Source organism: Danio rerio, chromosome 17 (genome assembly GCF_049306965.1).
Source record: "Danio rerio strain Tuebingen ecotype United States chromosome 17, GRCz12tu, whole genome shotgun sequence".
NCBI lineage: Eukaryota > Metazoa > Chordata > Actinopteri > Cypriniformes > Danionidae > Danio > Danio rerio.
In genome coordinates this window covers 43,256,870-43,328,958 of record NC_133192.1, presented here as the reverse complement: position 1 = coordinate 43,328,958, position 72,089 = coordinate 43,256,870, and the positions used below count along the sequence as shown (strand labels likewise).

The 72,089-nt window shown below is 42.2% G+C and overlaps 2 long non-coding RNA genes across 4 annotated transcripts; both read left to right on the top strand.

Annotated features, from left to right (window-relative positions):
• The first annotated feature begins 807 nt into the window (after positions 1 to 807).
• On the top strand, positions 808 to 1,561 carry LOC141378564 (uncharacterized). Its single transcript, XR_012393366.1, has 2 exons — positions 808 to 861; positions 1,094 to 1,561. It is a non-coding gene; the product is annotated as an uncharacterized lncRNA (long non-coding RNA).
• Positions 1,562 to 15,332: 13,771 nt separating this feature from the next.
• LOC141378565 (uncharacterized) lies at positions 15,333 to 46,739 on the top strand. 3 transcript variants are annotated; one of them, XR_012393370.1, is made up of 6 exons: positions 15,486 to 15,618; positions 18,028 to 18,137; positions 24,758 to 24,904; positions 41,608 to 41,744; positions 43,537 to 43,652; positions 46,111 to 46,739. It is a non-coding gene; the product is annotated as an uncharacterized lncRNA (long non-coding RNA). The 3 variants fall into 3 exon arrangements; XR_012393369.1 differs by lacking the exon at positions 41,608 to 41,744 and having other exon boundaries at positions 18,028 to 18,152; positions 24,758 to 25,861; positions 46,111 to 46,368; XR_012393367.1 differs by lacking the exons at positions 24,758 to 24,904; positions 41,608 to 41,744; positions 43,537 to 43,652; positions 46,111 to 46,739 and adding an exon at positions 30,497 to 33,283 and having other exon boundaries at positions 15,333 to 15,618.
• Positions 46,740 to 72,089: the final 25,350 nt, after the last annotated feature.

Genomic DNA, 72,089 nt, shown 5'->3' with positions numbered 1-72,089 from the left:
TTCATCAACATCGAAACACTGAAACAAAGATATTGTTGAAAGGCAGTTGTGGCCATGTGATGCTGCATGTGAAATATTCAAGCCTATTTTAAATAAAACTCTGCAGCTTCTTTAACACAGCAGGGGTAGACAAAGAATAACTGTGAAAAGCTGACTGACAGCCAGCCAAGTAGAGGAAGATAGTTTCCATGAACCTTAAAGACTTCAAAGATGAACGCCCTAGTTGTTCTTGTATCCTCAAAAAAGAAAGAAAAAGTTATTTTCTATAAATCTTCTAAAGTCTCTGAAGTCTCACTTAAGTATTTTCTAAATTCACAGACAGTGATGTATTGTTAATTGTCTTATCACATCTTTGTTTATTTGCTAAACTAATATCCAAATGCTCACAAAGTGAGGGTAGCAATGGGGACCTCAGCAAATCCCTTTGGCAGTGCATTGCTAAGTGGTAGCTTCCAAGAACTGCGTTTCAATAAATAAAAAAAAAATAAATAAATAAATAGGTGGCTGACAGGCTGAATGTTCTATATTAGTAATTATTCTCAGCAGGAGCTTCTTAATGACACACAAATACACTTATCCGAACTGGCACACACTCTCTCTCTCACAAACACATAGAGTTATACAGCTGTCTTACAGTCATGCCAGCCTAATCTCACAAGGAAACGTAACTATTTTACGTTTTGTCAGTTTAGTGCTTAGTTTGTATGAACTTGTATGAGTTCTGTTGGAGCCATTTATGGTTTGCAATTTTCTTTTGCACCACTAGAGGGTGTGTATGGTATTTATACTCTCCTCACGACGAGCTGAGGGGTGTGGAAGAAGGTCAAACAAACTTTTTGGCCGGCATGGCTGTAAGAACAGGTTTATATTTGTTTTGATGTTTACTTTTTTTTTAATTTTGACAAAATGGACAATAAATTGGTTGGAATATCCAACTTTATTTGCAAAGAAATGGACATTTCACTTTTTTATTGACCCGTTTAAGCAACAAATGCGTCAGAATCAACTACCAAAATATTTGCATCTACACTTAAAGTCAAAAAGTTTGATCACTGTTTGGAGCTGGTTTTGATAAAGAATTTTATTTGCAAAGTTTAGAACCAAAGACTGAACCGGATCATGATGCAGACTACAGGAAAAGTTGAATGATCCGATCCACAGGAAGAAGAGGGCCGCGTTGAATGCTCGTGTGATAGTGGCGGCTGGATTGGAAAGGCTGTTTCTGGGATTCGACATGCAAAGGAGCTTTGCGTTTGGCTAAGGAGCAGCGCATGAGGACTCCATTGTTTCTTCTTGATCTACACAAGCATTGGATTATGAAGGTATGAGATGTGACATTTTTAAAGCTTGAGCTACCATCAAACTGACTTTACATTTACATGGCCATTTAAAAGAAGAAAAAGATGTGTGCAGAGTAAAAAAAAGGGTTTGTCTGTTTGTTATGGTTTATTTGTCAGTGTTTACAATGAGTTTGAGTCAAGTATGTGCTGTGTATATGATGTAAATAATGTGAATGTTTTACAGTTCAAATGGCTGATAAAAGTGAAACTGGTGTTTCTAACTTGACTGGTCCTGATGAGGATCAAACACAGGTTGTAGAGGGTAATGGTAAACATGACCAATCGGTTCAAAATCATGAGATTAAGCTTACTAAAAATGGGTTTTTGCATAAAGTTGGTTAACACTTTATTTTGATGGTCCCCCTTTATATAGTCTGTTGACCATAAGTTACTTTTCAAATTCTTATCTGTTTACTCTCAGCTGGGTGGTCTTTTAAATGTTCTGAGGCAATCATTACAATGTCTACAAAATGTAAACATTTTATTAAACTTTTGGTAAGTTAAGTGTTAAATATAGATTTTAGATGGTCAACAATGTTTCAGCAGACATGCGACAAATCTTCAATAATTGTTCATCAAAGTATTAGTAAATATGCAACAAATGCTCAACATTTAGGTTGTATATATTTAACAATGTTTCAGTAGATTTGCAGCAAACTTATGGTCAACAGACTATCTAAAGGGGGACCATCAAAATAAAATGTTACCTAAAGGGGATGTGTTGCAAAATCTTAAAAAATCCAAATTTGAAAAAGCAGCTAATCTTAAAAGAACACTAAATGATCTTATGACTAACACTGACAATGAAAGGCAGGTTAAAAGCACATTTGAAACATTTCAATTCAAAGAGCCAAGAAAAGCAAATGAATCTTTATTGGTTTTATTACCTACTGATGAAAGAGAGAAGCATGAAACATGGTTTAAAGCAAAATCGCTGTGGGATGAAGAATTTTGTGCTATTGTGAATAAATGGACCAGCGTCAATTTAAAATGCAGTGTGCTGATAGTGAAATCAATCCCAATAATAGTGTTTCCAATGTTGAAACCTGGGTGAGCGGCAGCAGGTCAAGTCGACATAGTAGGTCCAGATCTAAATCCAAATCATCTGTCCAACAAGCACGCCACATGCTTAAACTTCTATTCCAGAGCACAAAGGGGTTGCAACACACAGTAGCCTACACAACCAAGTTGACCCACCATAGGACATCCGGCTTCTTCATATTATGTGGATCAATCGCATGCAGTAGTAAGTGTGCTTAAAAAACAGCAACAAATGACAAAGTTGTTAATTCAGCAGCAAAAGGCTAGTTACCTTCCTACACATGAAATTCCAATATTTGAAGGAGATCCATTACAATTTAATTAATTTATGAAAGCTTTCCAGTATTGTGTTGAATACAAGACAAACAACGAAGAGGATTGCTTTTATTTTTTTAGAGCAATATACAAAGGGACGTCCAAAGGAAATTGTTCATAGCTGCATGAATATGAGGCCTGAAAGGGATTATCAAGCAGCTATAGCTATGCTTAAGGAGCATTTTGGAAATGATTATCTTGTATCTGCTGCCTACATGGAAAAGGTGCTTCAGTGGCCAGCGGTCAAAGGAGAAGACATTACAGCTCTTTAAGATTATGCTGTTTTTCTACTAGGTTGCTGTATTGCAATGTCAGAGGTACAGTACTTACAAGAACTTGATATGCCAGCAAATATGAGAACTGTGGTTTCAAAGCTTCCTTTTAAGCTAAAAGAGAAATGGAGAACTGCAGCATATGATCTTCTAGATTTTAATGATCTTAATGAACTTGTCTCATTTATTGAGCGACAGGTTAAAATCCTGTCTGATCCAATATTTGGATTAAGAATGTGGACAAAGGAATGATCAGTAGGCTGAAGGAGGTGGACAAACGTCGTCCACAATTTTTATCAAAGTTAAAATTTAAAGGTAACAGCTTTGCCACCAGTGTTACGGATGTTGATGGACACACAGCCAAGGAAACAAGGGTAAAGACTAAATATTCAACTTGCCAAGTCAAAAGCAGAGTGAGTAGTCCTGTCACTTGTCTGTTTTATTCTTAAGATCACTGTTTAGAAAAATGTAAACAATTTGAGAAAACAAAGCATAGGGAAAATGTTAGCTTTTTAAAGGAAAAAGCAGCTTGCTTTGGCTGCCTGTAAACTGCAAATTGAAGCAAGGAGTGTGTAGAACTTTAATTTGCAAAACATGCCATCAAAGACATCCTACGGTTATGCACATACACTTCAAACAGAAAGTTGATACTGCTGTTAACACTGACGGCAATCTCCCTATAGAAACAACTACACCAACAGTAAACAACACACTTGTGTATATACACAGGCTTGTAATCATACGGGGAAAAGCAGTGGCATTCTTCCTATACTTCCAGTACAGATGAAGTCTGCTTTGGGCATTAAGTCATCCAGACTTAACCGGCAGTACTTCTAAATTTTGCTCTGAGAGTTTAATGAGGAGGATAAATATAAATGGACGTAAGACAAATATTTCACTTCTCACAATGAGCCCCAAATCTACAGTCACAAGCTATGTTGTAAACAACTTGGAGATTTCAAGCCTCTCTGTTGAAAACAGTGAAAAAAATAAGATGCCTATAAGCCCAGCTAACATTGTCAAGAAAGAAGACTTAGCTGACTGGCCGTATCTTGATTTTGTAGACATTCCACACATTCAAGCGGACAGAGTTGTTGATTGGTACCAATGCCTCTAAGTTACTTGAGCCGTGGGAAGTTGTGAATAGTCATGGAGATGGTCCGTATGCCATTCGAACCCTACTGGGGAGGGTTACAAATGGTTCAATTGGTAGTTGTCAAGATGAATGTTGCACAGCTACAGTGAACAGAATTGATGTTAAAAAATTAGAATTGCTATTGGAGAAGCAATATCAACATGACTTCAATGAGAACTTGTTTGAAGACCAAGGATTTAGGTCTAGAGGAGATGCTTAGGTCATGGAGATTATGAGTCTGTAAGCCTCAAAGAAGTACACTATATAGTTTAATACTTCCTTTCAAAAGGAATAATGTTAATATGCCTAACAATCTCTCCGTTGCCAAGCAATGCCTCCTTAGAAAAAGGGAAAAAAATTTAAAGAAACAAGGAATTTCAGCAGAAATGTACAGATTTCATTAATAAAATGCTTGACCAGTGTTATGCTGAAGAAGTACCAAAACAGGAGCTTAAGCAAGATGATGGAAAGGTTTGGTACATTCCCCATCATGGAGTGTACCACCCACGTAAGGAAACGATGCGGGTTGTTTTTGATGCAGAATTCAAAGGAGCATCTTTAAACAGTCAGTTACTGCAGGGCCCTAACTTAACTAGCTCATTGATTGGAGTTCTTTTAAGGTTTAGGCAGGAACAAATTGCCTTTATGACTGATGTTCAGGCAATGTTTTATCAAGTAAGAGTTACTGATGAGGATAAAGACTTCCTTCGTTTTCTGTGGTGGCCCGATGGTGATGTAGCACAAGACATCATTGAACTTCAAATGAATGTCCATTTTTTTGATGCAGTTTCTTCACCTAGCTGTGCATGCTATGCACTAAAGCGAACACAGAAGATAATCAAGACAGTTTTGATTCAGAGGTGATTGATCTATAAGAATTTCTAGATGGATGACTGTCTAAAGAGTCTAGCGTCAGAGGAACGGCCAATCCGGATGGCCAAGGATCTTTCTGCGCTCTATAATAAAGGTGGGTTCCATTTGACACAATGGATCAGCAACAGTCGTAAGGTCAGGCCATTTCAGACCAAGGCCAATACATTCCAGAGCAAGATCGATCCAAAGGTCTTCTTGAGCTTAACTTGGACTGTGATAAAATACCAGTAGAAAGAGTTCTCGGACTCCAATGTTGTGTGCAGACAGATACCTTCAATTTCAAGACTGTCTGCAAAGAACGAATACAAAGCAGATGAGGAAATTTGTCTGTGATCAGCTCAATCTATGATACTTTGGGATACTTGTCACCAATGATATATCCAGTCAAGCCCATTCAAGAGTCCATTCAAGAGTTGTGCAGGACAAACTATAGCTGGGATGGTGAGATTCCACCAGTTCTTGACCAGCAATCGGTCAAATGAAATACCAGTCTGATTTATCTGAGTGCCTTTAAGGTTGTTCAACGTTTAAAGCCACATGGGTTTGGACAACCAATTCAAGGTCAGCTACACCACTTTTCAGACGCTAGTGAAAAGGGATATGGCTCTGTGACTTATCTCAGACTAAAGAATAGTGATAATGCCACTCATGTCTCCTCTCTTCTTGGCAAGTCTAAAGTGACACCTCTTAAACCAGTCACAATTCCTCGACTAGAGCTAACTGCTCTGTTTTAGCTGCTCGCATTGATAAAATGCTCAGAAGGGAGATACAGCTGGACTTAATGGAATCATGTTTCTAGACTGATAGCACATCTTTGCTGAAATACATAAAAAAATGAGAACAAAAGATTTTGTATCTTGGTGGCAAACAGAGTATTTGTTATCAGAGAAGCCTTAGAGGTTACCCAGTGGAAGTACTTCCACACATCTTTCAATCCAGCAGATGATGTATCAAGAGGAATGATCGTTCAAAAGCTCATGACCAGTAAGAGGTGGTTAAATGGCCCAGAGTTTCTGTGGAAACCAAAAGAAGAATGGTCAGATAACAGCATTGAGAATAACATTTCTGATGATAGTGATGATCCAGAAGTTAAAAGGGAGCTCCCAACCAATATTGCAGTTGTAGAATATTTCAACAATCCCACTCATAGACTAATCACATACTTTTCTGATTGGAGATGACTCAAAGGCTGCTGAGGCTAAAGGACATTTTGCAGGAACTGAGCTACCAAAGAAAGCAGGCAAGCATACCATCAGATGACCTGAGCAATGTGAAACGCAAAAGACGATAGGTTAAATCTTCAGGTCAATGTTTGTCTTCAGATGATCTGTTAAAGGCAGAGAAAGCAATCATCAAGTTCTATCAACGAGAGAAGTTCAGCAAGGAAATTGCTTCTTTGGAATCTGGAAGATCTCAGTCAGAAAGGACAGTGCTATTTACAAGCTGAACCCTGTTCTAGAAGATGGATTGTTGAGAGTTGGCAGTCGGCTTTGTAAGATTGCAATGCCAGAAGAAATAAAACATCCTGTAATTCTCTCTAAAGACCAGCATGTTTCAAAGCTTATCTTCAAGAACATCCATGAGCAAATTGGTCATGGCGAAAGGAACCATATTCTTTCTACATTAAGAAGAAAGTACTGGATCACCCATGCCAATTCAGCTGCAATAAAAATCCTTTCAAGTTGTATCTTTTGCAGGAGACAGAAAGCAAAATTAGGTGAGCAAATTATGGCTGATCAACCTGAGGAAAGATTAACCATAGGTCTACCTCTATTTACTAATACAGGAGTGGATTACTTTGGTTATATTGAAGTAAGAAGAGGACACTCTCTTGTGAAACGTTATTTTGTGATCTTATCCTGTATGGCCAGTAGGGCAGTCCATTTGGAGGTCGCCTATTCTAGACACTGATTCTTGTATTAATGCACTGCGTAGGTTCATGTGCATAAGAGGTCAAGTGTCTCAAGATCTGATAATGGAACCAATTTCATAGGTTCAGAAAGAGAACTGAGAAAGGCCCTCGCAGACTTGAATCACAGCAAGATTCAGAAAACTATGGCATACAAAGGAGTTTTAATCCACCAATGGCTTCACACTACGGAGGTACATGGGAACGTATCATAAGAATGGTAAGAAAGGTATTGTCTTCCATTTTGCATCAACAAATATTGGATGATGACGGATTACAAATCTTTCTTTGTGAAATTGAGGCTATTCTAAATGATCGAACTCTTACCAGCATATCTGATGGTCCAAATGATTTAGAGCCACTTACACCGAACCATCTACTTACCATGAAAAGAACACCGATTCTTCCTCCTGGACTGTTTAATAAAAATGACCAGTATGCAAGAAGGAGATGGAAGCAGGTGCAATATCTCTCTGACCTCTTTTGGAAGAGGTGGATAAAAGAGTACTTACCTCTACTCCAAGAACGACAAAAATGGATCAAGGAAAAACGTAATTTTCAACCAAGTGACATTGTTCTTATTGCTGACAATGTAGCTCCTCGCAATCCTTGGTTGCTTGGAAAGTTGCTTGAAACATATCCAGATCAAAAGGGTTTAGTTAGATCTGCTAAAATCCAAACAAAAATCAGTGTTATGATGAGACCAGTAACAAAATTATGTCTATTATTAGAAACATAAAGGTTGGAATAAATCATGAATGCGTAAGCAGAGTTGTTTGGATGACAGTTAAAAAAAAAAAAAAAAAAAAAGTAAAGTTGGGATTAAAAGAAAATTATAGGAAATTTAATGAGTTTTTATTTTTGAGACTCGTGGCTCCTTATATAAATATGTTAATTTAATTGTTTATCTTACTCCTGTTCATAAACAATTAGGGGCTGGTGTGTATCGGAGCCATTTATGGGTTGCAATTTTCTTTCGCACCACTAGAGGGTGTGTATGGTATTTATGATCTCCTCATGACAAGCTGAGGGGTGTAGAAGAAGGTCAAACAAACGTTTTGACCGGCATGTCTGTGAGAGCGGGTTTATATTTGTTTTGATGTTTACTTTTTTTTAATTTTGACAAAATGGACAATAAATGGATTGGAACATCCAACTTTATTTGCAAATGTATGGACATTTCACTGTTTTTATTGACCCGTTCAAGCAACAAACGCGTCAGAACCAATGACCAAAAAACATCTACAAAAATACAACGACATCTACAAGTTCAGTCGTATAAAAATGTACAATCTTAAAAAGGACACGTAGCCCCCAACCCCACCCCTAACCGCAAACTTCTCTGGGGGATGAGCAAATCATAGTAAATTGTACAAATGAGATTTTACGAATATATTCAAATTAGCCACTAAATTAAAAAGTTATGAATTGCCGTGAGATTGTGTTGGGCATGCCAGTAATTTGATACAGCAGGGTTTTGCCCTAAAAATGATTTATTTATTTGTACAACTTTTTGCTAACACTTTATTTTAATGTACAATTCACACTATTATCAAACCATTGACTAAGAATTTTAGCACAGTAAAAATAAAATAATAATAATTGGTCTCACTTTATATTAAGTGTCCTTAACTACTATGTACTTGCATTAAACAATAAATACGATGTACTTACTGTGTTAACATTGTATTTGAGAGCACTTGTGGTGCTCTTGAGTTGGGATAGGGGTTGGGTTATGGACAGGTTTGGTAGTGTGGGTAGGTTTAAGGGTGGGTTAAGGTGTAGGGAATGGTCAGCAGTGTATTTACAAATGTAAGTACAGAAGTTAATTACAGATGTAATTATATACAGGTATTTAATCAAGCATAAGTGCACAATAAATACATGTATTTACACTAAGTACATTGTAACAAACATTTAATTCCTGTGTAAGTACAGTTAAGGCCACTTAATATAAAGTGGGACCATTTTTTTTTTTTTTTAATTAGCTGCTTGTTAATAGTTAAAAGTTAGGAGTTGTATTTATGTATTACATAGGATTGGGCATGTAAAATAAGATCATACTTTTTAAGTCATCACCTTTGAATTATAAGGTTCTTTCTGCGTCTTGCATGATTTTGAGATATTGAGCTGCAAAGTTTTTGCATTCCATAGCAAACAGTATGTGTGTAACACTGTTTTTTTTTAAATAAAATGTCTTAAAATATAAACATTTTATAAAAAACATCCCATAATGTAAATAAGTTGTCATTTAATAAGGATATGTCTAACTCATTTTTGACAAAAATGTCAAATAGAACCTTACAATTCTAAGGTGATGAAGTACAGTACCATTTTTGGGTACACTTTGCAAAGGCTACATAGTACGACAAAAGGGTACCAAAAGGTGGAGTTAGACGCGCAGCTGAAGGCTATTAATTTATAGACATATGTCACTTACGTGGAGCGAGGCAGTGGCGCAGTAGGTAGTGCTGTCGCCTCACAGTAAGAAGGTCGCTGGGTCGAACCTCAGCTCAGTTGTCGTTTCTGTGTGGAGTTTGCATGTTGTCCCTCCCTCTGCGTGGGATTCCTCTGGGTGTTCCGGTTTCCTCCACAGTCCAAAATTGGCAGTAAGCGCAATTTCTCTCTCTCACGCACATGCGCGCGATCAAGCAATTAGTGTGTATAACAAATATTTAATTTCATGTTAATACGCCTAAATAATAGCCTATATTTAATATATATATATATATATATATATATATATATATATATATATATATATATATATATATATATATATTGCTATTGTAGCCTATTGAACAATCTGCAGTTTTGCGGCTCAGCTGTGTCTCATTTCATAGCTCTTTCAGTTCTCTAAGTTGCCATGGTAGCACACAACATCATCGATGTATCTATGCTCGACTTTTAAGGTTTCACGACAGAAACGTGCACGAGCAGTTATTTAGATTATTTAAACTGAACTCAGACTAGTTAGATCAAATGATCTTCAACTTGCTGTTATGGAACCAATTTAAGCGTGAACGTTTAGTTCAGCTCATTGAAGAGGCAGGGTTTTGACTTTAATCCCAGCTTTTCTTAACTACTTTTATGAAATATCCCCGTTTTTGTTTTACGAGGTCAACTAAAAGTGTAAGTGGTTTCGCTTTCTCAGGAGAGCTTGTGTGCGCGTCTATATTTGAAATGACAAACATTTTGAGCTCATAATAACAACGTGCGCGTTATTATTGAAGTGCTTCTGACATCCGATCCTTTTAGAAACGGACAAACGTGAGAGTGAAGTGCAAAAAAACAAATGAGAAACTGGAAAAAAACAGAGCAAATGTTTTTTTCAGCAACCTAAACCATGAACAAACTGCCATGTTTAACTATTATCAACATCATTTGGACTATTATGAACTTGGAATGACTTTCCAACAAGCAGCTACATGTGCTGGTGAAGATTAAAGATACAGATGAAAGGTTGGCACTGACTGTGGGCTATATGTTGCATGTTGTTTTTGAATCCAAATAAGGACTAAATGTATGCTGTGTGTATTTTTTCTGTAATTGGTAGCATTTCAGAGACTGTAAGGGGCTGTATGTGTTCATATGTTGTATTTTTTTGTTTTTTGTTTTATATAATCACAGATGTTACAGTAAGCTATTTCGCAAGGACATTGATCTGCAGTTATAATCAAATCATGTTCATAGAAATGTTAGTTTGTACACACACTACCTGACAAAGGTCTTGTCATTAGTCCTAGTTGTAAGAGCAACAAATAATAATCATTTCAAAATTTGGAAAAAGTGGCAGAAAGTAGATTTTTTCCAATGAACCATCTGTTGAACTGCATTCTAGTCATCACAAATACTGCATAAGACCTATTGGAACCTACATGGAAACAATATTCTCAGTTTGTTAAAGGAAAAATCATGCTTTGGGGTTACATTTAGTATTTGTGTGTGCGAGAGATCTGCAGAGTGGATGGCAGCATCAACAGACACTTGTGCTGCCCATTACATTACAAACCACAGGAGAGGGCAAATTCTTCAGCAGAATAGCACTTCATCTCATACTACAGCCGCTACATCATAGCTCCTGAAGTCAAAGAAGGTCAAGGTGCACCAGGACTGGCCAGCCCAGTCACTAGACATGAAAATTATTTAGTATGTCTGGGGTAAGTTGAAGTAGGAGGCATTGAAGATACAACCAAAAAAATCTTGATGAACTTAGGAGTCCTGCAAGAATGTTTATTTTTTTTTTTTTTTTTTTTTTTTTTTTTTTTTTTGCCATTACAGATGACTTTATTAAGTTATTTAGAGATATTTAGATTATAGAGACAGTCCTCCAAGCTTATGGGAGTCAGACACAATATTAATTATTTGTCCACTGCACCATGACTCTATATTCTATATTGTACATTATTTATTTCAAGTGACAAGACTTTTGATTAGCAAAGTCTGACCTCACTGTCCTGATTAAATAATTAAATTTCAAGGCATGACCATATTTTATTTTGGTAGAATAAGCGTAATATAGAGTCTTTTGCCTTTCATATAAGCCACCAAGGATACCAAATGATCAACTAGAAGTTATTATTTTTTGTTCCTAAAACTTACTGACAGATGAACACAGTCAGGGAATTTTAAACTTTTATCCTTACTCTTTATCCTGTACAAAAGTGTGGGATAGTGGACTTTTTTGTTTTGTTTTTAAACTTCTAAAAGCACATACCACCATGGGGTAAACACATGTCTTATAAAGTGGATCAATGTGTTTTTGTGACATAAATATGTCAAATGTTGTTAATTATTTGTAAATTAAAAATTTTAATATTTGACTTATTCCTGACAAATCCTTGGCTGATATCTTACTGATTACTCGAAGCTTTGGAAATACACGTGTTTGGAAATACACTGAACCATTTACCACAGAGTTTGTTCACCACAGAAAACTAATTGGCTTGGCATTACTGCATTACATTATACAGTATTTTACTCCTACAATGCTGCATCATGCGTTGGAGTAATAGGTGAGCCAAGATGTTGCTAAGAACATGCATTATGCAGTCTCAGGAGGTAATTTGATTTGAGTTTATAATTTAAAGATGTTAAATATTCTTATTACAGAAACACGTCATACTTCATAAGACGTGTTAACCACCTATGATATATAAAACTATTCAAACACGGTTCTATATGCATTTAGAAGCTTATTTTTAAATTTTTTTTCTAAAAAGGCCACTAACAAAGAGCCAGGATAAAAGTTTAAACTACCCTGATTTTGTTTGTCTGGCAGAAGATAATCAGGTCACATTTTATTTTAATGTATAATTCATGCTTTTAACAAATCATTAACTAAGACTTTTTGCTCAATCAACAGCTAATTAGCTGCTTATTAATAGTTAGTTAGTAGTGTTAGTAAGTTAGAAGTGGCGTTTAGCTTTTGCTTAGGATTAGGGATGTAACATAAGTCATACATTATAAGTAATAATAAAGCAGTTATTACACTAATAATAGACAGGTAATAAGCTAGTAAATGGTATGAGCTGTTGCTAAAAATAAAGTGTTACCGAAAATCATATACATCAAAGATTGCTTGAGGGTCATTAAATTACGCAACCAAGACACATTCTGATTACGTACCCCTATACATATTTCTGTAGAGCATCAAATCCCAGGAGCTAAGTTTTGCAGAGTTGTTTTCGCAAATCCACCAGAGGCAGCTATGTATGCTTTTTCAGATTTCAAATTTCTCTCAAGTGCATTTTACACCTGCTGTCCATGCTTAAATACACCACAGGCGGCTGTCAACTGATTTAATGACCGACCAAAACCCCCACCTACCCACTATTTTAAACTCAATCAATAGAGTTTTCAAAAGTACTGATTAAGCAGTGCCTATCCACTTCCCTAAACCCAGCCGACAGTGTTTTGAAAAGCAATCCAGAAAAAGAAAATCCCTCTTGGCAGCCTGATTTTTACCACATTTTAAGAATTTACCACATTTTTTTTGTTTACCTGTTTGATTTATTTGTTGGCTTTTGTTTTTGTCTTACCTGCTTTCTGAAACTCTTTTTTGCCGTATTTGAATCCTGTCTTCACAGTCAACTCTGCTATGCGTCTTAAATCCTCCAACGTACACAATGAATCACTGGACAAACTAATAACAATGGAAAAGCCTGCAAAAAGAGGTAAGTGGTCACCTGGTAATTACAAAACGGAACAGTGTCATACCGCCCTCATAACATTCGCTTTAAAGACGAAATGTAGCCATACATTCCTCTGGCTATTATTCACATTCTCCAGAAATGTATATAGGGGTACATTTTCAAAATAAGCCCATTTTGGAGTTATGGGGTAATTTTCAGTTTTTAGTGAATGATTACTCATACCATTTTGAATCTACAGTGACCTAACAGAGAGTCTAGTGAAGTGATTTACATTAAAATGAAACAAACATCCATCTTGTCATGCGTGTTAACTTTGATCAAAGTAAAAGCATTGTATGTAGTACATTTTCTGGTTGCTTGGTCAGACTTGAGCAAGGATTGGTTTTATTGATTTTACGTTTCCACACAAACACACATATTTGCTTGTAGGGCTCAGCACACAAATTTGCTTAGCTAGAATACAAACACAAAATATTCCAATTCGTGTTCAGGCACAGTTGTGATCAGCCTGTAAATGTCACTCTTCCTTCCATAATATCTTTTTTTTTTTTTTTTGAGTATACTTTGTCTGAACGTTTGAATCTTTCACATGTAGGTCATAGGGGGAAAGATCTGCAACCTGGAGAGATGTGTGAACTGATTAAAGCCAGTGAATTATTTTTGAAATGTGACTTCAAAATTGTAATGAGACTTTAAGCACACTGGTGGATTAGTTAATCTCATTTAATAAATGACTTTATTATCAGACTATTATTTCTCACACACTGATTGCCAACATCTACGTCATGGTATTTTGCATGAAGAATGAAGAAATGTACATCTTTAAAGCATATGGGATAATCAGTTTGCACATAATTGCAAATAGGGCTACTTAATTTACAATATACAGTTGGGATTGGTTATTAAGTATACACATTAAGTGTTAAGTTCATTTAAGTATAAAGTCCTAAAGTAAAATGTAATGGTTTTAATAAATTTTTTTCTTTTGGTATTGTAAGAAATTAGCAATCTGGAAGATAAAAACAAAAAATTGTTATGTCAAGGAGCAAAGTGCCAACATATAGTAGGTTCATTCTGAATATGTCGGCCTACATACATTTCTGGATTTCGCAAATTATGTAGCCAGAAGTACGTATGACTGCATTTCGTCTTTAAAACAAACAGTACGAAGCGATATGATGCCGTTCCTTTTCGTTCAAGCAGCTGACCACTTACCTCCATATGGACAGCTTTACCGCTGTTGCCAGTTTGTCCAGTGAATCGCAGAGTATGTTGGTGGACTTAAATTGCAGAGAAGAGTTGACTGTGACGATAAGATTTGAGTCCGGCGAAGAATGGTTCCAGGAAGCAGAAAAGACAAAAACAAAAGCCAAACAATAAAAGAACTTTGAGAATGTGGTAATTTTCTTGATTTCTTTCTTTTTTCTGGATTGCTTTTAAAAGCATTGCTTCACGCTTGGGTTTAGGGAAGTGGGTGGGCGGGTCAGTCAGTGCTTTTGAAAACACTTCTAGTGGAGTTTAGGGAAGGAAAAGGATGGGTCAGTCGATTGGAAAGTCAGTCAGATTTACACAAGAACAGCAAGCGCGAATAGCTCTCCTAAGATAAATTTGAGATCTCAAAAAGTGTAAACAGCAGCCTCTGGTGTATTCATGAAAACAGAAACTGCAAAAAAAAAAAAAAAAAAAAAAAAAACCTTTTGGGTTTCATTTGGTGCTCTCCAGAAATGTACTTATGGGTACCTTTTCAGAATGAGTCTTGGTTGTAACGGGCCTATGTTTCTGGCGCTTATAGCCTCTCACTTAAGAGAGTTTACATACCTTAAGCTAGTAGATTTGTTGTCAAAATTAAAGAAATATGGGCAATTAATGAAGTAATGTGTTAAATGTTGATGAGCTTGTTTTGAAAGATTTTTTTGAAAGTAAATTTGTCTTAAAGGGTCACGAAACACCAAAACACATTTTTTGAGCTGTTGACAGTCGTATATGAGTCCCACACTGCTAAAAAACACTATTAGGACACTTAAATTTCACTAAAAAGTGTAAATTGGTTGTTTTTGCGTTATTTCAAGCAAATTCGTACTTCCGGTTTGAAACAAATTTTTGAAGCTGCGTCACAGCCATGACATAATAGCATTGTATTCCAGCGGGCAGACTGGACGTCTGTGCCAGAGTGTGTCTTATTACGTCTTACAGTGTGATGCATTAATGCACGAGTAAGGCTTGGTTCAAACCAATCAGCATGCTCTATTGTGCAACTTCATTAATATTCATTACTGTCAGTGTTTAGATGACAGAGACGCCACGTTGTGTTGGCAAAACAAGCGTGAAGTGTTGCTTTAATAGTTTGCTGCCGTTAAGTTTTGTTTTCATTTTCTCTCTGTGAGAGCTCAGCTGGAGTCACGTGTGGATTAACGGTGTACGCGACGCTCGACAACATTAACTTGCGTGTCTAAGGAGGAGTTTTGTTTACCTGAGAGCTGTTCTCATCTGCAAATGCTGAAATCCGGATTCACTTTAGTCTCCTTTTAATAAAGATGCAGCTCTAGTTGCTGGTGATTGTCCAGTCTCTACAGATTTGGTAAGTGAGCGTCCAGTGCTCTTTGTTTATTAAGTTTGTTCGTATTGAACTAACTATTGCAGCAAGAGTAAACAATGTTAGCACTAAATGTTTATGTTTAGGAGTAACATTAGCTGCTTTCTGACACTACCTGCCGAGTGCATCTAAGTTTCCGAGAAATGCAGAGTTTTTTTATCTCTCATTTGCCGTGCGGTATCAAACATTGCATGAAAAATACACGCTTAGAGCAGTTCCTCGAATCAATATTTTGTTTGTTGCGAGGGACATGAATGAATTCCCTGAATGAAAGAGCCAAACTGCAGTTAAAGTCCACCATTTAATAATTTGGCAAATAATTAGACTACAGATGTCCATGTAAACAGTGACTTTGTCCCCTGTGCGTGCGTGCGTGCGTGCGTGCGTGTGTGTGTGTGTGAGAAAGTCAGCACGCCCAAATAGACACTCCCACACCATGCCTCTTTTCTTCCTCCGACACTCCCCCCTAAACAAAGCTTGATATGCCCACTTTTCTGACTTTTACCAAAGTAGAGGTGTGAAAACACCCTGCTGAAACGAGGGGGTTTCATAGCCCTTTAATTGTTATCAAATTGTTAAAAAAATAAAAAAAAAAAGGTTAACTTAAAGTTTCTCTCTCCAAATTTTTGCCAAAGCAATGCAGATTACATAAACAATTAATAAAACTGTAAAGTGATCATATAATACACACAGTTTTCAGTCATACCACACAAACATTATACATTTTCATGTTTTTATTGAACACAATATGTACACGTTTACAGTGTGGGGGTGGGGTAGAAAAACGAGTTAACTGAAGCCAGGAGTCCAACTTGGAGTCCAATCAATGTGATGAAGTTTGATGTGTTTGTTCAAGCTGCCTTTCCCTATAAAAAACACACCGGCTTTGACTTGCTGTTCCCAAGAAGCATTGTTTGATGTGAACCATGCCTCGCACAAAATAGCTCTCAAAAGACCTATGATCAGGAATTGTTTAGTTGGATGAAGCTGGAAAGGATTACAAAACTATCATTAAAACCCATGGTGTTAATGTGTCTACTGAAAGACAGACTGTCTATAAATGGAGAAAGTTCAACACTGTTGTTACACTCCCTTGGCATGGCAATGACTGCAAGAGAAAAGTTCAGAATGCTCAATAAGTTGAAGAAAAGTGCCAGCTAAAAACTGTCCGCCAACTAAAGCTTAAAATAGAAAGGGTGATGCAACATGACAAGGATTCAAAGCATAGACGTAAATCAACAACATAATAGATTCAACAGAAGAAAGTAATCTGTTTGGAGTGGCTTAGGCCCCATTTACACTAATGCTTTTTGTTTTAAAACGCATACGTTCACACTATGGCTGAGTTTGAGCACCGAAAACAGAGCAGTTTGAAACCACTGGATAGGCCGTTTTCATTCTAAAACGCTGCTGCTCCGTCTCAATGTGGATGAGGAAAAATGGAGACATCTGAAAACGGAGGCGGGGCTGCTGCGATTCGCCTATTTAATTGGGGCATTTCCTCTATTAGGTAGCCTAACACACACAGTTTAGTCCTGCATCCTCTCCTTGTAAGTTCAGACTTTGCAAGTTTGATCAAGGCTGCAGTCTCCCCCTTCTCAGATTGATATGGAAAACAGACTTTTAATCAGTGAAAATACGAAACATTCCCTCCCTTTTGCTTAATATCAGTTTTAATAATCTATAACTGCCATTATAAAAGTATAACATACAATAAGTTTATACATTATAGAAAATAAAGGCAAGCGATCAGTCAATACAAAGAAATGTAGGCTACGTGGTTACAATAATCATTAACTTATCTTACGCTTAGCCAAAACACGTTACCTGAGAACAAGTAATAGATTCCAATGACCAAAGTCAGGGAATATGTCATTAGATAAAGACAACAAGATGAATGAAATATCACGTTTAATAAATATAGTGAGATTAGATCCAGCGGGAGATGCTTGATGTGCAGTCCGACGAGCAGAGCTCTCATCTGGGTAGATAGGCTACAGCACTTGCTTTAGAGTGTGTTAGTGTGTGGTCACGTGATATGCGTTTTCAGCGTTTTGGTGTGGACTGTGAGCTGTTCAGAAACGCTGGGTTAACGCAAGTGTGCACGCGGATCGTTTTCATTCTAAAACGCCGTTTTAAAACTAAAACACACTAGTGTAAATGGGGCCTTAGTCAGACTCCTGATCTCAAACCATTGAGATACTGCAACATGACCTTAAGAGAGCAATTTTCTAAGCATCCCAAGAACAACCCAGGCTCATTCTGAATATGTACATTTCTGGAGAGCACCAAATACGACCTTGGAAGTAAGATTTTTTTTTTTTTTTTTTTTTTTGCAAAAGGCCAGTGTATGCTTTTTGAGATCTCAAATTTCTCCCTGCTCTTCTTGAATAGATCCACCAGAGGCCGCTGTCATCTGACTGACTGATCGACTGACCCACCCACCTCCTTCCCTAATAGCTACTGGATAAACTGATGAAAGCAGAAAAGCCGTCCATACAGAGGTAAGCGATCAGCTGGTAAGCATGAAAAGGAACAACATCATAGCATCCCGTAGCATTCATTTTAATAATGAAATGCAGCCATGCTTACATCTGGCTACATAACTCGCGTTCTCCAGAAATGTTTGTAGGGGTATGTTTTCAGAATTAGCTTTTGATGCCCAAGAATATTGTTAAACTAAAGTTTTGGAAAAAGAAATGAGTAACTGACTGTTACTCACCTGGACGGCTTTTCCGCTGTTGCTAGTTTTTCTGGTAGCTCCACATGTACATTGGCATTTTTGGAATGGATCCAAAAAGCAGGTAAAACAAAAGATCAAAAAAAAAAAAAAAATTTAAATAACAGGGTGAGAAGGTGGTAAAATCTGAAAATGTAAAAATCGGGGGAATTTCTTTTATTCTGCATTGCTTTTTAAAACACTGAGCTAGCCCCCCACGTCATTCCCGCTCATCACTTCAACACCATAAATATCATCACCACTCTACACTTAATGTCTTGCCTTGTTACACCAAAATAAGGACTACTCTTTCCTTAGTCAGTGTTTAAAACTTCTGCATATTCAAGTTTCTTACCTCTCTTGTTCCCTGTGATATCCAGTGTCAGTGTCTCTCCTAGTGTGGTTTCTCCTGGTCCCTCCTTTGGTTGTTGTCGATCCCCATAGTATCTGGATGCAGCCTTGATGATGCAGGCTGAGACTGCATATCTCAGCAACGCAATGTCAGACACAATGCACTCAATGGAGCTAATTATGTCACTGTGAGGGGTAGGGTTAGGGGAGTGTATTTTGTTTAAAGAGCCCCTATTATACATTAAAAAGGGTAATTTTTCGGTTTTATGGGTCTCCAACAACAGTCTAATATGCATGCAAGGTCAAAAACACTTTCATGGTCTTATAATATGCATTTATTTGTACCTAATTATCCCAGTGACTCCCACATGAATTGTTCAGTGATTCATTTGTTCCCAAACCCCTCCTTGTTGCGACGCTAATCTATGCTGATTGGACAGAGGACAGTCTGTTGCGATTGGTTGACAGCTTTTAGCGCGAGTTAAATGGCCAGCGTGGCTTATCAAAAATACTGAAGTAGTCAGATTGCAGAGTGTGTGAACATATCTGCCAACACTCCTGTTATTCTTAACCATGACACATTCAGTCTGAATTCACACAGCAGCAAAAGCTAAACTATTATAAACCTTGACCGCTGCACGTGTGTAGGATCAGCTGACAGTGGCCAAAGCAATGTCAAGCGGCAGTGGAACTGTGAACAAAGTGGCTCGCGTTACGTTTTCAACAAGGAATTAGACTCGACATAAGAATATAAAGAGTTAACCAGATACACAATTAAATGCATAATTTGCACTTTTACTTACACTTATGAAATAAGTCATGTACCAGGTCTGATTTCACTAGCTCTCCTCATCTGCCCTTTGACAAGCTATCTCTGCGGGCTCCCATCGCGCTCACCCTGAGCCTTCATAACCCTTTCCTGTGCTGCGCACCAGCTAAGCCCAGGGTGCAGCAGCCTGTCTTTTTTTGACTTTGTGCCTAATAAACTGTGCTTATTTTGCCCGCACACAGTGCTGGAGCAAGCTGAACTGGCTCTAGGGGAACGGCGATCACGCTGCCCTCAACTCGAAAGTGAAAAAGAAAGTGACTGGTTCCCGGATGTAAGTTAGGACTGGGAGGGAGGGGATAGGTGTCGAGGATGAAAGTGAGGACTGGGGGGTTTGCCCTGCCTGCACCCCTGGTCTATATTCTGTTCATTACAAAATGGAGGAAGAAACTAATTCATGAGCTGTGTACTCATAGTTCCTGTCGAGCTCTGTCAAAGTCTCATACATCAGTAGTCTTTTCTGATCCTTCCTTTTTTGCAAAAATAAACCTCAACCACTGACTCTTCGAAGCTTCATCTTTGGGTAGAGAATAAACACAAACTTTACCTCACACTTCCAATAATATCCAGCTAAGCACAGCGTCTTCATGACTCATGACTTCAGGATCTGTTTATCTTCCTTTTTTTCTTTACTTCTGTTGGTGGGCGGGACCACAGGTGTAAATTTTTCCTGGGTTTGTGCATGCAACAATTGGGCAGGGCTTGTGTTGCATGACCACGTCACAGTGAAACAGCCAAAGACTCGTTATCAAGATGATTCATTCAAACCACTTTGAGTCGACTTTTTTTTTTATTTTTTATTTTTTATTTTTTTAGATGAATTAATAGTTGTAAACCATGTCCACTTTCAGATTTAAGCCTTAGCTGTATATTTCACTTCACTTAGAGCTATGTTAGACACTACATGGAAGGTCATTTTCAAAAACCCATAATAGGGGCTTTTTAATCCTGCCCCTTTTTGCAGCACCATACAACAGAAATCTGCATGCTCAAACTCTAGTGGGATGGGGCATGACAGTGGGGAGAACCTGACCTGGCTGTTACTCTCTATCTCATATTTTATTTCCTCCCTTTCAAACTAAATATCTCTGCCTTTGGAGTAAAGCCACATTGAACTGAATCTTTAAGAATTGGGGTGGACTGCTCCAGCACAGCACAGTACTCAACAGGCAGATCTATTGATCAACACATTAGTTTCCAATATAATTGCTCATCCAAATGTATTAATACCCACAAGAGTAATTACTCACGCTATTGAAGTTCCCATTCAGGAACAAGCAAACAGCATGAGGAATCGTAGGCAAGAAATGCAGCAAACAAAAATCCAATAACACATGACTCAGCTGGAATCTCTTATGCCTGAACTCATGTGATGTGTGGTCAATAATATAACATCACAGAATAGACTGGCATACTTTCTATAGGTAATTGAGGTGGGTCTTTTTCATATTTGGTGAAATGTAAGGTTACACTTCAATTTGATTGCCCTTTTAACACATTTTGTTGATTGTTCAACTATATACCAATTAATGGAAGTTAGAGTATTACTAGACTGTAAGGATATGGTAAAGGTTATTGTAGGTTGACATGTACTTGCAACATTTTTGTAGTCAAGAATACAGTAAGCAGACTACTAAGACACTAAACACTATGGGCTCTATTTTGACGATCCATGTGCAAAGTCCAAAACTCTGGGCGTAAAAGCAAAAAGCATTAAGGGCGTGTCTGAATCTGTGTCTGTTTCTGCTCCTTATATGTTATATATATATATATATATATATATATATATATATATATATATATATATATATATATATATATATGTGTGTGTATATATGTGTGTGTATATTTGTATATATATGTATATATATATAAAAAGGGGGGGAAAGTATTTATCAAGACATTTTACAGCGTCATTTTAAAAAAAGAAAGATTTTATTCAGGAAGATGATGAAACAGGTGTTCCTGACATGAAATCCTTGACATGTCTGATGGTTTTTTTTTTTTTTATCTTGTGCACAATACGGCTGCATTCATCACTGGAAGCTGATCCAACAGGTTGTCTTGACCTGTACTGGGCCACAAGATTGTTCTTTCCAGCCCTCTAGATAATAGTTTTTTTTTTCCATCAAATACACCCACTCTTGTATTTATTGCATGGAAGCACCCTAAAAGTTAGCGATCAAGGCTGATAATATAGCGGTTTCAGCACAAGTCCCAAGTAGGAGGGACGAGAGAAGAGAAAAACTGCTGAAGTTACAATACTAGAGTAACCAGTCACTTTTAGAGGCATCATGGCTAGTTCTAGGGAAGATAAGCTGTCTGGAAGTTCCATGCCTCATTAGATAGTGGGGAGGATTTAACTTCAACGAAACTACATCATTTACACACATACAGTTTTTATATATATATATATATATATATATATATATATATATATATATATATATATATATATATATATATATATATATGTATATATATATGTATGTATGTATGTATGTATGTATGTATGTATATATATATATATATATATATATATATATATATATATATATATATATATATATATATATATATATATATATATATATACTCATAAAAAAATACTCATCTTTTACTCATAATAAAACTCATAAAATATTCAGTTGAAGTCAGAATAATTAGCCTCCTATTGATTTTTTTTTTCTTTTTTTAATATTTCCCAAATGATGTTTAACAGAGCAAGAAAATTTTCACAGTATGTCTGATAATATTTTTGGAGAAAGTCCAATTTTGGGACAAAATTATTAGCTATTTTTTATTTTATTTATTTATTTATTTATTTATTTTTATTTTTTTCGATAGTCTACAGAACAAACCATCATTATACAATAACTTGCCTAATTACCCAAACCTGCCTAGTTCACTTTATTAACCTAGTAAAGCCTTCAAATGTCACTTTAAACTTTACAGAAGTGTCTTGAAAAATTTCAACTAAAATATTATTTACTGTTATCATGACAAAGATAAAATTAATCAGTTATTAGAAATAGGTTTCTAAAACTATTATGCTTAGAAATGTGCTGAAACAATCTTCCCTTCATTAAACAAAAATTTGGGAAAAAAATAAACAGGGGTGCTAATAAGTAAGGGGGGCTAATAATTCTGACTTCTACTGTATATCTGGCGTAATAAGGTAGTTAATTTTTAACCGTTGCAAATCTGCAACGCCTGCCTTGAGAGTAGTAGTAGTAGTTGTTGTTGTTGTTGTTGCCATAGCAGTAGCAGCTGATGCGGAGCAGAGCTGTCTTCAAAACTAAGATAGCGGTAGAATGTAACCCAGGGTATCTGTAGTAGTTTAGGAGTCATCTGATTGGTGCATTGTGAATTGGATAATGCGGATCCAGCCGCTAGTAATCATAAGCACGTGATCCTCTTGAAATTAGCTTATAAATAAACTTCACTCAAAGTGTTTTCATGCCTGAATAAAATGAAAGCACAGAACAGATTCATATTCAAGAGTGAGTGGCATCCCCTGGTGGTTTGGCGGTAAAGGTTGCGTATATTATTGCCTCCCTTTTTAGAAAGATTGAAATTACAGGAGAAATATGGGGAAATACCTTTACTGTATGCAAGTGGGATATAACTGTAAAATACGGGAGAATTCGGGAAAAAACAAGAGGGTTGACAGGTATGCTATAGATCCTCTGAAAAGAGCCATTTAAATCTTTTACAGTGGCAACATATGCCTGCCTAAGAAAGTAAGTAGCATACCTGCCAACACTCCCATTTTTCCTGGGAGCCTCCCATATTTCAGACCAATCTCACGCAACCCTCCGATTTTGTTATTTCTCCCGGAAAACTCCTGCAATTTCCCCCCCCTTTTAGTAGAGTCGGTAACACCCCAGGTCGCCGACTTTGGTACAGTATCCGATGACAGCAGCAAAACCAGGTGCATAATAAAGATACTAACACCACAGTAAAGTTACTTTTCTATCACGGTTCTCAACAGTGTTATTCAGAGACCTCACCCCCGTACCCCCCCAACCCAGTTAAATTTCCTTGTGAGATCACTCATGCTTTTCAAAGAATAATAATCATAAATTTTCAATCAGCAAAAGCTCTTGTATTTCACCTATACCGATAAACTTCCAGTGTAATATTAATGCGACTATTTCATACAATTCCTTTAATAGCATTGATTCTGTAATGTAATTTAAATATATTTAGTTCAATAGAAATAATTTGTTTTTCATTTACTTCTTCAAGTGTAAAATGAGATGAAGTTGTTTAAAAACAAGCACTGTTAAGAGCACAGAAAGTCCATTGAAAATACTGTGGTTTTTCATCTTCTGATAAACTAACAGTGAAATGGTTCCTTTTACATTATCAATATTCTAATGTAATTAAAATATAGTCAGTTAAATAGACTTAAGCAGTAATTTATTTGTTTAAGTGTAAAACGAGATGAAGAGCCATTAAAAACAAGCACCGTCAGGAGCAGCAGCCAAGCACAGACTCAATGGAAAATATTGTGGTAAAATAAATTTTCATATTTTAAAGACATGGTGCAGAGCAATGGAACTTAATGCAGTACTTCTTGTACAGTCTGAGACTCACTTTATATAATATATCAATCAGGTAGTGAACGTCATTGATTTTTAAAGAAACCAGATCTTAAACATGGTGATTTTGTAAGCACTAAATCTGGCTGAAAATTAAAAGTCCTTGTGCATATACACTATTGCTGCATGATAGTCCCACAACATATTTAAAATCTTGATACACAATGACTTGACAGAATAACCTCAGAAAAGCCTAAAGGCAGGTGATTAGCTATTTACAGCACATCTGGTATAAAATTAATGTTTTTTTTTTATTTATTTATTTTTTTTTTTATCTTGTGGTTACATCCATGGAACTGATCCACCAGTCGTAATATGGGTGCCTGAGGATACCTGGAGCCTCAAACATTTTAATCTGCAAATTAACGCTTTTCAAAAGCCCAAGTACAATCCAAAACAACTTTGCAAAACTACTACAGATGACATCTTGTATGATAAGTGAACTAGTGACATATGATTATGTGTGTAAGTATAGTCAACATAGGCTCCTTTTAAAAAACGTAGCGCTAAATACATTTCTGGAGATCTGAATTATGTAGCCAGAGCTACGTATAGCTGCATTCCATCTTTAAAACAATTCCTACGGGGTGGTATGACGCCATTCCTTTTCTCACTTACTAGCTGGCTGCTTACCTCCATATGGACAGCTTTTCCGCTGTTACCAGTTTGTCCAGTAGCTCGACATGTACGTCATCAGACTTAGGATGCAGAAAAGAGTTGACTTTGACAACTGGTTCAAGTCAGGTGAAGATCGGGTCCAGAAAGCAGGTATGACAAAAACAGTTATCAAAAAATAAAACTAGAGCTGCGTCCCGAATGGCACACTATACACTATGCACTCATGCACCATGTACTTATGCACTTACACACTCAACAGGATAGTATATGTATGTAGTGTCATCAAAAATGGCACACTAATGTTTTTTTTAATAAGCGGAAATTCAAACCGTTTCCCTGATGACGTTTGACGGTTGCCAAATCAGTGAAATAAACGACAGAGTTATCAAATAATACCTGCCGATAGTATTGCCGCATTCACCATCGGCACTATAATTACTCTCATTGGAGAATTTTGCTTTCACCATCCAAAATAAATAAAGTTATTCAACATGTGCATCCAATAGCTCCGCCCCTTCTGCTACGTAAGCAAACCTGCGGCCGTTGAGTGGGTGAAGTGTCCATCATTACACACTTCATTTTAGCGGCTAAATGAGTGCATCATCCGGGTAATTAAAGTGCACTTATTATTTTTAGAGTTTTAAGTGTGAACACACTACTTACACTATTTATACTACAAAATGGCGTAAAACAGTGCATAAGTATGTGATATGGGTCGCAGCTTAGGTAATTAACTAGGTAAGAATGTGGTAAAATCTGAAAATGTGGTTAAAATCTTTTTCTTTTTCTGATTGCTTTTCAAAACACTGTCGGTTGGGTTTAGGGAAGGAGTGGGCAGGTCAATTAGTGCTTTTTAAAACACTATTGGTTGGGTATAGGGAAGGGGGAGGGTGGGGGATGGTTTAGTTGGTTAGTCAGTTGACAGCGGCCTCTAGTGGATTTACGTGAGAACAGCAGGCATGAATGGCACTAGTGTGAGAAATTTGAGATCTGAAAAAAGCATAGACAGCAGCGTCTGGTGGATTCAGGAAAACAAAATTCTCAAAAAAAAAAAAAAAAAAACATCTTCTGGGATGTATTTTGCTCCCTACAGAAATGCACGTATGGGTAAGTAATCAGAATGATCCTGGTTTGAGTATAGTAATGGTGTCCCATTTCGTTGAATAATTTTTATTTATTTTTTTAACCCTACCACTTCACACACTTGGGCTAAAATAGAATCATGATTGGAATGGTCTTAGTCATTGTCCATTTTCTTGTCTATTATAGATTTTAAGTCTGCTTTTCACTCATCAACTGCGCATTTGATGCGCAGTCGCATAATTTATCATTGCATTGTGTGAGTGTATACTTAACAGGGTTAAAAGTGATTTAGTCATTGATCCACTGTGTAAACCACAGTAACAATTGAGCTTTACTGTTAGATTTTGATGGTATTATATAGTTCAGTACAATATTTCATGTGTTTTTTTAATTAATATTAATATTTGATAATACCCAGCAGATACAGTATCATAAGAAATTAATATTAGGTTAGATTTATATCATCAGCAAGAATAATGTTCTTTTGTTGTCCAATAACGATGTGAAATGACTTGTTGAGGTGGGTATTAATTGACAGTATTCATTTATTTATTTATTTTTAATTTATTTTTTATTTTTTATTTTACAGTGTACTTTATGTAAACAATTATACAGGTAATGATAGCCATGCTGATATAATTCAAATCACCTTTATTTCTATAGCACTTTAACAATGTAGACTGTGTCAAAGAAGCTTAACATAGAAGATTATAGAAAAATTGAAACAGTATCAGTTCAGTTTTCAGAGTTGAAATTCAGTTAAGTTCAGTTCAGTGTTGTTTAAATATGACTGCTGAAAGTCCAAACACTGAAGAGCAAATCCATCTATGTACAGGGGCCTGTTTCAGAAAGCAGGTTAAGTTAAAACTCAGAGTAGTTTAACCCTGAAATGAGAGAAACTCTGGGTTTTCCATTTCAAAATGGCAGGTTTGTTAAACTCGAGAAAGCAGGGTAAGTCAAGCCTGTTTCTAAAAGAGAGTTAACTTTAACTCAGAGTCAGTTACTGTGGTAACTTACTCTGTGAATCTAACCTGGTCCGGAGCAGGTTTTATTCTCTAAACTCTGAGTTTCTGTCGGTCTCCTCCCCTTTTTTAAAGTTGAAGCGTATTTCTCGCATTAGTCTTACATTTCCACACACCTATTTTAGAGCTCATTTTGGAGATGTGCATAAAAAAGATTGATGGAAACGACATGATTCACATAACTTTTGAAAATACTCATAATAAAACATGTGCATAACTGAGTAGGTTAAACTTTTATTTGATAAGATGCACATAAAAGTGCACTTAACAAATTACAGTTTGTACATTAAAAAAATGGTTTGTTAGAGATGATGATGACAATGTGTGTGAAAGGACAAACCAGCAGACTGAGCACACTGCATAACATCTTAAATGTTGTTTTAGTCATTCTAAAATGCCTTTACTGTTTCAGTATTAGTGTATATTATTAATGACCTCCGAGCGTCTGGAGCGTGTCAAGATCTCCGCGTCTGGCTTCAAACGCCCCCACGTGTTCATTGTGTGTCAATTGTCTTCTGAGGCTCAGGTACATTAATTAAATAAAAAATCATTGACGCAGCTTCTTCTACCGCAGTAATTCTGTTTTTACTGTTGATATTTGGCGCAAGTTAATCAGGAAGTGACGATTGTGTTCTCTTCGACTCTTTGGATAAAAACGCTGCTTTATTTTATTCCAGTGTTGCACAAATTTATGTAATTTTGATGGAAACATAGCTATTGCCTACATTTTTGTCACACACAGAACAAAGTCACGCACGAGGCTTGTCCTTTTTTTCATAAATAATTAGCTTAACCTTCGACATGCACTGTTAGAGATTAATGGGATTATTATTCTGTCTAAAAATAATTTTATTACTGCTTACCTTCTTAATGTTATATCAACCTCTATCACTTGATCAATAAAAAGGCAGACACATAACAAGTGCACTGTTAAATCTATTAAAACTGATAAAAGTGTATAAAAGTTTAGAAAAAAAGTATAAATGTCACACATTACATTACTTATTTTATTATACTTAAATGTTTAAATACTTAAAATTAAAAATTACGCATTAACTTGAGCAGCTGTTTTCCCACACTGTCTCTGTTTCACTGATGGCTGCTTCTTATTAAATATGTATGCTCATATTTGCTATAACTTTGCATGAGCACATCAAGTTCAGCTGAAGAAAGAAATGCTGATCTCTTTTTTTAAGATGTTGCCATAGTCACTCGTAATGTCTGTGCTCCATTGATAATGCCTTGTTATAGTCACGGTGCGCGCGCTTAACTCTGAGTTGGTCTACTCAAAGTTAATTGACCCAGCTCAGATCAGCTGTTCTGAAACCGAAAACTCAGAGTTTTTTATCTCTCGGTAAATCAACTCAGAGTTCAAGTTTAAACTCTGAGTTGTTTAAACCTCCTTACTGAAACAGGCCCCAGCTCTACAAGTCCCAAACCATGCAAGCCAGCGGTGACAGCAGCGAGGAACAAACTTCACCAATTAACCAAATTAAAAGAAAAAAAAAAAACAGGCTCAGTTGGGCACAACCATTTCTCCTCTAACCAAAGTCTCCTCTAAGCTGCAGTCTAGGTGCCGGGCATCCATAGTGAAGAAGCAGTAAATCCATATAGGCCTTTTTCACAGACAGTAGCACGCACATCCGGTTGAGCGGTAGTTGCGTATCCTTACTTAGACTATAGCGTATCTGACGCTATTGCTCCGGCCGGAAGTAAGGATACGCAACTACCGCTCAACCGGATGTGCGTGCTACTGTCTGTGAAAAAGGTCTATTGTACATATACATTTATTGTTGCGTTTAATCTCATATTCATAATAAAGCACCTTCTTCCATAAGGGTGCTTGTAAACGCAAATGTTACATTTTACAAGGTGCTGTTGAAACAGCTGGTTTAAGCCCCAGCAAGGTCAGTTGGCATTTCTGTGTTCGTATTCATACGGTGTGCCTGGTGCTTTGGTTCCCCCTATAGTCCAAAGATATGCGGTACAGGTGAATTAAACAAACTAAATTGGCTGTAGTGTTTGTGTGTGCATGCAAGAGAGTATGGGTGTTTCCCAGTGTTGCGTTGTCGCTGGAAGGGCATCCGCTGTGTAAAACATATGCTGAATAAGTTGGCGGTTCATTCCACTGTGGCCACTCCTGATTAAAAAAGGGACTAAGCCAAAAAGAAAATGAATAAATGTTGAAACAGCACAGATAATGTCATTCTTTACAGCTTTGTTTTGGTTACATTCAGTTTACAGGTCTTTGCTACTGACTCAACAGCTACTTTCCATCCAAGTGAGGGAATTTTATGTATGCCCAAAAGAGGGATATTGCATAAAACATTTGTAAATAAAGCACTGTTTCTGTCTAATGTTTCAAAAAGAGCTAAATCGTCCTAATAAACTGGCAACTTCTTCCCATGTGATACATTTCATTGTGCCTCAGAAAATGAAGCTGAAAAGCAATAAACTAACAGTGGCTTTTAGCAGACTGAGACCATGACATGATTTTTTTTTGATATGCATGCTAGAATTTATTCAGTAAATATTTTTGTGCATATTTTCCTATCAGATAAAAAGTTTATCCTCAGTTGTGTGCACATGTTATTATGTGCATTTTCGAAACGTATGTGCATCTTGACGTGCCCATCAAACTATTTTTCTTCTATATTCCAAAATGCACATAACACAAGATGGATAGAAAAATAATAAAATTTGGGGTTGAATCCAAGCACAGTATTTTTTATGAGACAGACAGGCAGGTCTCAAAATAGAACAATTCAAAACAACAGAGATGATCCAAAGAATAATTTTAATGACAGGGAAAAAAATGGCAAGAAAGGGAGCGGGAATTAGAAAATTATAAATAGTCTTAAAGTTTGAAAACACAGAAAATGCAAAAACAATGATAAACACTTGCAACAGAAAAGCAGCAATAGACAACAATAATCATATATAGTAGAGTGTTTGAGTGGTGTTGAAATAGTGTTTGTAATCAGTGTAAATGATCTACAGCTGTGTGTGTCAGCATCCAGATTACTGTCAGCTGTAGCAGGAGCTGATTGGCGCATGGAATTTATAGTTTAGCTGGATACAGGAAGGTGGGAACGGAATGTGGCTGGTGTTATTAGCACTGATGAGCATCACCTGTGTGCCACACCTGTCTTGAGTCCCACGGGAGGACCGGAAGTATAAATGGAATAGTGATGACAGAGGACGATGCCTGGAGCTTGTGCTCTGTTTGACTTTCAGTTCAGCCATTGTTGGATGAGAGACATAGCTGCCACCCGTTTTAAGCTGGAACATAGGACCCCCCCCCCCCCCCCCCCCCCCATAGTCTTTCATTCATACACGCAAATGCGTCAGACCGGATACACAAGGTCATGCGTCAAGTTTTGCAGCTTACTGCGGAACAAAGTTCAAGCTTTGTGAACTCTGACCTGTAAAATTGCATCATTTGACTGCGTGAGACCAATCGAGGATCAAAACATGACCTCTCTGCTCAGAAATTTAAAACAGACACCAATCGCTTGCTTTTTTTTTTTATTTTTTTTTTCCTGCCCCTTTTCGCAGTGACATATGACAGATTTTTGCAAGCTCAAACTCTAGTGACTGCAGCTTTATTGATGTTTATTTTTGTGATTTCCTCTAGGAGCTTCGGATTTCCTCCAGGTGCTTCGGTTTCCCCCATAGTCCAACGACGTGCACTATAGGTAGATTGATTAAACTTAATTGTCTGAAGTGTATGAATGTGTGTGTGAATGAGTGGATATGAGTGTTTCTCAAAATTGGGTTGTGGTTGGAAAGACATCCCTTGTGTAAAACATGCTGGGATAGTTGGTGGTTCATTCTGCTGTGGCAACCTCTGAAATAGAGACTAAGCCAAGGGAAAATTATTAAATTAAAAATTAGCCATTTATAAAAGCTGCTTAGAAATTCAGTTAACAGTACAATAGCTTCTGATTAAAATAATTGATTAATGAGGTCACAGATTGTGCAATGAAATTGCAACTTTAATTTAACTCTGAGTCTACATCCACACTTACAATCCAGAAAAATTTTAAAACTACATCATCTAAAAATGCTCCATCTCCACACTATCATTTTTAATTCTTTCTGTCATCCTCACTAAAACGACTGAAAATGCTTTTATTCATGTACTGCATTTGTGCACATAAGACATGTTTACCTGTGCCATAACCAGAGGCTGTTAATTTACTTTACATTTCTTTGAAATATTGCAAAATGTCAAAGAACATCACCCAAAATCTCCACACATTAATCTTAAATAACGCTGACAAAATCAGACAGCATACAATACATTTGCGGACTGTTCTTCGTGAATTGCTTAAATTATCTAAGATGACTTGGAAGATTCTGGATCTTTTCATCTTGATAACTGATCTCTGGCTAATTTGGTTCTTCAAACAAGTTTGCAAATCAGATTAAAATATCTGGATGAACTGAACTAAGATCGCTGCATGTGTTACGGACTGATCTATTGATCCTCGAAATCATGATTAGCAATGCAACAATTGTCTGACAGGACAGCAGCTTAATAACATCGTTCAATTATCCATGTGAGCAAATGTACATAAAACTCATAGTAAACGGTTTGTTAAATATGAAATGCAATATCTTTCCTCAATTGTTGCGGGCAACAGGCTTTACACTTTCATCTGTCAAGAGTATTTAGCAATTTATTAAGTATTACAAATAAAATTAATTTTCTCTATTATAGTAGACTAGGTCTATTCAGGTTTCTTAATTGTTTCAAGGAATAACTGGCTGTTTAAGTTAATTTAGCATCAAAAAGCACTTTTCAGAAATGCTAGGAGAAATGCCAGTGTGGATGTGGATCATTTTTATTCTAAAATGGCATTTTAAAACCAAGACAAATTAGTGTAAACGGGGACCAAGTCTTTATTTTTCAAGAGTGGGCTGCTGCTGCAACAGAGGCAGGGAGGAGAATCGTGATGCTCAGCATTGTGATGGATCTATCGGCCATCTGCGATGGCTGACAGCATTGTCTATCAACCCAAACCTAGATTGCATGAGTTTTTTTAGATATACATGAATTTATATTTACATACATATATGTATATTTATTATGTATGTTTATTAAGGGTGTATGTATATTTATTAAGGGTGTAACGATACGTGTATTCGTATTGAAACGTTCGGTACGAGACTTTCGGTTCGGTATGCATTGCAAACCGAACAGTTCAATTTCCGACTAACATCTAAAAAGATAAAAGAGATGAAGTACAAAATATAATGTTTTCAGTGTGGCAACCCTCAGCATGGCATCCCAAATGTTAAACGGTAGACCATCGCTTTTATCATTTTATTAAAGCATGATACACTCATTTGCAATTTTGCTGCCTTCTGTGTCTGTCAGCCTGCTCGTGCTGGCTCTGCCCACGTAGCCGCTACAACCCTGGACCCCGAAACAGAACAGCCAATCTTAATAACCTCTTCACATATCACTACTCCCGCCCACCTCCAAACAATGCTCCAATCAGACACTCGCTACACTAGCTTGCAAAATGGCTAGTTACATTAATTTAATCCCGGAAGCTTCGGGAATCTCCCGCAAATGCATAGAGACACCGGGATGTCCACAAACGAATGATTATCTTCTGGAAATCGCGCGTCTCCCCCCTGGTCCTTAAATACAATGTTCACCCCTCTTCACCGCATCCCTCTCAGCTCTTTAGGAATGTTGGGCATAACTGACCCCACCGCTCGGGTACATCGTACGCACACGCGTCCACCGCTCTTCAGATATGTCGCCCGCACACGCCCCCATCGTGCTGCAGATACATCACGCACCATCACCGCCACCAAGAGAGTGGTGAAAAAAAAACAATGACATCTCCTTTGACAGTAAGCTATTTTACTGTTAATATTTGTGCACATTAACTCATTTACTTTGACATCACGGAATCTCTAACTGGAACTGGAACAACATTCAGACAGGCAATTCCCACAGATTCCAACAGGGCAAAACAAATCACAGAGGCGATCGGCACATTTATAGCTGTGAATATTAGAGACCTTAATCGGTAGAGAAAATGTCAGGGTTTAAGAAAATGTTAAATGTAATTGAGCCCCGTTACATTATTCCTTGATAAGCCCATTTTAGTCAGATAATTCTTGCTTTCAGATCCACTAAAATGGCAGGTGATAGTCAAATCAAGCAGATGTGTGTTGTCTGAAGAAAAAGTGGACACTCATCTTTCTGAAAAAAAAAAAAACCCAAAAGTTTCATATAAAAAAACTAAATTGTTCTTTTCTTTTCTTTTTTTTGTTCAACTACTACAATATCACATTTGTTTTTTATAGGAAATTTTTTGGTTTTGAGTATAAAGAAGAATTTGTTTTATTTGCTACTAAGCAGAAACCCCGGAAGTATGGCTCTATCACTGTTTAAAGTAAAAGAAAAAAAAAAAAAACAATTTAGTTTATAGTTTTAATACGTAAAAAAAAATTAAATCAGAGAAATCCTCTGGCTTCTTTCATTTTTTGCTGTATCGAAAAAATACCGAACCATAACAACACTGTGTCGTATCGAACCGAAACGTGATTTTTGTGAACCGTTACACCCCTAATATATATTATTTATATAGTATATATTATAGTATACATTACTTATATATATATATATATATATATATATATATATATATATATATATATATATATATATATATATATATATATATATATATATATATATATATATATATATATTGGTAAAGGTGTCTGCAACTTTGCAAAGCATCAAATCACAGACATATTAGCTTACAAACCACATGCACATCCACAATTATTATTCCTTAAAAAAAAGAATATTGGCCATGTCTATTATTATCCAAAATCTACTAAAGCTGGGTCAGTATCTTAAAATAGTACACTATATACGATACAATATACAATTTATACAATATATATGATATATACAATGTGTGATATGTGTGTGTATATATATATATATATATATATATATATATATATATATATATATATATATATATATATATATATATATATATATATAAATATAAATATATTAGGCTTGGGCGATATCCAAATTTTGATAATGTCAAACCGCCTCCATATTTTACCCCAGTATTACCGTGCGTAATAAAAAAATTATGACGTAAGGCTCAGACAGCGTCACCAAACTGTTGGCTTGAGCCTAAACCATTCAGAAACTGAATACCTTATATGCGACCTTAGGGTCGCGGTCACCTGTTTGTCTAGTTTGTTTTCTTCTGTGCGGTACACTCCTCTCATTCGCACGCAGACACACACACACACACACACACAGAGAGAAAGAGAGAGAGGGCGCGCGCCAAGCGACGCACAGCACCGCTCTCTCTCTCTCTCTCTCTCTCTCTTACACAAAAACACACACAGCACTCCCGCGATTTATTCAGAAATTTCATTGCAAGAAATCTGGTCAACTTCCGCAGTACAGCAGCGGGAATGCAAAGAGCTGTAATCGGGCCTTAAAAATGAGGCCCTATGGGGCCCGAGCCCGACAGGTACATTTTGATTGACAGCTTTTTAAAGCCCGAACCCGTTTACTGCCCGACATTATACAAATGTGCTCATGCACACAATTCTTTTGCCTTTTTTTTTCAAGAATAAGTCATTTATATGTTTTAACAAAATTTATTCGCAACAAACGTAGACTCTAGGCCACTTGGAAGTTGGAACAAAGAAATAAAATAAGTTCTCTGTAACATCGTAACATCTCAGCACTCTAAATAGGCCTCACTTAGGTACATACCCTTAGCCATTAAATTGGCCAACACACCAATGAAAAAAAGTCTTGCTTAACAAATCAAATTAAAATAAATTATAAATGATGCTGGGTATTTTGGCAATAACGAAATTAAGATAAAAGCTCTGCAAGATTTGTTTCGCCACTTCTCTTCACAATTTGGCATTAAGGCGACGGTGAAGCTGAATATTAAAGGAATAATGCCAACATTAGCCTGTATACTCTGTCTACATTATGATTATATGGTTTAATTAATATTCATTTATAATTTAAAAACCCTTTACTGACCAACATTAGGCTACATCTTTTTGTGGAGGAACATTATTAAATCCACGTTTTTTAACTTCTTCGTCATCATTTGTTTCACGATTGCAGAGATTTTTTCGGGTCCTGCCGGGTTCGGGCAAAAATCTTCAGCTCTAATGCAGACCTCTAGTTCATATTTACCTCGTCTCCCTTCTTATACAGTCATCCGAAAATACTATTAAACTGCAGGTCACTTTGGAGCGCGACTAGTCACCTCACCTCTCCCCCTCCCTCTCTCTCTCTCCTCTACACTGTCCCGTTTTTTGTAGGCATTAAATAAATATTATTTAATATTTTATGACGGTATTACGGTATTGAAACTGACACCGTTGCTATTTTTAGATCCCGCGGTATACCATAATACTGTAATACCGCCCAAGCCTTATATATATATATATATATATATATATATATATATATATATATATATATATATATATATATATATATTCTTAAAGCTATTTTACAATTTCCCCCAGAGTATGTAATCTATGGGTTACTGCTATAAGAAAATATTTGCATTCAGTACATGCTTTCAGTATTACCTTTGCTTTAAATGACCCGATCTAATCCCGTTTACATGAAATAAGCCTGCTCCCAAGCAGGTTTGAGCTACCAGGGGTCCATTCTTCATATGTGGATTACTCAATTAGCTGGATTTGGTTATTGACTATTTGACACAAGTCAGGATGATTTAAATTTTCAAACCTGCTTTGGAATAGGCTTATTTTATATAAACAGGATTGGATATAGGATCTGTTCTTCATATGTGGATTACTCAGCTAGATTTGGTTATTGACGATTTGATATGATCCAGGACCATTTCGTTCTTCAAAACCCACATAAGAGTTGTTGTCAACTGTTGTCCCACATAAGAGTTGCAACAGTTCTGGTAGCTCAAAACTGCTTGGGAGAAGGCTCATTTCATTTAAACAGGATTAGAATGGGTCAAGAAAAGATGATACTGAAAGTATGTACCAAATTCTGATTTTTTTTTTACAGTAGTACACTTGGGAAAATAATAAATATTATATTTTAAACTCTCTACATATATATCTATTGCAATCTGCACTTTGAAATGAAAATACAAAGACTGGTGGTCCAAAGAGAAAATTTATTGATACTAACTTTTTAAATACAAATGCTTACAACCACATTAGTACAATTTGTTTATGATAATAGACATTCACAATAAGCATTTTTTTTTTAAGGGATAGTACATTTATGCAGTAATTAACATGTTTTGGCAGCTAATTTGATGGTAATTTGATGCTTTACAAAAAGTTGCAGACACTTTTTTTACCAATATCAAAATGCTTTTGTGATGCAAAATTATATTAAACATCCAGTTATTCATTACATCGATTAAGAAACCAGCTACTATCATACTATGGCTCTAACTGTAAAACTAAATAAATTGATAAATACTCTTGACACATGAAAGTGTAAAGCATGCAGCTGACAACAAATGTGGAAATTCATTGCCTATCATATTTACAAACTGTTTATTACAAATTGTATGTAACTTTGCTTACATGGATAATTGAATATTAATCAGATGATGTCATTACATTGCTGTGCCATCAGCCAATCGTTGCCGATCATGATTTCAAGGATCGATAAATCCGTCCTTCACAACACACGCAGCGATCTCAGATCAGTTCATCCAGATATTTTAATCTGATTCACAAACTTCTTTGAAGAAATAAATTAGCCAGAGATCAGATTTGCATGTACCAGCAAAACAGCAAGCAACTTTAACAACACAAACAAAGTGACTCCATCAGTTCAGTCACTAGCCAATGGAATGGAATATCTATGGCTTTCTCTCTCTTTTATGTGTATTTTTAATACAGATTGTAATGAAGCGAGTCTTGAGTGGTGAATTAATGAAGGTCAATTTGAATAGTGTAAATGAGACAGGAAGTGGCCCCTTCAGCAGGCATGCACATTTAGCTGGCGAAGAAGAAGAAAGAAGCAGAACGGCAGAGTTTTGTGTTCCTTTGACCGACCCTGGGGAGTATGTGACATTTCAATGAGCTACCGTGTCACTATCACTCAAGTGTAGAGAGTGTGATCCTTCACCTAAACTCCTGATGAATGCGAGTGTTGAGAGAGTCTTGACAGACTGTAAATGAAGAGACGAAACATTAAAACGTCAGTCTTAGCTCAGTTCTGCTCTGATGTCAAACAAGATGGCGGGTGTTCTTTAGAGGTAAAAGGCCTATGTTTTAAAGCAAAGTTAAAGGGCCGGTCCCCCCTAAAATTAAAATGTCTTCACTATTTACTCACAGTAAAACGTTTCCAAACCTTTGAGTTTCTTTTATCTGTTGAACATAAAAAAAGATGTTTTTAAAAAAGCTGAAACCCTAATTTTTTATTTAATTTTATGTCCATAAATAGTTCATAAATAAGTCAAAAACCAAGCCAAAATGCAACATATTAATCTTAGCATTGTCAAACATCCTAAATTGGTAAAAAAAAAAAAATACATTATAAATATATGGAATAGTATACTGTATACAAAGATTGTTTTGGCCAGAACGTACCCAACATAACATGGCAATTATTATTATTATTATTATTTTATTTTTATTTTTTTTTGCAAAATGCTATATCCACTTAGGCTATATTCTACTAAAGTAATACCCTTAAGAAAAGCTAGTAAATCAATGTTTTGTTTAATAAGTAAAATTAAATTAGTTAGATGAATGACTTGTAGCTTGTTACAGAAAGAGTGGAGGGCGGCTCCTTCACATCGCTGCTGAAAACCAAACCAGTATGATCAGAGCGGGCGGAGCCACGGTCACAGTTCTCTGTTGCACAGAGTCGGTGACACAAGCTCGCCTCGCCATGTAATTTATTATTTCACTGTAATAACAGTAATAATAGCTTAGTTAATGGTTGTTGAGAAAAAGCAAAACCATTTATCTCCATAAAAACCTGTGCCCTTTATGTTCCCTTATAATAAATCAACAACAACAAGAATTAACGTAATGTTTTAGGCTATAAATAATGGGTGCAACCGCATAAATAAATCTTCAGATAGGCTACTCAGCTACATGTAAGAAACAATTTTAAAAAATACACTTACTAAGTATAATTAGTAATGTAGCCTTGCAGACAAGTATCTTGTGATGGGTAGGAGCGCAGGAAAAAGGTGCTCCCTGGACTTTCTCTTGACATCAGCGGAGACTCGTTCCCTGCTGCATTTATGTATTGTTGACAGATGAAGGAGACAGATGCATTTTATTCTCGTCCACTTTTTTAGCGTTTTTATACAGTTTTTATAAAAGTTATAGGCTTTCTTCTATCCCTAAATCAATAAGCAAACTCCTAGCACTTCACAGGCAGTGACTCTCTACCAAGAGGATGCTGAGCAAGCGCAGCATACTGAGCGTTCAATATCGCACTTTGTAAAGAAACAGGTCTGGCGGATATCGCATTTTGTGAAAAATACATTTTGTAGTTGGCCTAAAATGTACATTCTTAAATGATATTAATGGCAGCAATTCACACATAGATTAAGGCACATCTGAACAGTGATTTCCAATAATAAAATCCAAATGTCAAAAAATAGCATTTATCGCATTTTGCAACCAAACTATCTATCTATCTATCTATCTATCTATCTATCTATCTATCTATCTATCTATCTATCTATCTATCTATCTATCTATCTATCTATATATATATATATATATATATATATATATATATATATATACTGTAATAAAATTCGTTGTTGTGTGGGAGGAAGAAGACAGGGTCGGCGATATCAGGCAAGCAATATATTTTATTATATTAATGCACACCACTTGCAGGCTGTGTCTGTGTGTGTGCGCTCTCTCTTCTCCAGACTGCTCCTTTAGTTCTCCTTAAGAAGGGAGTTTCTCCGGCCCAATCACTAGAAAGACAGGTGTTATTTATTATTTCTGATTGACCTGCTGATTAGCCGCCGGGCTCCTACCATGCTCTCCCCCCCCTATTGGGTGTTAGATTATGCTTGCCTCTCCACATACCCCCACCGCCCATCTCAGCGCCGACAATACCGCCCTCAGATGTTGCATATGTCACTGCCAGTCATTACTGTAAATGATGATATCATCTAGATAAGCAGCGGCATATGCTGTGTGAGGGCCGAGTATTTTGTCCATCAGGCGTTGAAACGTCGCCAGTGCCCCAAACAGAAGCGTCACAAATTGGTGTAATCCAAACGGTGTGGTGAAGTCTGTTTTTTCGCGGGATATGGCAGATAAGGGGATCTGCCAATAGCCCTTCGTTAAATCCAATGTCGAGTAATACCAAGCAGCACCCAACCGGTCGAGCAACTCGTCAATACGCGGCATTGGATAAGCGTCGAATTTCGACACAGCATTCACCTTGCGATAATCCACACAGAACCGGACCAAGCCGTCCATCTTGGGTACCAAGACAATCGGGCTGGCCCAGTCGCTGTGGGATTCTTCTACTACTTCCATTTTCAACACATTACTCAATTCTTACTGAATCACTTTTTTCTTGTGTTCAGGTAGGCGATATGGCCGGGTCCTAACGACCACGCCTGGTTCGGTCTCGATATGGTGCTAAATCAGGTTATATTAAATCATTGATTTAAGCGTGCGATTAAATATTTCCACCAGCCCGTCTGTTTGTGGGTGATAGACACTGGTGCGAATAGATTTAATGCCCAATAATCCGTAAAGTTCTCGCATCGTGCGTGACATGAACGCAGTGCCTTGATCAATGAGAAGCTCCTTGGGGATTCCCACTCGGGAGATTATCCGAAACAGCGCCTCCGCAACGCTCTTTGCTGAGATGTTACAGACTGCGACTGCTTCCGGGTATCGGGTTGCATAATCCACCAGAATTAATGCAAACTGGTGCCCGCGTGCGGATTGCTCTAATGGCTCGATGAGATCCATACCAATTCTCTTGAAGGGGATCGCCATAGTTGGCAAAGGGTGCTTTTGGGGTGGCCGGTGGATTTACCAGCTGACATTCACTGCACGCAGCGCACCATCTGCTGAATTCACCGTGAATGCCCAGCCAAAAGAATCAGGTCATGAGGCGATTTAGTGTGGCCGCCTGACCTAAATGTCCGGCCATAGGATTAGAATGAGCCGCCTGAAAAAGCATTTCCCGGTGGCTCTTTGGTACTAATAGCTGGGTTGTATCTTCTTTTGTCTGAGCGTCTTGGGTCACTTGATACACTATCATTAATAACCGCAAAATACGCATAGGAGAGGGGTCGATCAGGCTGGAGGATTTTCCCATCAATAACCTGCACTCTTTGCATGTTTTAGCGTGTCATCACGCGACTGCTCCAGGGGAAAGTCCTTACACCAGGAAATTCCCAGCCCTTCCCCTGGGTCAGCGCGTGACGTCACTGCCTGGGATTCCCCCAGCTGGGCGACACGCCCCCTATCCGGCGATTTCTTCTTCCAAGAACCACCCGCACATAAGACCCCCAATAACCTATTAAATCCAGGCCAATTAGTTCCCAGAATTAGCGGGTGTTTGAGGTGCTCGGCGCACTCGCCTCCTTAACGGAACAGACTTTTGGCGCGCTATCCTCGTGCCCGCACTGAAAATTCATCGGCCCAGTCCTTCTCACTATACCCCCGGGGCCAGCAGGAGCAACCGATTGAACCGGAGAGAGTCTTGGCGCTGTCTGGGGAACCGCCAGGGGTCGTTGCTCCACCCCTCTGCCCGAATGGGGTCCCCCATATATATATTATATATATAATGTATGTATGTATATGTGGAAAGGTAAGCTTGATCGAACTCCCAATAGGGGGGAGGTATATATATATATATATATATATATATATATATATATATATATATGTATATATATATATATATATATATATATGTGTATATATATATATATATATATGTATGTATGTATGTATGTGTGTGTGTGTGTGTGTGTGTGTGTGTGTGTGTGTGTGTGTGTGTGTGTGTGTGTGTGTGTGTGTGTGTGTGTGTGTGTGTGTGTGTRTATGTATATGTATATATATATATATATATATATATATATATATATATGTTCATTTTCTTTTTCGCTTTGTCTCTTTATTAATCTGGGGTAGCCACAGCGGAATGAACCGCCAATTTATCCAGCACGTTTTTATGCATAGGATGCCCATCCAGCCACAACCTATGCCTGGAAAACATCCACACACACACACACACACACACACACACACACACACCTGTACCACATGTCTTTGGACTGTGGGGGAAACTGGAACACCCGGAGGAAACCCACGCGAACACGAGGAGAACATGCACACATACAGAAATGGCAATTGAACCAGCCGAGGCTCGAACCAGCAACCTTTTTGCTGTGAGGCAAGAGCGCTACCCACTGCGCCACTGTGCTGCCCTATATATATATATAACAGTTATATCTGGTTCTCGAAACTGCTTGGCCGTTAGCCGTAAGATAATAAAGTAATATCGCACACTTACAGCTTCTTCATTCTTGTGTATTAATCCGCTCACAGGTGGCAAGCAGAGGACTACAAATATTGCAGCTGTTGGACAACATAATGTACTTTTAAGGCTTTTTTGGCAAGAATGTAGTTGTTTAGATTGAAACTAAGCTGTATATTTATAAAGATAGTGCCTATTTTAATTATTCATAATTTCAGAGGCTAAGCACATTAGCGACCATCAGCCTGCCATACTGAGCAGAATAAAGACGATGGACATTCCACCAAAAGATGGCGACAGAGCCTGCATAATAAGCACATTTTAAACTACAGCTGAACAAATCATTACAGAACAGGTAAGTGGCCTTCTAAGCGAGTTCTCTCTTTTGTGTTTTGTAGTGCTGTATTTATACCATATTAACGCTTTGACCACCCCTCTACCAAACGGTTGACCATGTTTTTACTGTTTTCAGTGGAAAATTGTGACAGAGCATGTCTTAAGCATGTGTATATATGACTTGTTTACCTCCTCATTTATGGTTTTGACAGGGATTTTAAAAAATCCAGCAATACCTCCAGAAACAGTAAACAGACATACAGTAAAATTCATTCATTTATTCATACATTCATTCATCAATACATTCATTTTCTGTTAGGCTTAGTCCTTTTTTTAATCTGGGGTCGCCATAGCATAATGAACCGCCAACTAATCCAGCATATGTTTTACGCAGCGCATACCCTTCCATCTGCAAACCATCTCTGGGAAACATCCATACACACTCATATACTACGGACAATTTAGCTTACCCAATTCAATTGTACCACATGTCTTTGGACTGTAGCAGACAACACGAACCCCACACAAACGCAGGGTGAACATGCAAACTCCACACAGAAACGCCATCTGACCCAGCTGAGGCTTGAACCAGCGAACTTCTGTCTGTGAGGCGGCAGCACTACCTACTGTAATTCTAATTCCATTAGGGTTTCGCACCACCAGTGCCTGTGCTCGGTCCCAGTACCACCGCTCCCTATACGCAGAGTATGCAGGCTGCGTAGGGCCTCAACTTCGGAGGGGGGCACCATCTGGGCTGCTCAAAAAAAAAAAATTGATATTTATTTACTAATATCAACATAAACTGCGTGTAAATAAAACATCTATTGATAATATGGTGTTCAACACATTTAAAAAATCATTTTAAGGCGGACGCATAAACAAACATGTGACGTAATTTTTCGTGCACGCGGTAGCACGGCCCGGTCCACTTATCTTTGCGGCTGCTAGCTGCATATAATAATAATAGATGCAAGTTGCAGCTCTATGCACAGATAAAGACAACAGCTGTCTGGAGCCAAGAAGAGGAAAAAAGTACAAGATGAGTTATGTGCATCACTTTCAGGTAACTTCCATGAATCTGGAAAGCATATTTTTGGTTGTTCAAGTAAATTAGTGAGGCTTCTTTTAAACTTTTAAGCTTCTCCACAACTGCTATGGATTGTGCTTTAGACAGGACATGTTCTTTGACTTTTTGCGTTTGCCCCTCTTCCCCATGTTGCTGCTGATTACTCAAACTTAATTAGTGTTATTAACTTGTGCAATACTATACAATTCTGTTTGCACACTAGCTACATACACATGCACTGCACAATTCTTTGCAGACAGCAATTATTTTTGTTTATTGCTTTGTCTATTTCTATACATTTCTTATTGCTGTTATTGCTTGTATCACTGCAATGACAATAAAGTCTCTTTAGTCTTTTTTGTGCATTACAGTATGAAATAACAAAACTGACTTATATTCTGTGATTTCTGGAAGATCAATAATATAAAATGAGTCAAATTACTGTAAATCACAGGCCAAAAACCATTTTTATAGCATGAATTCTTTAATGATTATTTTTTTTCTAAATGTTAACAAAGTTTTTTGTTTAAAAATACACCAATTCATTCTTAAAAACTACAAATGTCTTTGATTTATACAGAAAGGAAGGGACAGTTTTTCTCACCATATTACAGTGCAAATTAAATCCACATGTTAGTTGTAGTTTAGATGCTTTATGAAGAGTGCTGGTCTAGCCTATTGTTTTAATGGTATGTCATGAGCTTTCTTCTTTAAATAAGTAATTTCTTCTGTATTGTTCATGGAGGTCAATGCTGAAATTTGTCACAAAAGAAGATGAGGTTGCCTGACCAGCACTGCTCCAGAGACACCAGCAGCTGCACAGGTACAGGATGCAGCACTGAGGACTGTCTATCTCTACAGGTACAGAGAGGGTTTTATTCCTTACCCTTTGTAAATGCTTGAAATTATGTTTCTGCAGAAGATATGACTGCTTATTTTGATGTAAGCTATTATTTTGTAATGTAAACATTTAAACGTTCAAGTATAATTTAAGGGTTTATATGCATATTTATGTATATAAATAAATAAATAAATACATGTTTGAATGTTTGTGTGATTTTTGTTCCTCTGTGGGGGCACCAGAGTAAACTTTCGCTTAGGGCACCCTTTTGGCCAGCAGCGGTCCCTAATAATAAATAAATAAATAAATAACACCATTTCAGATTCAGATGTGCTGTTCTAACTTTTAACATTTATGAAACTGTAATGAGTAATAATATTACAATACACATTATTAGTAATGTGTTATATTACTGTTACAGAAAAAAGTAATATGCTACTGTAATCACATTCCTTTTGTAATGCATTATTTCCCAGCACTGACAATTGATCCATAGTATTTGTTTTGCTACTATGGAAATCAATCAGGATTTCAGCTTTTTAACAAAGTGAAATGCTGACAACGTTTGCAAATGTGTATTTTAGAAAAAGTATATGTGCTGTATGAATGAAATTTAAACATGATTTGGCAACGTCTTTAGAGTTCCTAAATTCTAGTATAGGGAAGAGGTGTTATAAAATAAAATAAATAACTGTTGTTGTAATTATTATCATTATCATTATTATTAATTATGTATTATTATTATTATTATTATAAATAAGAATGCTTCTACTACTAATATCTGTAGTTGTAGTATTTGTAATAGCAATAAAAGTATTAGCAATATTATTATGAATAATAATAAATAAAATAAAATGGTGATACTGATGCATCTATTCTATTTAGTAAATTAGTAACATGCATATTTACATTTCCATATGCAATATACTGTACAATATAGAGTAATTATTGTTAAACACTTATTATTATTATTATTATTATTATTGTTATTATTATTATTATTAATCATAAGAATGCTACTACTGGCGATGCAGTGGCGCAGTAGGTAGTGCTGTCGCCTCACAGCAAGAATGTCGCTGGTTCGAGCCTCGGCTGGGTCAGTTGGCATTTCTGTGTAAAGTTTGCATGTTCTCCCTGCGTTTGCGTGGGTTTCCGTTTTCCCCACAGTCCAAAAACATGCGGTACAGGTGAATTGGGTAGGCTAATTTGTCCATAGTGTATGTATGTGTGCGCATGAGTGTGTATGGGTTTCCCAGTGATGGGTTGCGGCTGGAAAGGTATCCGCTGTGTAAAATATATGCTAGATAAGTTGGCGGCTAATTCCGCTGTGGCTACCCCCGATTAATAACTTTAACTGATGCATTTACTTTTATTAGTATCATGCATACTTAGGTGTACATTTGTAATATACAGTACAATATACAGTTAATATTGTTAAACTTGTATTAATATTGTCATGATTTTTTTATTGTCATCCATAATAGGAATATTATCATATTATATGTAATTATTATTTTTGTTATTATTAATTATTAAAATACTACTACTACTACTGCTACTAATACTTGTGGTCATAGTATTTGTTATAGTAATAAAAATAGTAGCACTATTATTATGGATAGCAATAATAAAAAAATATAAATTAAATGGGCATACTGATGCATCTACTTCATTTAGTAGATGGGTATCATGCATATTTAGATTTCCATATGCAATATACAGTACAATATACAGGTTTTAATATTAAACATATATATTATTATTATTATCATTTTTATGTATTGTCATTATTATTGTCACTCTTAATAATATTATGTTATATGTGATTTTTATTATTGTTATTGTCATAAATATTAATGATAAGAATGCAACTCCTACTACTGAATGTAGTCGCAGTATTTGTAATAGCAATTACAGTACAATAACAGTACAATATACAGTAATTATTATTAAACATATTATTATTATTTTTTTATTATTATAAGTAGTAGTAGTAGTAGTAGTAGTAGTATTAGTATTATTATTATTATCGTTATTATGATTAATGATAAGAATACTTCACCTACTACTACTAATTTTCGTAGTTGTAGTATTTGTAATAGCAATAAAAATTTTAGCTATATTGTTATGCATAATAACAATAACAAATTTAATTGTTATGATGCATCTACTTCATTTAGTAGATGAGTTTCAGGCATGTTTAGATTTCCATATATACAGTACAATATAAAGTTATTAATATTAAACATATTATTATTATTATTATAGTTTTTATTTTTATTATTATTATTATTGATAAGATTAATACACCTACAAGTACTAAAATTAATAGCCGTAGTATATGTAATTAATATACATAATAATATTTAAAAAGTAAATTGTGATACTGATGCATCTACTCTATTTAGTAGCTAGGTATCATGCATACAGTACAGGTTCTAAAAACAAATCAAGTATGCAGCACCTTTTATATTTCAGATATGAATGTACACAATTCATCGCTGGACATCTTTAGCTGGATTCCATTGGATTGTTTCAATCTGTTTCAAATAATTTCACCAACAGTGCCATCAAGTGCTTTGTGCAGGTATTGCAGCCCAATCTGAGCCCTGCCTGGACCACACTTGATGCTTTGTGGTTTCGATATTCGGAGACCAGGATGCCATATAATGTTCAACATAATCGGAACCTCAATAGTTTATTCTCTGAGAAATATAATAAATAACCTTCCGTGTCAAAACCATAGCTCTATCATTTTTTTCTTGCTACTTTGAGCGCTTGAATGTAATTGCAAAGCAGCACCAGACCTTGCTGAGCTCATGTAAAATGAAGATTGCTAAATAATGAACTTGCGTGCAGCGTGACGGGTACAATCAGCGCATGTAGTGCTTTATGTTAGCATGCCGACCACACAGAGCCGTACTGTAGAGGAACTTCTGTTCTCAAATAGCGCTGGAGGCAGATTGCAGCATGAATGCCAAACCTGAACAAGCACTCCTCCACCTAATACCAATGAGATCCTGTTAAATGAAGGCTTACTTGGCAGAAACTCTTCTGGTGTGCTGGTGTCCCTGACAAGTTTTCATAAAGAAATTCTTCAGCATTGGAAAATCTGTCTTTTAAAGCTGCAAAAGATGATAAATAGCCATATAAATTTGAGAAATGATTTACGAAGATTAGGAAGCAATTCAAATTATCTGCCAGTGATAATTATAACTTTGCTTGAAATTAGAAAACCTACCTACATTTTTAAAAATGTAAACTGTAAATTGTAAAATTGTGACAGTATAAAATAGTAACCTGGATAAAAACAGTAAGTTTCTAAAATAGCTGGTTAATAATTGTAAATTCACTTTTCCAAAATTCCTTGCATGACGCTTGACATGTTTTTTTTTATTTTTGTTTTTTTTTATTATTTATTTATTTTTTAAATTTTTTGGTATTATTATGGTTTATTTCAATTTTTTTCTTTCTTTCTTAAGTTGTACACATAAGAGTTTTATGTTACTTGTAATGTGGATAAGGAATTATTGTATTAGATAGATTAGACTGCAATATCCAAAATCTCCTGTCAGGTGTACAATGTAAAGGCACTGCTGTTCTGCACTACAGATCCAAGAAGAGCAAATACAGAAAAACTGCAAAAACTGGAGACATAACATCTTGTCTGAAGAAAAAAAAGTACTTTAATTGTATGTGTTACCATGGTTACCATCAAGTTTTTTAGATATTAGTACTTAAAAACATTGGAGTATAATAAAATTAGTAATTAAAAAACAATGAATGACAAACAGTTGAAATGTTTTTTTTTTTTTTTCATTCATACTCCATTTTAAAACTTGCAGTTTAGCCTTTAGTAAAGAAATCAAGTATTCCAAGCATTGCATTTAGTCAAATTGTCTTAAAACCTTTTAAACTGTATGCTTTCTTATTTTGTGTAAAAAAAAGGTTTTAAAACTAGAGACTACACATGAGATTTCCTCTTTAAGAATACTACTGTATATAAAAATGAGTAAAATCATTTAAACTTAAAACAAGATTATTGCATTAAGTATGAATCACACTTTGGGCCCTGACATACACCCGGCGTAATGCTGTGCAAGGCAAACAATTGTTGTTTGCTAGTTTCACCTCGAAGCAGGAGTCATTTTGACGTTTTGCACCATGCCGTTTAAATAGCAAATGCATTTGCACTCATATGTGTGCCCATAGGCATTCTGGTTTAAAAAAAGGAGGTGTATTGTGGCACATAAACCAATCAGAGTCTCATCTCCCATTCCCTTTAAGAGTCAGCTGCGTCGCGCCATAAGCATATTTGCTATTTACATGACGTAAAGTAAGTTCACTTTCACTTTTGCTTTCGTTGGGAAACCTTTATGCACAGACATCAATTTGCCTATAAATAATTAATTTTATTTGTTAAGCACAGATTTGTTTCAAAACTATTTCTAAATTCAGTTCTAATTTCCAGCAAATTAATAAATGAACAGTAATAACGAAGTGTGGTCAAAATACAAAAGTTATTTCCAAATACACCTGCTATGCCCCATATGGTCTAAAACCTGACAGGTGGACAAATCTAAACTTGTTTTTAATAAAACAAATATAAATATGCAGATAATAAATAATATTGCTAATATTAATAACATTATACAAAAGCAAATTGAAATATAGCTGCAAGCAGCAATTAACAGGGTTTGAGCATTTTAGCAGCGTAAGGTTTTAGCAGTTAGAAAGTCTGTAAGTAGTTTATTCGACAATGAAATATATGATTAAAGTGTTAGAGTTTATAGATTAAGCTAATTAATGTTTGATTACACACTCCAAAAAAGCAACTTCGGTTTTTACATATTGACAATTCTTTAATGAACATTTCGTGTGACCGCTTTTATTTCAAAGTATTCAGTATAAGCAGCCCTATGACAAAATGAGTAGATCAAGTCATGGCACCTTAGACAAAGACACTGCATGTCAAATTTCTAGTTAATCAGATAAATGGTTACTCAGATACAGTGATTTTACAATGTATAGCGCTACAATGTGGCTCCCATGTCTACGAGTTTCAAGCTATGACCTTAGTTTGACCTCTTGCATATAAGTAACAAGTTTGGTGAAGATCTTTTAATTTATTCATAAGTTATTGCCATTTTAGCTCTTCCCAATAAAAATGACAAAAGAGAAGTGAAATTAGGTATTAATGATCTCCTAATGCCATCTAGTGGGCATGGTGTAACTTTGTGATTACAGCCATTTAGGTGTGCATAAATATATCCCTTTTATGAATGAGCATGCTATAACTATAAAAAGTAAATTTAGTATTTTATTAAAATAATTAATTATCTACAGAGTAAAAAGTGTGACAAGATTTGACTAAATTTAATCTGAAATGCATTAACTGTGTTCATGCCATGTCAATTTGGGATTCAGAATGCATTGTTTGCTACAGAGCAGTAAAATAAACTATGAGTGGTCTGTTACTGCCATGTAGTGGCCACAGTTGTGATTAATTTATAGATGTTTTAAAACAAGGTGTTTAATAAAAGAACCAGTTTTTACTTTTTGGAATTATTATGAAGAGGTAAACTGGGACTAACTTAAATTTTTAATGCATAACAGCGTTTACATCATGTCAATGTGATTCAGAATAATCCTAAATACAATTTCCCTTACTTTAAACTCTAAAAATGTGAAAAAAAACAAAGGTATGCAAATGTTTTGAACAAATAATTAGTGGTCTTGTGCTGACATCTAGTGGCTAAATATTGTAGGTGACATTTAAAAGTCTGTGTTATAGTGGCTAAAATGATAGAATATTGAAAATTTGTGTTTTTGAGACCTTTAAAACATCCAAGATGGACAAAAAATTGAACATGTAAATAATTATTTCCATAATTTAAAAGTGATAAGCTTGTACTAAACTTGTATAAGTGTGTAAATCAAGCACATATAGTGTATTTTTAAGCCATTTAGCATGTTTTTAGGACCATTTTTTTTACTATTATAGCGCCACCAATAACCCGATGTCTACAACATTTTGCATGTTACTTCACATTGATATGCCACATGTGCTCACCAATTTCTGTGATGTTTTGAATTGTCCTTATTGGTTTACAAGCATGTAGGTCCGTGTAGACATGCCCCTTTTGTAAATGAGCTTGTTACAGCTAACAAAAGTGGAAAGTTTAACTGATTTTTGATAATTATTGATCTACTCAGTCCAGAGAGATTCTAACAACACTGGTTTCGTTGCGATTGAGCTAAAAACCAGGGACTAGTAGGGACAAAAGTAGGTTTTTCATATATTGATAAATATTTAATGAACGGTGTGAGTGACAGCAGTGGTTTTAGTGTCAAACTGTTCAGTATGAGCAGAGTTCAAAAGTTATAGCTACAATTAGCATTGAACATATTTGCCTACTGTTTCGTGCGAGAATCAAAATTTCTATTTTTTTTTTATTTATTTATTTTCATAATTATTGATATTTAGTGTCCAGAGAACATTTCACAGATGTTTGGTTCAGATTGGGGAAAAAACCTAGGACTAGTTTGCAAAAGTAGGTTTCGGACAAATCGCGATGTAGCGGAAAAACTTTAAATGTATTGAAAATTTGAGTCACTACATTTTTGTTGCCTGACCCAGGGATTCCAAATATGCAAGTTTTATGAGTTTACAACAAACGGTGTGCAAATGGTGGCCAAAAATGTCCAAAATATTGGTTTTTGGTGCCATAGCGCTACCTATGGTCCGATTTAGCTGATTTTTGTTGAGCATGTAGTTTAACTGTGTTCTACCATCTGACAAAGTTTCAGCTCTCTAGGCCTTACGGTTTGGTCTGTGCAATAGTAAATTTGGCAGAAAAAAACAATAATAAGAAGAGCAAAAATTGACAAAAATAATAGGGTTTCAGGGCTACGCGCTTGAACCCCTAATGAACTAAAAAAGCCTCCCGAGATGAAGAAGTGATGAAGGCAGTGGTTTTTAAATTCAAGTAGGCTAGAAAATAATATGTTTTGTAATATTTTAATCCTTTATATTCATATCCTATATATATATATATATATATATATATATATATATATATATATATATATATATATATATATATATATATATATATATATATCCCTATTATATCATATATATATCCTTAACTTATTTATATATTTTTTTTTTATATATGTAAAGATACTTGCGTATTGCTCCACATTTTCTGTATTAAGCAGTGTGTAACTTTAGACCGGACTTTAGACAGGGTTTGTTCTGGTCTAAAGAAAAGATTATTGGTTTCTCAAAATAGCAACGTGCCAGAAACACGGCAAAACACTCTTGCTTTTTTAGACCAGAACGCCTATGGGCGCCCATATGAGTGTAAATGCATTTGCTATTTAAACAGCTTGGCGCAAAATGTCAAAATGGCTCTTGCGCCAAGCTGAAAGAAGCATATAACAATTGCGTCACGTCTTGCACCATATTGCGACGGGTGTATGATAGGGCCCTATGTGTCAAGGTCTGGACAGAATACGGAGTCAGAAGTTGCTCAAACAGAAAGTTTATTAATAACTAAGGCAGCTGCAGTTTGTCATTTGTCGGAGATGAACGCAGGGTGGTTTTGCGGCCACAGAAGACTTCTACCTCTGGACCTGAGCCGAGGGGGTTCCAAGAGGACCTTAGGCAGAGAGGGATCTCCAGTAGTAGTGAGGATGCTGGATGCACGAGGGGTGAGAAGGTCGGATTCCACACAGCGGGGTGGCTGCGCAGATAACAGGTATGGCAAGAGATGGTTACTTACTGAACTTGACTAGACTAGACAAGGATTAGTTTAAAGGATGGATTTTACAGTTAGCGAAGTTACACAGGGTATATCAAACCTGGCCCATGACAATATGGGGCATAGCATGTGTATTTGGATATAACCCAGTTGTTTGCCCACACTTTGTTATTATTGTTAATTAATTTGTTTGCTGGAAATTAGAGCTTTATTTAGAAATAGTTTTGAAACAAATCTTTGCGCTTAATAAATGAAATTAATTATGTAGGCTAATGAATATCTGTCCATACAACTTGTTTCCTTATCCACGGGAGTAAAAGTGAAAGTAAAGAATGAGTATTCTCATTTTTTCATTCTCTTGCTGTAGATGCTCTGTTTAACTGTTTTCTCAATAGTGAAGCATTGAGTTTTTACACTTACAAAGTCCACCATGTAAATAGCAAATGCGCCATGGCGCAACACAACTGACTCTTAAAGGGAATGGGAGATGAGACTGATTGGTTTATTCTCAAAACACATATAACTCATTAAGAGACTGAGACAGAGATGAAGCAAAGCAGATTTGATGCTTTTGCGCCTTGCACTTTGGACTTTGCGCCTGAATAGTCAAAATAAAGCCCATTGTCCTCAATTTTATATTTCAAATTAAAACTTGACAGCAGTTACAATGTCAAATTATTATTTATTGTTTTTCAACAAATACTGAAGCTTAACGCTAGTAACAAAATATAACAAAACGTATTTTGTTACTAACCAACAAGTTTATGACTAAGCTTTTTTTTTTTTAATGGACAACCAAAAAACAATTACCACTAAAATTAGAATATATGTGACTATTAAGCATTTTTGAGTCTCATTGATGAGCATTATTTTATTATTTAAAACATATATATGGCTGATTTTATATCAACCCAGGCTCATTCTGAATATGTATAGCTGTATATATTTCTGGAGAGTAAATACTTCTCAGGAACTACCTTTTTTGCAGCTGTTGTTTTTGCGAATCCACCAGAGGCCGCTGTGTACACTTTTTGAGATCTCAAATTTCTCTTGCAAGTGCCATTCATGCCTGTTCCTCTTGCGTGAATCCACCAGTGGCCACTCTCGACTGACTGACTGACCAACCAATCGATAACCCCACTCACCCCTTCCCTAAATCCAATGAATAGTGTTTCCAAAAGAAATCCAGATAAAAAAGAAAAGCCCTCGCCTGATTTATACCAGGTTTTCAGATAATCTTCCTGTTATTTCCTTGTTTGTTTTCTTTTGGCTTTTGTTTTTGTCTTTTTGTTTTTGTCTTACCTGCCTCCTGGGACCAGTGGTGGGTAGTAACAAATTACATGTAATTCGTTACATTTACTTGAGCAAAATTGTTGGGTTATGTGTACTTTTTGAGTACATTTGAAAATGTGTACTTTAACTCAAGTAAATTATTAGAGAAAATTTGTTACTCTTCGCTACATTTAGCGGCGCTCCTCCATTACTGTCAAATGATAATAAATATGATTCATATGACTTGTCTGCAAATATCGCAAGGCGCAGCATTGGAGAGGTTGTGTCGCAAGATGTTGCGATAGTGACGCATCTCCCGCTTATGTTAGAGCGCTTGCGCGCCTTTGTTGTAATAATGGCTAAAGTCAAGGAACACTTGCGAGTTTACACCGTGGTCATGCCATGTCCTACTGTGATTTCTGAGAGGACAGTCTTGTTTTCTGTGCAGTAGGGTTGCACGATTCGGGCAAAAATGTTAATCAGTTTTTCTTTTTTTCTTTTTTGCGTAAAATCAAGATCACGATTATCTCATGATTCTGTAGATGTTATATAAAGATTAATATGATTAGCCAATTATTATTGTTGTTAGTTCTCAAACATACGAAAAAACAACAATGATAATATTAGGTCTATGTCAGGGATGTCAAATTCAATTCCTGGAGGGCCGCAGCCCTACACAGTTTAGTTCCAACCCTGCTCCAGCACACTTACCTGGAGGTTTCACACAAGACAGAAGGACTCAATTAGTTCGATCAGGTGTGTTTAATTAGGGTTGGAACTAAACTGTGCAGGGCTGCGGGCCTACGGGAATTGAGTTTGACATCCCTGGTCTATGTGTAGCTCTACTGTTGCTTAAAATGCTAAATTTTGTATAGTCATTATGGTGAACTTGAACAGACTTTCAATTTGTCCTGGTTGTAAACTTTTAACTTACAGTAAAGTAATGACATCAGAATACAACTATTTATAATTATAATGTTGATTTATCATGTTTAAGACATGTGTTTGTCATCTGTCGTTAACAACATTATTACATTATTTGTTTTCACTGGTAAAATTTGAATTTTGTCATTATCAGATTTCTTCTTGCATTATGTTCTACATTATATATAGGCCAGGGTTGTTATACTGACACAGTAAACATTTATTTTCATGCACAACACTGTGTTTGCTATAAAAGAAAAAAAAAAAACATCAAATGCTTGTCATAATCATAGCTATAAAATGCGATATGATCATTTAAATAATGTGCGCAAAGGTTTCACTTTCACTTTTGAGTGCGACTCATGGCTGCTCACTGTGAGGAAAAAACACATACATGCAAATCAAACCTCCCGCACGGCCCTCAAATGATCGCTCTGTGCAACACACTGAACGTTATTTACAACTTCATTACCTGTTATTCACAGCCTATGCAGGTTCTGTTAACTAAAGTAGGTACATGCTCTCTGAAGTAAAGAAACACCTCACGGTCAGCTCACGTGTGATTTCGTGGCCACGAATACATCATTACATGAAGACAGATATGACATTTTTGGGTGAAATATTCCATATAAATACAGTATGTGACACTTTTTACGCCATTTGAAGATGTCAATGTTGCTTTCCGCCTTTACCTTTCTCTCCTGACCTTGAAAATATAATTGGCTGAATTTTAATAAAGCTGAACTAAGATTGTGTGTGGGATCAAATCGAGATTGTGATCTTTTTCCGATTTATCGTGCAGCTCTACTGCGCAATGAGTTTATTGGACCAGGTCACCCACCGGCGACCTCAAGTTCATTCTATGTTTTCACTCCAAGGTTTCAACAAGATTAATTTCATAATGGGATCCTCACTGTACATCGAACTGACATCACAACATATACATGAATTACAGCTCCAACCTGAAAAAACACAGTGGTAAGTGTCAAAATTATCCTAATTTGAACATTATTAATGGTGACTGTGGGATACGGATAACTAAAGGAACTGCTGTTTAATGGAATAACTGATTAGCCCAGCACATGTTAGTAATTATGTTAAAACATTTAAACATTATTTTTACACACACACGTTATACTTTTCCCCAATTTCTGTTTAACAGAAAGAAACATTTTTTCAATACATTTTTTTAGATACTAGTATTCAGCCTAAACTGACATTTAAAGGCTTAACTAGGTTAATTAGACAAGTAATTAGAAACTATTTACTTAATTTTATTCAACAGTTTTTTTTTTTTTTTCTCTTGGTTGAGTAACTTTTAGGCTTATTACTTTTACTTGAGTAAAAATTTCTGCAAGTACTTGTACTTTCACTCCAGTATAGATTTTGGATACTCTACCCACCTCTGCCTAGAACTGTTCTTCACCAGACTTAAACCCTGTCATCACGGTCAACTTCGCTCTGCATCTCAAATCCTCCCACACATGCGTCGAGCCACTGGAGTAACAGCAGAAAAGATATCCACATGGAATGTAAAAGGTCAGCTGGTAAGCGCAAAAAGGAACAGCGTCATACCGCCTAGCTGTGTTTTCTTTAAAGACGAAATGCAGCCATACGTTCTTCTGGCTACATAATTCGCGATTCATTGGCGATTGGTGTTTATGGCAGCAAGAAGAAATTGTGAAATCCTTTGTGGAACTCAAAATTTTTGACAATGCAACTCTCGACTAGATAAGGAGTTTTTGCTTATGTCATTTTTTAAGCACAGACATATGGAACGAAACCATCAGTCACCAGATTGCAGTAGAATTTCAGACAATTCAACATGTTCAATCAGTGAAAACAAGCATCGACCAATGACTGACTGGCATCAGAAGTCTTCCTCTTTGCAGTTGCTTAGCAAATCGTCTGTTTGTCAATGCAGTCACAGATTTATGTAACAGTGGTGGCTTTATGCATGTGACCAAAAGTGTGAATCATATTGCTGGGTCTTTTTTTCGCATTTTTTTTTTTTTAGGTAGCGTTATAGAAACAAAACAAGGCACTGAAAAAACTGTTGCAGCTTTGTAATGCAGATGTTTGTGCTTGCCTGAACAGAAACAGACACATGCCATGCATTCAAATTAAACTATCATTAAATATTTGCATTAAACCGCAGTCAAATGAGATTTTGAGCAGCTGCAGTGACTTTAATGTGTGACTCTGGATTAGAAATCCAGCTTTATGTTGCCCATGTATATTTTAATTATTATTAATACACATAATATTTAATAAATTATTAGTTTGTTGCTAAATATATATATACCTACCCAGAGGTCTTTCTCTCTAACTGGACTTGCAGTATATGCCCCAGGGTGTCCGCTGCCCTCCACCTAGGGGCCTCTGACCCCAGCAAGCTACCTAGGGGTCCACTTCTCTCCCTGGACTTGCAGTAAATGTGCCGTGGTGGCCCCTTGCCCTCCACCTAGGGGCCTCTGACCGAAGCAAGCTAGCCAGGGGTCCACCTCTCTCCCTCGACTTGCAGTATAGGTGCCATGGTGGCCCCTTGCCCTCTACCTAGGGGCCTCTGACCCAAGCAAGCTACCCAGGGGCCCGCCTCTCTCCTTGGACTTGCAGTCTCTGCCCCAGAAGGCCCCCTTGCCCTCAACCTAGGGGTCTTAGTGCCTACCAAGCTACCCAGGGGCCAACCTCCTTCACTGTAGTTGCAGTCTGGGCCCCAGAGAGCCCCCTTGCCCTCCACCTAGGGGTCCCAGACCCAAGCAAGCTACTCAGGTGCCCACCACTCTCCCTTTACCTGCAGTCTTAGCCCCAGAGGGCCCCCTTGCCCACCACGTAGGGGTGTCTGACCCCAGCCAGCTACCCAGGGGTCCATCTCTCTCCCTGGACTTGCAGTATAGGACCAGGGTGCCCCCTTGCACTCCACCTAGGGGTCTCTGACCCCAACAAGCTACCCCAGGGGTCCATCTCTCTCCCTAGACTTGCAGTATGGCCCAGAGTGTCCCCTTGCCCTCCACCCAGGGTGGCCCCTCGCCCTCGACATAGGGCTCTCTGAACTCTCTCCCTGAACTTGCTGTATAGGCCCTAGGGTGCCCCCTTATCCTTAACCTAGGGGTCTCTGACCCCAGTAAGCTACCCAGTGGTCCACTTCTCTCCCTGGACTTGCAGTATAGGCCCCAAGGTGCCCCCTTGCCCACCCCCTAGGGCTCTCTGACCCCAGCAAGCTACCCAGGGGTCTTTCTCTCTCCCTGGACTTGCAGTATATGCCCCAGGGTGTCCGCTGCCCTCCACCTTGGGGCCTCTGACCCCAGCAAGCTACCCAGGGGTCCACCTTTCTCCCTGGACTTGCAGTAGAGGCCCCAGGGTGCTCCCTGGCACTCCACCTAGGCACCTCTGAACCCAGCAAGCTACCCAGGTGTCCATCTCTCTCCCTGGACTTGCAGTAGAGGCCCCAAGGTGCCACCTGGCCCTCCACCTAGGGGCCTCTGACCCCAGCATGCAATCCTAGGGGTCCACCTCTTTCCCTGGACTTGCAGTATAGGCCCCAGGGTGCTTCCTGGCCCTCCACCAAGGGGCGTCTGACACCAGCAAGGAACCCAGGGGTCCAACTCTCTCCCTGTACTTGCAGTAGAGGCCCCAGGGTGCCAGTTGGCCCTCCGCCTAAGGGCCTCTGACCCCAGCAAGCTACCCAGGGGTCCACCTCCCTCCCTGGACTTGCAGTAAAGGCCCCAGTGTGCCCCTTGGCCCTCGGCCTAGGCCCCTCTGACCCCAGCAAGCAATCCTAGGGGTCCACCTCTCTCCCTGGACTTGCAGTAGAGGCCACAGGATGCTCCCTGACCCTCTATCTAGGCGCCTCTGACCCCAGCAAGCTACCCAGGGGTCCACCTCTCTCCCTGGACTTGCAGTATAGGCCCCAGGATACCACCTGGCATTCCACCTAGGGGCCTCTGACCCCAGTAAGCTACCCAGGGGTCCACCTCTCTCCTTGGACTTGCAGTGTAGGCCCCAGGGTGCTCAGTGGCCCTCCAGCTAGGGGCCTCTGACCCTAGCAAGCTACCCAGGGCTCCCCCTCTCTCCCTGGACTTGCATTAAAGCACCCAGGGTGCCCCTAGGCCCTCCACAAAGGGGTCTCTGACCCCAGCAAGCTACCCAGGGGTCCACCTCTCTTCCTGGACTTGCAGGATAGGCCCCAGGGTGCCCCCTGGCCCTCCACCTAGGGGCCACTGACCCCAACAATCTAGCCTAGGATCCTCCTCTCTCCCTGGACTGGCAGTAGAGGCCCCAGGGTGCCCCCTGGCCCTCCACCAAGGGGCCTCTGACCCCATCAAGCAATCCCAGGGGTCCACCTCTCTCCCTGGACTTGCAGTATAGGCCCCAGGGTGCTCCTTGGCCCTCCACCAAGGGGCGTCTGACACCAGCAAGGAACCCAGGGGTCCACCTCTCTCCCTGGACTTGCAGTAGAGGCCCCAGGGTGCCCCTTGGCCCTCTGCCTAGGGGCCTCTGACCCCAGCAAGCTACCCAGGGGTCCACCTCTCTCCCTGGACAAGCAGTATAGGCCCAAAGGTGCCCCTTGGCCCTCTGCCTAGGGGACTCTGACCCCAGCAAGCTACCCAGGGGTCCACCTCTTTCCCTGGACTTGCAGTATAGGCCCCAATGTGCCCCTTGGACCTCCACCTAGGGCCTCTGACCCCAGCAAGCTACCCAGGGGTCCACCTCTATCCCTGGACTTGCAGTGTATGCCCCAGGGCGCTCAATAGCCCTCCACCTTGAGTGTCTGACCCCAGCAAGCTACCCAGGGGTTCACCTCTCTCCCTGGACTTGCAGTGTAAGCCTTAAGGTGCCCCTAGGTCCTTCACCTAGTGGCCTCTGACGCCAACAAGCTACACAGGGGACCACATCTCTCCCTGGACTTGCAGTAGAGGCACCAGAGTGCCCCCTGGACCTTCACCTAGGGGCCTCTGATCCCAGCAAGCTACCCAGGGGTCCACCTCTCTCCCTGGACTTGCAGGATCTACCACAGGGTGCCCCCTGGCCCTCCACGAAGGGGCCTCTGACCCCAGCAAGCTACTCAGGGGTCCACCTCTCTCTCTGGACTTGCAGGATAGGCCCCAGGGTGCCCCCTGGCCCTCCACGAAGGGGCCTCTGACCCCAGCAAGCTACTCAGGATCCACCTCTCTCCCTGGACTTGCAAGATAGGCCCCAGGGTGCCCCCTTGCCATCCACCTAGGGGCCTCTGACCCCAGCAAGCTACCCAGGTGTCCACCTATCTCCCTGGACTTGCAGTGTAGGCCCCAGGGCACTCAATGGCCCTCCAGCTAGAGGCCTCTGACCCCAGCAAGCTACCCAAGGGTCCACCTCTCTCCCTGGACTTGCAGTATAGGTCCCAGGAGGCTCAATGGCCCTCCACACAGGGGCCTCTGACCCCAGCAAGCTACCCAGGCGTCCTCCTTTATCCCTGGACTTGCAGTGTAGGCCCCATGGCGGTCAATGACCCTCCACCTAGGGGCCTCTGACCCCAGCAAGCTACCCAGGGGTCCACCTCTCTCCCTGGACTTGCAGTGTAGGCCACAGGGCGCTCATTGGCCCTCCACCTAGGGGCGTCTTACCCCAGCAAGCTATCCAGGGGTCCACCAATCTGCCTGGACTTGGAGAAAAGGCCCCAGGGTGCTCAATGGCCCTCCACCTAGGGGCCTCTGACCCCAGCAAGCTACCCAGGGGTCCACCTCTCTCCCTGGACTTGCAGGATAGGCCCCAGGGTGCCCCCTTGCCCTCCACCTAGGGGCCTCTGACCCCAGCAAGCTACCCAGGGGTCCACCTCTCTCCCTGGACTTGCAGTGTAAGCCTTAAGGTGCCCCTAGGTCCTTCACCTAGTGGCCTCTGACGCCAACAAGCTACACAGGGGACCACATCTCTCCCTGAACTTGCAGTAGAGGCACCAGAGTGCCCCCTGGACCTTCACCTAGGGGCCTCTGATCCCAGCAAGCTACCCAGGGGTCCACCTCTCTCCCTGGACTTGCAGGATCTACCACAGGGTGCCCCCTGGCCCTCCACGAAGGGGCCTCTGACCCCAGCAAGCTACTCAGGGGTCCACCTCTCTCTCTGGACTTGCAGGATAGGCCCCAGGGTGCCCCCTGGCCCTCCACGAAGGGGCCTCTGACCCCAGCAAGCTACTCAGGATCCACCTCTCTCCCTGGACTTGCAAGATAGGCCCCAGGGTGCCCCCTTGCCATCCACCTAGGGGCCTCTGACCCCAGCAAGCTACCCAGGTGTCCACCTATCTCCCTGGACTTGCAGTGTAGGCCCCAGGGCACTCAATGGCCCTCCAGCTAGAGGCCTCTGACCCCAGCAAGCTACCCAAGGGTCCACCTCTCTCCCTGGACTTGCAGTATAGGTCCCAGGAGGCTCAATGGCCCTCCACACAGGGGCCTCTGACCCCAGCAAGCTACCCAGGCGTCCTCCTTTATCCCTGGACTTGCAGTGTAGGTCCCAGGGCGCTCATTGGCCCTCCACCTAAGGGCCTCTGACCCCAGCAAGCTACCCAGGATCCACCTCTCTCCCTGGACTTGCAGGATAGGCACCAGGGTGCCTCCTTGCCCTCCACCTAGGGGCCTCTGACCCCAGCAAGCTACCCAGGGGTCCACATATCTCCCTGGACTTGCAGTGTAGAACCCAGGGCGCTCAATGGCCTTCCAGCTAGAGGCCTCTGACCCCAGCAAGCTACCCAAGGGTCCACCTCTCTCCCTGGACTTGCAGTATAGGTCCCAGTAGGCTCAATGGCCCTCCACACAAGGTCCTCTGACCACAGCAAGCTACCCAGGAGTCCATCTCTCTCCCTGGACATGCAGGATAGGCCCCAGGGTGCCCCCTGGCCCTCCACCTAGGGGCCTCTGACCCCAGCAAGCTACCCAGGATCCTCCTCTCTCCCTGGACTTGCAGTATAGGCCCCCGGGTGCCCCCTGGCTGTCCACCTAGGGGCCTCTGACCCCAGCAAGCTACCCAGGGGTCCACCTCTCTCCCTGGACTTGCAGGATAGGCCCCAGGGTGCCCCCTGGCCCTCCACGAAGGGGCCTCTGACCCCAGCAAGCTACCCAGGATCCACCTCTCTCCCTGGACTTGCAAGATAGGCCCCAGGGTGCCCCCTTGCCATCCACCAAGGGGCCTCTGACCCCAGCAAGCTACCCAGGTGTCCACCTATCTCCCTGGACTTGCAGTGTAGGCCCCAGGGCACTCAATGGCCCTCCAGCTAGAGGCCTCTGACCCCAGCAAGCTACCCAAGGGTCCACCTCTCTCCCTGGACTTGCAGTATAGGTCCCAGGAGGCTCAATGGCCCTCCACACAGGGGCCTCTGACCCCAGTGAGCTACCCAGGCGTCCTCCTTTATCCCTGGACTTGCAGTGTAGGCCCCATGGCGGTCAATGACCCTCCACCTAGGGGCCTCTGACCCCAGCAAGCTACCCAGGGGTCCACCTCTCTCCCTGGACTTGCAGTGTAGGCCACAGGGCGCTCATTGGCCCTCCACCTAGGGGCGTCTTACCCCAGCAAGCTATCCAGGGGTCCACCAATCTGCCTGGACTTGGAGAAAAGGCCCCAGGGTGCTCAATGGCCCTCCACCTAGGGGCCTCTGACCCCAGCAAGCTACCCAGGGGTCCACCTCTCTCCCTGGACTTGCAGGATAGGCCCCAGGGTGCCCCCTTGCCCTTCACCTTGGGGCCTCTGACCCCAGCAAGCTACCCAGGGGTCCACCTCTCTGCTTGGACTTGCAGTGTATGCCCCAGGATGCTCAATGGCCCTCCACCTAGAGGCCTCTGACACCAGCAAGTTACCCAGGGGTCCACCTCTCTCCCTGGACTTGCAGTGTAGGCCCCAGGGCGCTCATTGGCCGTCCACCTAGGTGCCTCTGACCCCAGCAAGCTACCCAGGATCCACCTCTCTCCATGGACTTGCAGGATAGGCACCAGGGTGCCTCTTTGCCCTCCACCTAGGGGCCTCTGACCCCAGCAAGCTACCCAGGGGTCCACCTATCTCCCTGGACTTGCAGTGTAGGCCCTAGGGCGCTCAATGGCCTTCCAGCTAGAGGCCTCTGACCCCAGCAAGCTACCCAAGGGTCCACCTCTCTCCCTGGACTTGCAGTATAGGTCCCAGTAGGCTCAATGGCCCTCTACACAGGGTCCTCTGACCCCAGCAAGCTACCCAGGGGTTCATCTCTCTCCCTGGACATGCAGGATAGGCCCCAGGGTGCCCCCTGGCCCTCCACCTAGGGGCCTCTGACCCCAGCAAGCTACCCAGGATCCTCCTCTCTCCCTGGACTTGCAGTATAGGCCCCCGGGTGCCCCCTGGCTGTCCACCTAGGGGCCTCTGACCCCAGCAAGCTACCCAGGGGTCCACCTCTCTCCCTGGACTTGCAGTATAGGTCCCAGTAGGCTCAATGGCCCTCCACACAGGGTCCTCTGACCCCAGCAAGCTACCCAGGGGTCCATCTCTCTCCCTGGACATGCAGGATAGGCCCCAGGGTGCCCCCTGGCCCTCCACCTAGGGGCCTCTGACCCCAGCAAGCTACCCAGGATCCTCCTCTCTCCCTGGACTTGCAGTATAGGCCCCCGGGTGCCCCCTGGCTGTCCACCTAGGGGCCTCTGACCCCAGCAAGCTACCCAGGGGTCCACCTATCTCCCTGGACTTGCAGTGTTGGCCCCAGAGCGCTCAATGACCCTCCAGCTAGAGGCCTCTGACCCCAGCAAGCTACCCAAGGGTCCACCTCTCTCCCTGGACTTGCAGAAAAGGCCCCAGGGTGCTCAATGGCCCTCCAACTAGGGGCCTCTGACCCCAGCAATCTACCCAGGGGTCCGCCTCTCTCCCTGGACTTGCAGTATAGGCCCAAAGGTGCCCCCTGGCCCTCCACCTAGGGGCCTCTGACACCAGCAAGATTCCCAGGGGTCCACCTCTCTCCCTGGACTTGCAGTAAAGTCCACAGAGTGCCCCTAGGCCCTCCATCTAGGGGCTTCTGACCCCAGCAAACTACCCAGGGGTCCACCTCTCTCCCTGGACTTGAGGTGTAGGCTCCAGGGCGGTCAATGGCCCTCCAGCTAGAGGCTTCTGACCCCAGCAAGCTACCCAGGGGTCCACCTCTCTCCCTGGACTGGCAGTGTATGCCACAGGGCGCTAACTGGCCGTCCACCTAGGGGCTTGTGACCCCAGCAAGCTATCCAGGGGTCCACCTCTCTCCCTGTACTTGCAGTAAAGGCCCCAGGGTGCTCAATGGCCCTCCACATTGGGGCCTGTGACCCTGCAAATTAACCCAGGGGTCCACCTCTCTCCCTGGACTTGCAGTAGAGGTCCCAGGAGGCTCAATGGCCCTCCACACAGGGGCCTCTGACCCCAGCAAGCTACCCAGAGGTCCACCTCTCTCCCTGGACTTGCAGGATAGGCCCCAGGGTGCCCCCTGGCCCTCCACCTAGGGGCCTCTGACCCCAGCAAGCTACCCAGAGGTCCACCTCTCTCCCTGGACTTGCAGGATAGGCCCCAGGGTGCCCCTTGGCCCTCCACCTAGGGGCCTCTGACCCCAGCAAGCTACCCAGGGGACCACATCTCTCCCTGGACTTGCAGTATAGGCCCCAGGGTGCGCCGTGGCCCCCCACCTAGGGGCCTCTGACCCCAGCAAGCTACCCAGGGGTCCACCTCTCTCCCTGGACAAGCATGATAGGCACCAGGGGTCACCTTGGCTCTCCACCTAGGGGAATCTGACCCCAGCAAGCTACCCAGGGGTCCACCTCTCTCCCTGGACTTGCAGTAGAGTCCACAGTGTGCCCCTTGGCCCTCCATCTAGGGGCCTCTGACCCCAGCAAACTACCCAGGGGTCCACCTCTTTCCCTGGACTTGCAGTGTAGGCCACAGGGCGCTAATTGGCCCTCCACCTAGGAGCTTGTGACCCTGGCAAGCTATCCAGGGGTCCACCTCTCTCCCTGTACTTGCAGTAAAGGCCCCAGGGTGCTCAATGGCCCTCCACATAGGGGCCTCTGACCCCAGGAAGCTACCCAGGGGTCCACCTCTCTCCCTGGAATTGCAGTATAGGTCCCAGGAGGCTCAATGGCCCTCCACCTAGGGGCCTCTGACCCCAGCAAGCTACCCAGGGGTCCACCTCTCTCCCTGGACTTGCAGTATAGGCCCCAGGGTGCGCCCTGGGCCTCCAGCTAGGGGCCTCTGACCAAAGCAAGCTACCCAGGATCCACCTCTCTCCCTGGACTTGAAGGATAGGCCCCAGGGTGCTCCGTGGCCCACCACCTAGGGGCCTCTGACCCCAGCAAGCTACCCAGGATCCACCTCTCTCCCTGGACAAGAAGTATAGGCCCCAGGGCCCCTTGGACCCTCCACATAGTGGTCTCTGACACTTATAAGCTACTCAGGGGTCCACTTCTCTCCCTTTACTTGGAGTAAAGGCCCCAGGGTGCCCAATGGCCCTCCGTCTAGGGGGCTCTGACCCCAGCAAGCTACCCAGTGGTCCGCCTCTCTCCCTGGACTGGCAGTGTATGCCACAGGGCGCTAACTGGCCGTCCACCTAGGGGCTTGTGACCCCAGCAAGCTATCCAGGGGTCCACCTCTCTCCCTGTACTTGCAGTAAAGGCCCCAGGGTGCTCAATGGCCCTCCACATTGGGGCCTGTGACCCTGCAAATTAACCCAGGGGTCCACCTCTCTCCCTGGACTTGCAGTAGAGGTCCCAGTAGGCTCAATGGCCCTCCACACAGGGGCCTCTGACCCCAGCAAGCTACCCAGAGGTCCACCTCTCTCCCTGGACAAGAAGTATAGGCCCCAGGGCCCCTTGGACCCTCCACATAGTGGTCTCTGACCCCAGCAAGCTACCCAGGGGTCCACCTCTCTCCCTGGACTTGCAGGATAGGCCCCAGGGTGCCCCCTTGCCCTCTACCTAGAGGCCTCTGACCCCAGCAGGCTACCCAGGGGTCCACCTCTCTCCCTGGAATTGCAGTGTAGGCCCCAGGGCGCTCATTGGCCTTCCACATAGGGGCCTCTGACCCCAGCAAGCTACCCAGAAGTCCACCTCTCTCCCTTGACTTGCAGGATAGGCCCCAAGGTGCCCCCTGGCCCTCCACCTAGGTGCCTCTGACCCCAGCAAGCTACCCAGGATCCACCTCTCTCCATGGACTTGCAGGATAGGCACCAGGGTGCCTCTTTGCCCTCCACCTAGGGGCCTCTGACCCCAGCAAGCTACCCAGGGGTCCACCTATCTCCCTGGACTTGCAGTGTAGGCCCTAGGGCGCTCAATGGCCTTCCAGCTAGAGGCCTCTGACCCCAGCAAGCTACCCAAGGGTCCACCTCTCTCCCTGGACTTGCAGTATAGGTCCCAGTAGGCTCAATGGCCCTCCACACAGGGTCCTCTGACCCCAGCAAGCTACCCAGGGGTCCATCTCTCTCCCTGGACATGCAGGATAGGCCCCAGGGTGCCCCCTGGCCCTCCACCTAGGGGCCTCTGACCCCAGCAAGCTACCCAGGATCCTCCTCTCTCCCTGGACTTGCAGTATAGGCCCCCGGGTGCCCCCTGGCTGTCCACCTAGGGGCCTCTGACCCCAGCAAGCTACCCAGGGGTCCACCTCTCTCCCTGGACTTGCAGTATAGGTCCCAGTAGGCTCAATGGCCCTCCACACAGGGTCCTCTGACCCCAGCAAGCTACCCAGGGGTCCATCTCTCTCCCTGGACATGCAGGATAGGCCCCAGGGTGCCCCCTGGCCCTCCACCTAGGGGCCTCTGACCCCAGCAAGCTACCCAGGATCCTCCTCTCTCCCTGGACTTGCAGTATAGGCCCCCGGGTGCCCCCTGGCTGTCCACCTAGGGGCCTCTGACCCCAGCAAGCTACCCAGGGGTCCACCTATCTCCCTGGACTTGCAGTGTTGGCCCCAGAGCGCTCAATGACCCTCCAGCTAGAGGCCTCTGACCCCAGCAAGCTACCCAAGGGTCCACCTCTCTCCCTGGACTTGCAGAAAAGGCCCCAGGGTGCTCAATGGCCCTCCAACTAGGGGCCTCTGACCCCAGCAATCTACCCAGGGGTCCGCCTCTCTCCCTGGACTTGCAGTATAGGCCCAAAGGTGCCCCCTGGCCCTCCACCTAGGGGCCTCTGACACCAGCAAGATTCCCAGGGGTCCACCTCTCTCCCTGGACTTGCAGTAAAGTCCACAGAGTGCCCCTAGGCCCTCCATCTAGGGGCTTCTGACCCCAGCAAACTACCCAGGGGTCCACCTCTCTCCCTGGACTTGAGGTGTAGGCCCCAGGGCGGTCAATGGCCCTCCAGCTAGAGGCTTCTGACCCCAGCAAGCTACCCAGGGGTCCACCTCTCTCCCTGGACTGGCAGTGTATGCCACAGGGCGCTAACTGGCCGTCCACCTAGGGGCTTGTGACCCCAGCAAGCTATCCAGGGGTCCACCTCTCTCCCTGTACTTGCAGTAAAGGCCCCAGGGTGCTCAATGGCCCTCCACATTGGGGCCTGTGACCCTGCAAATTAACCCAGGGGTCCACCTCTCTCCCTGGACTTGCAGTAGAGGTCCCAGGAGGCTCAATGGCCCTCCACACAGGGGCCTCTGACCCCAGCAAGCTACCCAGAGGTCCACCTCTCTCCCTGGACTTGCAGGATAGGCCCCAGGGTGCCCCCTGGCCCTCCACCTAGGGGCCTCTGACCCCAGCAAGCTACCCAGAGGTCCACCTCTCTCCCTGGACTTGCAGGATAGGCCCCAGGGTGCCCCTTGGCCCTCCACCTAGGGGAATCTGACCCCAGCAAGCTACCCAGGGGTCCACCTCTCTCCCTGGACTTGCAGTAGAGTCCACAGTGTGCCCCTTGGCCCTCCATCTAGGGGCCTCTGACCCCAGCAAACTACCCAGGGGTCCACCTCTTTCCCTGGACTTGCAGTGTAGGCCACAGGGCGCTAATTGGCCCTCCACCTAGGAGCTTGTGACCCTGGCAAGCTATCCAGGGGTCCACCTCTCTCCCTGTACTTGCAGTAAAGGCCCCAGGGTGCTCAATGGCCCTCCACATAGGGGCCTCTGACCCCAGGAAGCTACCCAGGGGTCCACCTCTCTCCCTGGAATTGCAGTATAGGTCCCAGGAGGCTCAATGGCCCTCCACACAGGGGCCTCTGAGCCCCTCAAGCTACCCAGGGGACCACATCTCTCCCTGGACTTGCAGTATAGGCCCCAGGGTGCGCCGTGGCCCCCCACCTAGGGGCCTCTGACCCCAGCAAGCTACCCAGGGGTCCACCTCTCTCCCTGGACAAGCATGATAGGCACCAGGGGTCACCTTGGCCCTCCACCTAGGGGAATCTGACCCCAGCAAGCTACCCAGGGGTCCACCTCTCTCCCTGGACTTGCAGTAGAGTCCACAGTGTGCCCCTTGGCCCTCCATCTAGGGGCCTCTGACCCCAGCAAACTACCCAGGGGTCCACCTCTTTCCCTGGACTTGCAGTGTAGGCCACAGGGCGCTAATTGGCCCTCCACCTAGGAGCTTGTGACCCTGGCAAGCTATCCAGGGGTCCACCTCTCTCCCTGTACTTGCAGTAAAGGCCCCAGGGTGCTCAATGGCCCTCCACATAGGGGCCTCTGACCCCAGGAAGCTACCCAGGGGTCCACCTCTCTCCCTGGAATTGCAGTATAGGTCCCAGGAGGCTCAATGGCCCTCCACACAGGGGCCTCTGAGCCCCTCAAGCTACCCAGGGGTCCACCTCTCTCCCTGGACTTGCAGAATAGGCCCCAGGGTGCCCCCTGGCCCTCCACCTAGGGGCCTCTGACCCCAGCAAGCTACCCAGGGGTCCACCTCTCTCCCTTGACTTGCAGTATAGGCCCCAGGGTGCTCCGTGGCCCACCACCTAGGGGCCTCTGACCCCAGCAAGCTACCCAGGATCCACCTCTCTCCCTGGACAAGAAGTATAGGCCCCAGGGCCCCTTGGACCCTCCACATAGTGGTCTCTGACACTTATAAGCTACTCAGGGGTCCACTTCTCTCCCTTTACTTGGAGTAAAGGCCCCAGGGTGCCCAATGGCCCTCCGTCTAGGGGGCTCTGACCCCAGCAAGCTACCCAGTGGTCCGCTTCTCTCCCTGGACTGGCAGTGTATGCCACAGGGCGCTAACTGGCCGTCCACCTAGGGGCTTGTGACCCCAGCAAGCTATCCAGGGGTCCACCTCTCTCCCTGTACTTGCAGTAAAGGCCCCAGGGTGCTCAATGGCCCTCCACATTGGGGCCTGTGACCCTGCAAATTAACCCAGGGGTCCACCTCTCTCCCTGGACTTGCAGTAGAGGTCTCAGGAGGCTCAATGGCCCTCCACACAGGGGCCTCTGACCCCAGCAAGCTACCCAGAGGTCCACCTCTCTCCCTGGACAAGAAGTATAGGCCCCAGGGCCCCTTGGACCCTCCACATAGTGGTCTCTGACCCCAGCTAGCTACCCAGGGGTCCACCTCTCTCCCTGGACTTGCAGGATAGGCCCCAGGGTGCCCCCTTGCCCTCTACCTAGAGGCCTCTGACCCCAGCAGGCTACCCAGGGGTCCACCTCTCTCCCTGGAATTGCAGTGTAGGCCCCAGGGCGCTCATTGGCCTTCCACATAGGGGCCTCTGACCCCAGCAAGCTACCCAGAGGTCCACCTCTCTCCCTTGACTTGCAGGATAGGCCCCAAGGTGCCCCCTGGCCCTCCAACTAGGGGCCTCTGACCCCAGCAAGCTACCCAGAGGTCCGCCATTCTCCCTGGACTTGCAGTATGGGCCCAAAGGTGCCCCTAGGTCCTCCACCTAGGGGCCTCTGACCCCAGCAAGCTACCTAGGGGTCCACCTCTCTCCCTGGACTTGCAGTTGAGGCCCCAGGGTGCCCCCTGGACCCTCCACATAGAGGTCTCTGACACTTACAAGCTACTCAGGGGTCCACATCTCTCCCTGGACTTGCAGTAGAGGCCCCAGAGTTCCCGTGGCCTTACACCTGGGGGCCTCTGACCCCAGCAAGCTACCCAGAGGTCCACCTCTCTCCCTTGACTAGCAGGATAGGCCCCAGGGTGCCCCCTGGCCCTCCAACTAGGGGCCTCTGACCCCAGCAAGCTACCCAGGGGTCCACCTCTCTCCCTGGACTTGCAGTGTAGGCCCCAGGGCGCTCATTTGCCCTCAACATAGGGGCTTGTTATCTCAGCAAGCTATCCAGGGGTCCACCTTTCTCCCTGGACTTGCAGTAATGGCCCCAGGGTGCTCAATGGCCGTCCACCTAGGGGCCTCTGACCCCAGCAAGCTACCCAGAGGTCCGCCAATCTCCCTGGACTTGCAGTATAGGCCCAAAGGTGCCTTTAGGTCCTCCACCTAGGGGCCTCTGACCCCAGCAAGCTACCTAGGGGTCCACCTCTCTCCCTGGACTTGCAGTAGAGGCCCCAGGGTGCCCCCTGGACCCTCCACATAGTGGCCTCTGACACTTATAAGCTACTCAGGGGTCCACCTCTCTCCCTGGACTTGCAGGTTAGGCCCCAGGGTGCTCCGTGGCCCTCCACCTAGATGCCTTTGACCCCTGCAAGCTACCCAGGGGTCCACCTCTCTCCCTGGACTTGCAGTAGAGTCCACAGAGTGCCCCTTGGCCCTCCATCTAGGGGCCTCTGACCCCAGCAAGCTACCCAGGGGTCCACCTCTCTCCCTGGACTTGCAGTAGAGTCCACAGATTGCGCCTTGGCCCTCCATCTAGGGGCCTCTGACCCCAGCAAGCTACCCAGGGGTCCACCTCTCTCCCTGGACTTGCAGTAGAGGCCCCAGGGTGCCCCTTGGACCCTCCACATAGTGGCCTCTGACACTTATAAGCTACTCAGGGGTCCACATCTCTCCCTGGACTTGGAGTAAAGGCCCCAGGGTGCTCAATGGCCCTCCGTCTAGGGGGCTCTGACCCCAGCAAGCTACCCAGGGGTCCGCCTCTCTCCCTGGACTTGCAGTGTAGGCCCCAGGGTGCTCAATGGCCCTCCACATGGGGGCCTCTGACCCCAGCAAGCTACCCAGGGGTCCACATCTCTCCCTGGACTTGCAGTATAGGTCCCAGGAGGCTCAAGGGCCCTTGACACAGGGGCCTCTGACCCCAGCAAGCTACCCAGGGGTCCACCTCTCTGCCTGGACTTGCAGGATAAGCCCCAGGGTGCCCCCTGGCCCTCCACCTAGGGGCCTCTGACCCCAGCATGCTACCCAGGGGTCCACCTCTCTCCCTGGACTTGCAGTATAGGCCCCAGGGTGCGCCGTGGGCCTCCAGCTAGGGGCCTCTGACCAAAGCAAGCTACCCAGGATCCACATCTCTCACTGGACTTGCAGGATAGGCCCCAGGGTGCTCCGTGGCCCTCCACCTAGGGGCCTCTGACCCCAGCAAGCTACCCAGGGGTCCACCTCTCTCCCTGGACAAGCAGTATAGGCCCCAGGGCGCTAATTGGCCCTCCACCTAGGGGCTTGTGATCCCAGCAAGCTATCCAGGGGTCCACCTTTCTCCCTGGACTGGCAGTAAAGGCCCCAGGGTGCTCAATGGCCATCCACCTAGGGGCCTCTGACCCCAGCAAGCTACCCAGAGGTCCGCATTCTCCCTGGACTTGCAGTATAGGCCCAAAGGTGCCCCTAGGTCTTCCACCTAGGGGTCTCTGACCCCAGCAAGCTACCCAGGGGTCCATCTCTCTTCCTGGACTTGGAGTAGAGGCCCCAGGGTGCCCCTTGGACCCTCCACATAGTGGCCTCTGACACTTATAAGCTACTCAGGGGTCCACATCTCTCCCTGGACTTGGAGTAAAGGCCCAAGGGTGCTCAATGGCCCTCCGTCTAGGGGGCTCTGACCCCAGCAAGCTACCCAGGGGTCCGCCTCTCTCCCTGGACTTGCAGTATAGGCCCCCGGGTGCCCCCTGGCTGTCCACCTAGGGGCCTCTGACCCCAGCAAGCTACCCAGGGGTCCACCTATCTCCCTGGACTTGCAGTGTTGGCCCCAGAGCGCTCAATGACCCTCCAGCTAGAGGCCTCTGACCCCAGCAAGCTACCCAAGGGTCCACCTCTCTCCCTGGACTTGCAGAAAAGGCCCCAGGGTGCTCAATGGCCCTCCAACTAGGGGCCTCTGACCCCAGCAATCTACCCAGGGGTCCGCCTCTCTCCCTGGACTTGCAGTATAGGCCCAAAGGTGCCCCCTGGCCCTCCACCTAGGGGCCTCTGACACCAGCAAGATTCCCAGGGGTCCACCTCTCTCCCTGGACTTGCAGTAAAGTCCACAGAGTGCCCCTAGGCCCTCCATCTAGGGGCTTCTGACCCCAGCAAACTACCCAGGGGTCCACCTCTCTCCCTGGACTTGAGGTGTAGGCCCCAGGGCGGTCAATGGCCCTCCAGCTAGAGGCTTCTGACCCCAGCAAGCTACCCAGGGGTCCACCTCTCTCCCTGGACTGGCAGTGTATGCCACAGGGCGCTAACTGGCCGTCCACCTAGGGGCTTGTGACCCCAGCAAGCTATCCAGGGGTCCACCTCTCTCCCTGTACTTGCAGTAAAGGCCCCAGGGTGCTCAATGGCCCTCCACATTGGGGCCTGTGACCCTGCAAATTAACCCAGGGGTCCACCTCTCTCCCTGGACTTGCAGTAGAGGTCCCAGGAGGCTCAATGGCCCTCCACACAGGGGCCTCTGACCCCAGCAAGCTACCCAGAGGTCCACCTCTCTCCCTGGACTTGCAGGATAGGCCCCAGGGTGCCCCCTGGCCCTCCACCTAGGGGCCTCTGACCCCAGCAAGCTACCCAGAGGTCCACCTCTCTCCCTGGACTTGCAGGATAGGCCCCAGGGTGCCCCTTGGCCCTCCACCTAGGGGCCTCTGACCCCAGCAAGCTACCCAGGGGACCACATCTCTCCCTGGACTTGCAGTATAGGCCCCAGGGTGCGCCGTGGCCCCCCACCTAGGGGCCTCTGACCCCAGCAAGCTACCCAGGGGTCCACCTCTCTCCCTGGACAAGCATGATAGGCACCAGGGGTCACCTTGGCCCTCCACCTAGGGGAATCTGACCCCAGCAAGCTACCCAGGGGTCCACCTCTCTCCCTGGACTTGCAGTAGAGTCCACAGTGTGCCCCTTGGCCCTCCATCTAGGGGCCTCTGACCCCAGCAAACTACCCAGGGGTCCACCTCTTTCCCTGGACTTGCAGTGTAGGCCACAGGGCGCTAATTGGCCCTCCACCTAGGAGCTTGTGACCCTGGCAAGCTATCCAGGGGTCCACCTCTCTCCCTGTACTTGCAGTAAAGGCCCCAGGGTGCTCAATGGCCCTCCACATAGGGGCCTCTGACCCCAGGAAGCTACCCAGGGGTCCACCTCTCTCCCTGGAATTGCAGTATAGGTCCCAGGAGGCTCAATGGCCCTCCACACAGGGGCCTCTGAGCCCCTCAAGCTACCCAGGGGTCCACCTCTCTCCCTGGACTTGCAGAATAGGCCCCAGGGTGCCCCCTGGCCCTCCACCTAGGGGCCTCTGACCCCAGCAAGCTACCCAGGGGTCCAC